Source organism: Anopheles nili, chromosome 2 (genome assembly GCF_943737925.1).
Source record: "Anopheles nili chromosome 2, idAnoNiliSN_F5_01, whole genome shotgun sequence".
NCBI lineage: Eukaryota > Metazoa > Arthropoda > Insecta > Diptera > Culicidae > Anopheles > Anopheles nili.
Window position 1 is genome coordinate 76,051,888 of NC_071291.1, and position 70,194 is coordinate 76,122,081.

Genomic DNA, 70,194 nt, shown 5'->3' on the forward strand with positions numbered 1-70,194 from the left:
CAAGCTGGCTCAATTCGGTGGCATCGATCATTGCCCGAACAACCAAGGCCCATGCTGGTGCTGGGCCTGGGGATTCAATTATATTTAATTAAATTTCCATGCTCTCTTCCCGCACGTTCAGTACGCGAGCCACGTACGCAAGGATCGTTCCCGAACGTGTCGATTTGGTGGGTCATTTTATCGGTAATCTTTCGCGAACGGAGAAGAGTTGCTTAACCGCGAACACCATGGGTACCATGGAAAAATATAGCCCTACTTCATTCGGGTTTTTTAATATTATTTACTTGTTCACTGCAGTAGGCTGGGACCCATGTACGTTACTAAAAGGACGCACCGTGAAATCGTTGCTCAACGTGGAAAGCGTAGGTTCTGTTCTTTCGACGTGATATCATCTTTCGAAGGGCGCCAAAAGCGTCTGGGATCGGGTCTTCATTTTATTTTTTCGGGGGTTTTATGGCCTGATCCCTACGTCCACACGATCGTCCTCTAGAGGCGTGTTCGAAAAGAAAGAAAACGATTATTTTCTCCTCCATTCACCCGCCACTCCGTAGCAAAACAGTTGACGAACAAAACAAAGGACTACACTGCGACAGCAAGCGACGAACCTCTTCGCGGTCGATTGTTTGCGCACACAATTCCGGCTCACGTTGCGCACGCTTATCGCACCACAAATGGCGTATCTTTTGCACAAACGGCCATCAAAAAATCGCCCTTAAGCTTACGGGGTGGAGTTGGTTGCGTTTCCCGTTCGATTCATGCCCAAGGCTTCTGCCGGATCCGTTGGAAGCTTATCGAATTCCAGAACAAATCGAACATCGTGCGTTTGCGTAATAATCAACAACCGAATGCAACCTTCCAGCTCCCCCAGCGGGTGTGGGATTGTGCAATGGAATGAAGTGCACCACTGAAACATTCCTCGGAAGAGATCGGAAGATTGAAGCCCGCTGGCAGCGGGAATGCGGGGTAATCAGAAACAATACCGCTCCGAAGCAAATCCAAATCTATGCCCGCCATTTCACGGTGCCATGTGGGCACGCTCGCATAAGTATGAGTATGGGTGCACTGGCCCATATCGAACCGATTAGGGATGAATCGTAACGTGCACGCGGAAGCCCACATCCAACGCCTCGTCGGTACCGATCAGGAACCGACGCTGCGCATGCAAATGTCTTCGGTTCGGTATGGTTATGTGGTGCGTTTGGCCTACTGCACTAGCGCCACAAGCAGTAGAAGGGGTGTAAACGATGGATATATGCTCATATCTCAGTAGGTGAAAATGGGTGGAAATTCCATGCTTGTATTTCCACGCTTTACAAAGCGAAATCGAAGGGCCGAGAAAAAACGAAATCGATTACTACGATGGCGAAAATAGAATGTTTCAAAACACTGCAGAAAGCTTGAAACGATTGTCTGCTATGTAAATTGCATACTTTTAGGCGCACTTTCGTTATTACAACAGGGTATATAGTACATTTGATCATATCATGATCATGATCACAGCATTATTGGCTGTAAATATGTTTGCAAAGCTATCATGCATATTATAGGAATCAGGATATCGTAGTAACGTAGACCTTAATAGTTTTCTTATTCAAAAAGTGTTAGGAAATTGCAATATGTGCACAGCGATTAACGATAGAATATCACAGGGAAAATTGCTAGCTTGCGTATTTTACTACGTTACACTAAACTTATAACAAATGTTAAAAACTCGTTAATATTAAAAGTAGTAACGAAATAATGTGAGAAAAGATTAAAATCAGTACTAATGCAGTAATAGCTTTCTTGTCAATAAGGCGTGAATGTTTAATGTTGTCATTACGAGCATCGATTATCAGTCCAGTTCCGTTAAGCTTGCAGCATATTATGAAATCTATCCATGCTTCACAGCTCAACCACCCCACGGCCGCCTCCCACCCACGAGTGCGTCTTAAAATAGACTCACAATCGAGACTAGCACCCGGATCTACGAAGTGCAAGCACCTTGGCCGCTACGCGAAGCCCAAACAAAGTTCAGTTCCATCGTTCGTTGACTACAACATCCTTCACGGCGGCACGACGTTTATGCAATCGCAACCGGGGCCGGTTGAAATCTGCGCCTGGTTTCCCTTCGCAAACGAGTCGGCTCGGTCCGATTTAACCCATGGCGTAATGCCACTCCACTGACGTCATCGAGACGGTTCGATTTCGATTCAGTCGCCTGTTCGGGTGGAGAAATTGGGACTTTTTGCATAAAATCTCCGCTAAATGTGGCTTAACACGTCGATGCGCGGTTGCATAATTGCGAAATTCCAAGCCCACGGGACGTAGAGCATTAGCGTCCGAAAGTGAAAGTCGCCAAGTCGCCTCGGAAACAAGCAGGACACGGCAATCAGGCGTCAAAAGCAACATGTCGCCGAGTATAATCATGCACGGGCGAATGAAAACCGCACCGTGTCAAAGAACGCGAAGACGGGCCCGGTTCACCTCGATACAAATGGCGTCTTGGTGGGCCACTTTCGAATCGCCGACACCGGAAAAGGGAAGTCTCTCTTGTGCGTACGTGGAACAATGAGCTTCCGTTTTGGCGACGTTCAGCCACTCGAGCTGAGAGAAGAGAAAAAGGTTTACTGCAGCACTGACAGGAAGAAACCACACAGTTAGGTGTGCCATTCGAAACGGCTATGCAATAAACAATGCTAATACGCATACCAATCGTTACCTCCCACAGGCCATCCCTTTGGCGTGCATCGTTGGTGCAAATGAGTGAGGAAAATATTTGCAACGAAGTCGCACTGACTTATGTAAATTTCGAGTGAACGCGTAATGCCCAAAGCGAAAAAACCCATCGATACTCACGCACATATGCATCGCAACGTACAACGCATCGAGGCAGGCGTTGAACTGCGGGAAAAAAACTCACCCTTCAAATCGTAAAGAGGAAAAAGACAACTCCTACGATCTGTTGCGCTCAGTGACCTGTTTGGACAAGATATTCGACTGTTTGCCTCTCTTTGTTTTAATTTATTTTACCACCGGACAAACGGAATCAACCTGATTGGGTTTGAAATGTCAGAACCGTATTCTTCATGCCGGCGTTGCTTCTTCTGCTTCGTTTAGGGTTCGCAGATCGAAATCGCGAGGTCGCTCGGTGGGAAACGCGTGGAAACTAAGCCACCGAGCCCCAACGCACCATTCCATCCGTTCGTGTGCGTGCACGTTAGAACGCCGTTGTAGGGTTGGCGTGCGTTAACTCGGGCAACAATGAGGAAATCCCACACCGGTTTCACACCACTCTCCGATCCGCCACGCTCCACCGATGGGGTTCCTCGGAGGTCTCCTAGTTTGTTAGGTGTGTTCTTTTTTTCTATCAAAACTCTACTTCGCACGCACGCACACACCGTCACGGATGGTAGCGGATGCGAACCCGAGAGCTAGCCTCCCACCAGCCCCCGATTTATGCTTGCCATGCGATACGAACACGAACTCGAGGCGCTCGCACGGTCATGATCGCGTGAAGCCCGGCACATTGAGCCCTCCGATCATCCCGGACGACCTTGAGCCCCATCATCTTGGAGCCGTAGAGCGGCAATCTCTACACGCCAGTTCCGTGAGATGCCGGATCGAATGATGGTACCGAAAAGACTTCAACGAGCGGGCAAGACACGAACCCACCCTTTCAAGCTAAAGCGAGACGAACAATTGGTGATACATCGCTTTGGAACGTAACTGCGGATGTGGATCAACTTAAAGATTGAAATTTGAATGTTGAAAGGATTCGATAACATATTTGACTGCATATTATGTGATCATCTCTTTCAAATAAACGTATGATCAAGCTGTTGCAAAATTGTCCATACAATACAACCACGTGCTTAATAAATTTCGGTAGGATGCCATCGTTTGTCTCTTCGATATTGCAATAACATCAAACTTCTGGTGAACTTTCGCTGTGCATCACACCGATGGCTCACAATTTTTCATTGCTTTGGTGAGTAAAACGAAAGCAAAAGCAGCTGACCTGCCGGTGTCAGCATGTGACCAGCTGCCCGAGATGATCTTCCAACCACCCTCTGCTTTGAGATACGGTACGCTGGATGCTGAGCTTTTCAACTTTCGTTTCGTCTGATCACTTTGGATAGCCGCTGGGCTCCCCGATCGCTGGCACGGTCGCCAGTAGTTGTGTGCGAGTTGTTATGCTGAGGAGCTGGTATAAGTTCCCAGGAGTGGAGCTCACGTGCCAGTATGTGTTAGCTAGACTGTTTATATTCGATTTGCAAATTGAAAGGCAGCTCTGCGTAGGGTTTCTCGAAAAATAAAAAATTATACTAGGTTCATTATTAATTAAATATCCAAGATCTATACTCAATAAACAATCGGCTTACGTCTTTGTCGATCTGTCCCCTCCCCGTATGAATCGACAACTACACGATCTTCTCAGACGCATTGAAAAAAGGGGAGCTTTAGCTCACGCACACAACATTAACTCACGGGGGTTGGTTTGTCGTGCGCCATCCACAGCGGCTAAAGCTCGGTTTTCAGTCTCGAGTTGGCAGCTTCCCGCGGCACATCGCGTCACGTTTTACTCCGCGGTTTTCACTCAGCTCATTTTTTTTCCGCGGCAGTATTTGAGTAGATGCGTGGTACAGTGGGATTCGGTTTTTTCTTCTCAATAAAAGCACGTCGTGCGAAGCCTTTTGCTTTAGCCGGCACGTGCTAGGTACGTGAGATTCCAAACTCACCCCTATTCCCTTCACGGCGTATGCGGGTGTTTGTGAATGTGCGAACCAGTGGAAAAAAAGGGTTTCCAAAACATACGTTCAAGTGTGGCTTTACATGGTTCTAAACTACCACTTCAGCTCTTTACCTCGTTAGCTGACGCACAACAATAGTGAGCAATTATTGGCCCTAGTGATCGTGTGATTATTGAGTAGGCGAGAAGTTTTTCATCGTGCTAGAAAGTGCATCTTACGGGGTTGAACCTGAGCGTGGTTGAGCAACGGGCGAGACGATTTCGCAAACGTGATAAGCATTACAGCAGTGGTTTTACTAAACCGATCGTATACTCGATCGACGTCCAAAGTAGAGCCGTTTGTGGGGATGATCAGCAGTAACACAAGATTCTGAAAAAAGATTAAAAAACACACACAACAATCGAAATGCGAATTAGCAACCCCCTGGAATCCCAATGGGGTGGCAACCGAGTGACGATCGCCTTTCGTGACGGGGAATAGGAAAGTTGGGCCTGTGATCTCGAGCGAATCGGACAGATCGGGCGAAAGGGAGAGCAGCACCTCCTGTCCCCAGACACAAAGAAAGGGAGGGAGATCAAGAGAGAGAGTGTGTGTGTGCACGAGAGAGAAGAAGAGGCTCCAGGAAAAGGCCGAAACAAAATGAGTGCGCGCGAGTGAGCGGCTTATAGTGGAAGTGAAAGAAAAAGAGAAATCGGTACGGTAACGGTGAAATGTGGTGACGGAAATGGGGAAAGGTGACTTCGTGCAAGGGTTTGAAGGTGGCGTGTGGGGCAACTGCAACTGCGTGTTGTTCCATGCCAAGACGGAAGACACCCCTACCACTCATCCGTATTGAAGACGCCCCACTCGTTCGGATGCACCTTCACCGCTAAGAAATCGCCTGCAAGAGCCATTTTTTCCTGTCTTTCACCCGTGCGGTTTTCCATCTTTCACTTTGCTGCGAATCCGGCGTCGCGTTTGAGAGTGTGTGCAAAAAACGGCGCCCGTGTTGGTGTCTGTACAACGACAGATGGAACAATAAATGAAAGGGCAGAAAGGAAGCTAAAAAAACACGCATTGCATCGACTGAACATAGCAACGGGGTGAGGTTCGGCCCTAAGAAGACGAAGGAGTCCGAAATGCAAGGATCATCGCCTCAGGGTCAGTGAAAGAGAAAACTCACCACCACCCTCACGGACACGGACGTCAGGAGAGCGATCGCTACCGACGTCACGGCTCTGGGGGTAGTTTTTTTGTTTCTTTTTCATTCATTCGATTTAACTGCGCGCGTGTCTTTTCTACCATTTGTTTCTCTGTTTCGAGCGGTTGCGAGTAAAATATAGCTTTTTAATCAAAAGCAACGTAGACGTGTAGAGAAAAAAACAACACAACACAACAAATCGAGGCCCGCGTGAATCATTGAGTGAAAAGCGGAATCAGTGCACATCGGAGCTGCAGCGTGAAAGCATAAGTAGGGGATGGGCGGCACAGAGATGGGTGTTTTTATTTTTTTTTTATCGTAGCAGGCGTCCGCTAACGGCCTGCACAGACGTTATCGGGAAAATTCGGCACATAATCGACCCCTGTGTGCCTTACTTTCGAAAACTCGGTGAACGGTCAGTGTGGTGTTTGTACCACTCAATTAGGGTCCATGTTGCATTCGGAATCAATGAAATTATATTAATTTATAAGGTGTTTGACTGTTGTTTTATAACCATCAATTGTTTTATTTGTTTGTTTGTTTGTTTGCATGATGTCGTATTTGAACGTGCTAGGACAAGGTTGAAACGACCCAAAATACGCAATAAAATAAATTCCTTTCTTCTGAAGATGGTTTCTTCTCCAATCAAACCAAGAGCTGCCTTTTTTGGTTAATTTGCTTCTCTCTGTCGATTAAGCCATTCAATTTACCACCGTTTCTACCCCTCTATTTAGTACCCACATTCAAAAGCCGCCCGTCATCCACGTCATCACTAAAATGTGACCCAATCGATCAAAAGAGCACGTCATGAGTTATGAGTGAGTCTTGCCCTGTGCCAGCACGCAAACGTGTGAATTAATACGCAATATAGTGGAACAAAAACCAATTCCTCTAACCACCGACGACAAACATTAGCAGGCAAAGTGACAGTGTCAGTGTGTGGCGTAGGTCCTAAGGAAAGGCGGTGGTCGAGACCCCCAGAGAAGCCAGAGCAACGTACGAAAATGTCGCCGGGTTCGAACTATGTAACCGAAAGTGAAACCGAACGACACCAGCTAACAACCCTTCCTGCGACAAGCGTCGTGGTGGTTACGTAAAGTTAAACGAGATAAGAAACCGCTCATCCCCATTTTGCATATCGAACCGGGCAGGAATTTCGGTGCGTACGCCCTTTCCTGTTCCTTCTTGTGCGCGAGAAAGCGTCCATCGAGTTGGACACACAAAACATCCTCCACCGGATCGGAACTGTCAAACGTGATAAAGGGCGTAGGACGGAACGCGTCAGAGTGACTTGTTCGATGACCGCGTGACTACTGCGGTCGGGAGATTCTTCCTCCTTCTGTGGAGTAGCATCCCTGGGCTTTTCAGAATGCACGCTCGCAGCAAGATGGCGACGCACGGCCGGTGCATGACGTCAGCCGGTGGGTTGTTGCACATGCGCCATTGCCTAATCGTGTTTGCATGGCTGACGATCGTTCTACAGCATCCCGGTGCAGGTAAGCAGATGGGCCACGTTAAGTGGGCAGGTATACTAACACGTGTTGCGATCAGGAGATAGGAATAAGAGAACAATCGGCTGAGGGTATAATTTGCTCACCAAGCAAGTAGCAAGCGATGGATTCACATCGGGATCGTACCCATCATGCGCCATCTCAGTAGTACCAGATAGAAAGCGAATGGTGGCACCGTCTCCCGCGGTGTGCTCGCGATGAACGCGTGACGGGCTAAAATGAAAGTGGTCCTCCATCTTGACCACCAGGCGTCGCCTTCACCAGTCCGAAAGCTGTCCGACCGGTTTTCCGAAGTCCGTCGCGATCGTTTCGCGGATCACTAGCGACTGGGTGGCAAACGGAACGGAGGACGACTAAAGCGTGGCGGAGGATCACTGGTGATCGACAACAAAACATTTTGTTTATGTCCCAGTCCTTCAATCGTCCGCTAAACACCTCGGCCACACCGGAGCAAGTGTCGTGATATGCAACGCGAGGACTTCGAGGTCCCCACGGTCATTAGATGGCTCGTGGTGCCATCCGCGGAGTGATTATAGACCTACTCCTCCTGGTAGTCGGAAGCCGGACTAGTCGTATAATTTCCGTCCATTCAACGGCCGTGAGCCTGCGCCTGGTGATTACGAGCGGATCTTGCACCGAACCTGCCTGACCGAACAGGGCGCTGGGGCAGCTTCCAGTCGAAGGTCGTTCGGTTTGATAGGAAGTAAATTCGAAAATTATTCAACCTGCGAGACGCCCTGCTTGTTCTGCCGTTGTTATGGTGGAGGAGGGGTCCATTTTTGTTCTGGGGAGGGCGGGAGCCATTTGTTAGCGCGAAGGCCAGACGGCTTTGGGGATTGGGTACTTGGTGAAGATTTATTCACCAAACAGGTACATTGAAGGTTCGCTGTGAAGGGCACTAGGAACCGGCGAGTGAATGATCTAGTGGTCATCGCCTCGAACTGATTACACAGCGTCTGACCTTTGTCTTTTGCGCCGTCTTTTGCAGAATGTCAGGATCTCAACACACCACCGGTGATTGTGGTAGACCGCCACTGGCAGATACCGGAAAACACGACCGTCGGCACGTTGATCACTCGCGTCAAGGCCCAGGACAACGAGAACGACAAGCTCGAGTTCGGGCTGGACGCGCTAGTCCCCGGTCAGCAACAACCGTTCGAGATCGATCCGAATACCGGGCTAGTATATCTGAATCAAAGCGTCAAAGGACGTGCGGATCAAAATTTCTTCGTCTATGTCACTGTCAGCGATGGCAGTGTCACGTCCAAGAACGAGGTGTTCGTAAACATTGTCAGCAAGAATGCCACTGGGCTGTACAATACCCGTGGCTCACAGTTCATACCAAACATGGAGAATATCCGCCAGATCCTGCCATCCAGCTTTAACCTGCCAGGTATCGGTTCACGGCCACAGATTCCCATATCACAGCTCCCACCGGAGTTCACCAGACGTCCACCGACGATCGACCAAGAAGTGGCAAGTGTCCCTGTTACGCCACCGTCTTCGGTGCCTACCAAACAGACCAAAACCTACCCGGACCGACCTGTTCCTGTGCCGGTGAATGGTTCGGTAGCACCGGTCGAGTCCTCGCCTAGCGGGAATCACGGTCTTGGAGCTCCCATCAGTGGGTACGCTGCCAATGGAGTTCTACTGACTCCTAATGCTCGACCACCATATCCAACTACGGCTCATCCACCTAGTGTTACGGAAAGACCGGCGTTGACCACCTCTACGACAGTGACTCCGATTCACGCTCATGCACACCCGCACGAGGAGACGAACACGGTGAAAATATTGCTCCCGGTTATCATCTCCGTCGCGATCATCTTCGTGACCGCCGGGCTGATCGCGATCTGCTTCTTCCGCAAGTACCTGTGCGCGCTCAGCAAGACCCTGAAGAAGAAGAACAAAATCGATAAAGCCAAAAAGTCAAACCAAAGCAATCTCAGCAGCAACATTACCTCGACCACCGAGGACAGTCGCAACTCGATCGGGTTGAGCCACTGGACGGGCCCGATGGCGTTCAGCAACCGGTACACGTCACCTTGGGAGCGTGACGCCGGTGGACATCTGCAGGCCACCTCGCAGTTGTCGGAGGAATCGAACGGTTCGATCGCGAAGGATCGCTGGGAGTTCCCGCGCCATCGGCTGAAGGTATTCAACATCCTGGGTGAGGGCGCGTTTGGGCAGGTATGGCGCTGCGAAGCCACCGACATTGATGGACACGAGGGAATCTCGGTGACTGCGGTAAAGACACTCAAGGAAAATGCCAGCGAAGCCGAACGAAACGACCTGCTTTCCGAGCTGCAGGTGCTCAAATCGCTCGAACCGCACATAAACGTGGTCCGTCTGCTCGGTTGCTGCACCGAGAAGGATCCGATCTTCGTTATACTCGAGTTTGTCAACATGGGCAAACTGCAAACCTTCCTACGGAACTCACGAGTGGAGAAGTACGTCGAGTGTTGTAGTATCTGAGATAATAACAGATTGGGTTTAATGACTTCTTTTTGCCTGACACTTGCTCTTCCAGACACTATGGTAATACTCATGGCAAGTCGAAGATTCTAACCTCTGGAGACCTCACGTCGTTCATGTTCCAAGTTGCTCGCGGCATGGATTTCCTAACGTCACGTGGGGTAAGTGTAGTAATGCTTTTATCACTCCATCGACAACTGATTATATGACCTAATTCTCTACTTGTAGATCATCCACCGTGACCTGGCTGCGCGGAATATCCTTATCACCGAGGATCACACGTGCAAGGTGGCGGACTTTGGGTTCGCGCGAGACATCGTCACGTCGAAGGTGTACGAGCGAAAGAGCGAAGGTCGGCTTCCGATCCGCTGGATGGCAACGGAGTCATTGTACGACAATATTTTCACCGTCAAGTCCGACATTTGGAGCTTCGGCATACTGATGTGGGAGATCGTCACGCTTGGATCTACGCCCTATCCAGGCATTGCGGCCGCGGACGTGATGCGCAAAGTGCGTGACGGCTACCGGCTAGAGAAGCCGGAACACTGCCGCCGGGAGCTGTACAACATCATGTTTTACTGTTGGGCGGGTGATCCGAACGAGCGGCCCGGTTTCCCGGAGGTGGTCGAGATGCTCGATCGGTTGCTGCAAACCGAGACGGACTACATCGAGCTGGAGCGGTTTCCCGATCATAACTACTACAATATGCTCAATATGAGTGGCGAGAAGCTGTGAACGTGGCTGCCGACCTTCTTGCTGTTAAAGGCTGTCGAAAGCACACTTTTATGCATATACTCAGTAAAAACAATCATGCAAGATGGATAGTCAATAGCCAGCTCCATGAACGAGCGATAAAAACAAAGCCCAACCCCAGCAACAGTTGGTTGTGATAAGGATGCGCTACTTTCCGTTCTTCAAGGTTCGAAATTATTTATGAACAACACGGGATAAAGCAGAGGAAAAGCCTATAGCTCATGCGTTTCAACTCACCCTGCCTGACAAGTCGAGGCACGGTTTGACCTGATTTTAAGCATTATTTCTATGTACATATTTACGAAGCGTGAACTGATTTCCACCGTTCATCGTACTCTGTTTCATTTTGTTCTGTTTGATTCAGAATGAGCGCGCGCCGTCCTGACAATTTTCGTTGTAAGCATTTAGAGTTCAGCGTTAAATAAAAGCGTCTATGAAATAGTGTATCACTACTACGAGGTACAAGAAAGCGTTCGCAAGCTTTGAGACCCGAAAGTCAAAACAAGGATTCCACTATCCAGCGGTGTTATTTGCACTGTTTTATTCACAATAAATTAATCTTAGTTTAACACAGTAAAGCATACGTAAGACGACGGCATTTTAAATGCACTTTTTTCTAAATAATAATACACGATGGGTAAAAAATATCAGACAGGACCAACATGCAAGTGTAGTGCTGCTGCTCCTTTAGCTAGCTTAAGAAAATATGGCGATCCTTCAGGATCATTTATCGCCACTGTCACCAATGTCACTGGGTGCAAAGCTGGTTACGTTTCCCAGCCCCGAGTTGACGGACCTGGGAAACTTTATGTTGAACAACGGCTTGCCACCGCTGCCCACCGACACCTGTTGATCCATCTCTACGATCACATCAGGAAATCGTTTACCTTTGTCGTCGCGGCGTATGACTTCAATGCTGCTTGTCTTTGGCTCTGTGGGGGGAAGCATATAAAAACGTGAAATAGCTACACCCACGCACTAACTCAAATGCGTTTGAAAACCAAGCGATAATGGGTTGGAAAGATCAGTTACTTTTTCGATTGCTCTTGGACACGTACTCCAGGCAGCACTGGTAAAGAAAGGAGTACTGATCGAGCGTCTGCACCATCTTGACTCGCTGCCGACGTAACCGTTTCACCGTATCGTACACGTTGATCTTCTTCTCATGCTGCATCCGCTGCAGGATGATGTCCAACGCGATGAAGGTGCCCGTCCGGCCCACACCCGCACTGCAATGCACCACCAACGGTATGGCGTAACTCTTCCGCTCAGCCCGTACGATCTTTGAGAACTTGATCAGATCAGCTGGACTAGAGGGACAGCTGTGATCGGGCCAGTCGAGGAAGTGATAGTGAAACACGGGCTTTGTCAGATTTCCCTGCAAGAAGACGCACAAAAGAAATGAAGCCTTCACAAAGGATACCTCACGATGCAAAGTCTTCCTACCTTCGAAACCAAAAACAGACGCTTAAAGTAGAGAGACAAGTTCAGCTCCTGGGTGCACTTCACCCGAATGTCCCCAAATTCGGCGACCTTGTCGAACCGCGGGAAATACTGGTAGCACTTGTTTTTGTCGTGATCGATCGGCTGCGTGAGCATCACAATCGATTCGATCTCGTACTGCAACACCATCCGCCAGAAGTCGAAACAGGTCTCATGCTTCGGTCCCTGCGTGGCGATGTACTCCCTCTGATATTTGTAGCCCTCAACGAACGACGCGTTGATGTAATCATTCACGCTGCCATCATCATCGTCATTGCTGTCCAGCAACACGCGATTCGTATCGAACGGCAGAATGTTCACGTACCGGTTTTTCCTTTCGTTCTCCTTCGCACTCTGGAAGCTGATCGTCTCCTGCAGGGCCACGTCCGAGAAGTAGTTGATCGCTTGGAACTCTTTCGAAACCTTCTCCCGGTTCGATTGGAACAGCTCGTCGTACTGATTGGGGAAGCTTTTAAGCGTAATATCCACCGGTTCCTCGACAGGTGCTCGATTCGTCTGTTGTGCCGGTTGAAGCAACCGTTGCTTGCGCCAAAACACCACCAGACCACCGATGAACGCCAGCAACAAGCAGCCCGCGATAGCGCTCACGATCAATCCCACTTTAATGAGTGAGTCCGTTTTGAACACCTGCATGGCGGAGTCGGTGAAGCCACTGCGTGAGAATATCCTCACGATCAACGCATACTCCGTACCCGGTTTCAAAGGTCCGTTGCAGTACTCCTGGCCTTTGTCGCACGTTTCCTTCCCAATGACGTACTCTACGGGACGAGTGGCTCGTTCGGATCGTGCCATCGGATTCCAGAACTTGGGCGTTGTTTGATATTGCTCCACGCAGCGCATGTTATTCGCACGGTACCAATCCGATACGTCAGGCCACTGTGTCGCTCCGGTGCTGTTGATGAAGTCTGTGCGTGGCTCCGGATCCTGCTGGCACAGGCGTTCCGATATCAGTAGGGCCATGTACCGTATGCTTCCTATGTCTGACGTGAGCGTCAGGTTCCCCAGTACTATTCGTGCCGTGTTGGTTGGATTTGGGGCCTCGAACACGTTCACGTTGAACCATTCCTCCGTGTAATCGATCGTTGGGACTAAAACCATGGAACTTTTATTACAGGCTCTTACATCCTCGTACAACAACTTAAATACTTACTACCAGCTGGAGACTCAAACTGTAGCTTAACGTCTTGGCTGAGCTCTTCTACATCTACCACCTCTACACTCATCGAAACCGTATAGTTGTACTCGGGCTTTAGCCGATCTTCGGTGTAACTGTACGTGTCCTGAATCTCCTCATCTTCTCCCACGTTCACCTCCCAGGCCAGTACGTGCGGAATAGAAGCGTCCTGTTCGCGAATGCCATGCATTAACCCATTAAACCGCTTCAGCTTGCCATGCAATCCACACGGCAAATCCCAGACAAACCGTACCGACGATTGGTACGGCTGATCCAGCTCAGGACCCACTACTTCTTCGATGCGAAAGCTCGCCGTCACATTCGACACATCAGGCTGTGTGACGACTTCTTCGGGGTCTGTATACGGACCAAAACCGGCACCAGTAGCGGCCGCCACTTGGACCGTGTACAAAGTGTACGGATTAAGCTTGGTAACCGAGTGTTGAAACTCTACTCCGTCCCAGCTTCGGGCTTCATCAGGACTAACCTCATCCCGAAGATCCACCGTTTCGTTGAACTCCTCCAACGGAGCACAGAGTTTCGGTAACGGGTATTCTGGTGCGATCATACGCACGTGTATTCGATAGCGAACTACGATGCCATTTTTAACAGCAGGTGCCTCCCAAACGATCTCGATCGATCGATTATTGCCCGTTAACTGCTTAACGCTGGGGCTTTCCGGCACTACAACCAAACAGAAGAAAAGAAAACCATCAGAGGCGCTAACCGTCGACCAGAAGAACCACAGTCGGCCGTATTACCATCATCTGCCGTCTGAAACTCGTACGCTGGTGTCGGATCGGACCACCCTGCAATGTTCTGGATTTGCGCGTTACACTGGTACATCGAAAAAGGAACCAACGGCTCGACAATCCCTTCGAAGCTGACGTTAGTGTTAGGAATCACAAATTCTTTCACCACCTGCAAGCGCGCGAAAGCCATAATGCACTACTGGCGAAAATCGAAAAGATCCACAAATGACCTACCTGTGATGTGGGATCAGGCTCGCCTTCCAGCAACATTGTGCAGTTAAAGCGTACGCTCACCAGCAAGCAGTTGTTGTTGTTCTCACTGTGCAGCAATGTCGAAAGTTCCAGACTACGCGACTTGACCGACACCGCGCGAACCGGTTCCACGTGGTAAGAAAGGATCGTACGCTCCTTAGTCTTGAGCGAGCCAATCTCATTTCGTCCGTCATTGTTTTTGAAGGATATCGGAATCACCTGCACCGTGTAAACCATGCAAGCGATCACCTCACCGAACGTAACGTGCTGATCGTTTGTCGTGTTCGAGAACACCGTAACATCCTGAGCGGTTTCGGGTGAGTTATACCACGCCGCAACTCGGTACGATTGCACGCAGTTCGTCCCGTTGATGGGTGGTTTCCACTTGACGGAAAGTGATCGCGGTTCCACCTCATACAGCTCTAGTTCGGTCACTTCGGAGAGCTGCTGCAGTTCACGCACTGTTGCGGAGATGTTGTTGGGTGTTCCCTTTTCGTTGATGTGATCGTTTGAGTTGACGGTGAATTCGTACGTCGTGCATGGTTCCAGATTCGTCACGAAGTACGTTGTGTTCGATGCATCGATGGTGCGGCTTTCTGAGGCCCATGTGATGACATACTCCTTGATACACTGTGTGCCTTCTATTGGTGGTCGCCAGGTGAGCACCACCGTTCGATCGAGATCCGTATTTGCGCGCAGATCCCGTACGGGACCAACTGCTTGTGGTTTCACGCTGGCTTCACCCGTGATCAAGGTCGGCCGCACGGGACATATAGGTGGTACGAAGGGTAGAACACCTGCATCTACTTTAGTGGCTATAGTGACATCTTCTTTAGTCATTTTAGTCAAACGATTGGTCACGGATACATTGCTGCAAGAAGCTAATTCGAGCTGTGTGACAGGATCGTAGCAGACGGTTGTATTTAGCCAAACGTCGTCAATTTTAGAAACGGTTACATTCTCCGAAGAGGGCCACTGTGCTCTTGACTGCTTTGGTACGCTTACATCGACGACATTTTCCACCTGTGTCTGTGCCTCGGGATAAACTTCAACCTGCACCAAGCTACTCACGTTGGCTTCATTCAGGACGATCGCATCAACCTTAACAAACCCTTCGCGGCAGGGTATCATGTTTTCTAGACTGACGAATGGAGCCGTCACGTTTACATCTACGCACTCGGAAAACACAACATACTTCTTCAAACACCGGCTGTTACTCGTGTGAAAACCCAACGCGTACGAACGATCCGATCCATGCACGTGAAATTTATTAAACTTCGATGTCGGAGGTGTCCAAGATGCACAAGTACACTGGTACGATCGTAGGTCAAACTGACAAACGGTTAGCTGCCGAATGTTACAGAGATCCTGCACCGGGAGCTTCAGATCTCGAATCGACGACGACTTTAACCGTTTGTTCTTCTCGCTTCGGTTGAGGTATTGGTTGAGCCATAAAACCTGCACTTCGTACGACACGTTGGTGCTTTTCAGCAACCCACTCCACTCAGGAACATTTACGGTGGATTTCATCACGACGATACTCACGTTAGCTGAGTCGCAGGACTTTACCACAGGCTCGGGTGTGGGTTGTGGCAGTTCATTTATTGGTGCTTCTCGCAACGATGGCTTACTCACGCCATTCGCCTCCATTGCGAGCCCAATGATAACGATTTCTTCCTGTGGAAGCGTCCACCCACTACCGAGTAGTACGCCTAGTATAATGAGCAACTGCACCATTACTAATTTACATCACTTTTCGATTCGCAATCAAACGAAAGTGCTGCTTTTTTTACACACAACTCACTCAACTCTTACTCGCAGCGTTTGATATGATAACAAAACGAGCATTTCGTCGGACGTTTAACGACGGCGGGTATTTCCCTGTGGAAAATGGAACGAAAGAGCTTCGATTTAAGCGCACTAGGAAAAACGGCTTTCCGGTATTAGGCCACTCCCAATGGCTCTCCGACACTTCAGTGACACGTTAGCCTTGAAACAAAAGAAATACACCCCCGGTTCTTGTTCCATTGGCGATGAAGAGAGCCCTAAACCACTCGCAACCGTCTTATCACATCACCAACGGAGCACCAACAAGAGCCCGATTTATATTGATCACCATTTCCACTGAACACCAAATGACACCAGACACCTCTCACCGATTCCACCGATTCAGACGTGTTGAAAACAATTGCCGTGATTTTTGTTTTGTTGCTCCTTATTTTTGAAAAAGGTCCATCTTCAACGATAGACAACTGCTGGCTGACAGAGACGCAACTATCAATAAAATCGCGGTTCAATTAATCCATCATTCCGCGACGTTATCAGGGATGTTACGCGGTTGTCACACACTGTGGTGCCTTTCGCCTTTCGAAACACCTTCACCTAGCACCGTATCAGAGGGATTTTAATGTAATATGCGCAATAGAATCACTGGCACCGGCGATGGCGCCGGATTAAACGGATTACCCTACGCCAATTTGGCCGACGAATGGCGTTTGATTTGGTCATCGATCGAGTACTGACGATAAGAACACCTGCCCAGCACTACATACCTACGTCACGAGTGAGCTAAGCTCCTGAGAAACCACCTGAGGACACTTCCAGTTACATTCACGGATCGAGTAAGACTGCCGACGGTTCGATGCCAGGTTTTTTTTTATCGAATTGAGCATGCTGGCGTTCGAATCGAATCGTTCGCGTTGTCACACCATTCAGCGCAATCGAAGGCACCGCGTATTGTTTCTGATAAGAGCTTTTTCACACTATCGCACACAGTCCTTCACACGGACACACACACACACACACACACACACAGATACGGAAAAAACAAGGTGATAAGATACCACTTGGCCGTTAGTTGTCCAAATTCCCGCGAGAATTCCGCGTTATCCGACGCATCGGAGAGTTGCAGCATAGGTCCTGGAGGTTATGTGTTTGTTTGGCTGGTTTTTGTTGCAATAATAAGCCAAAGTAACTCACATACACGTTGAGGAGCTAGTGCACCATGGAGAAATGGATTTAAATCCCCAACCCCGAGCTTCTTATCACCGCGAGTACGAGCGCGATAATCGATCGCTGTGCTGTTATCATGTCTCAACCTCACTCAGGTCGATGTTGAGTTTAGGTATTTACCTACGCCTCAGTAAGCAATATCATACGCGCTCTCCATGTGCGCCATCTGGTTGGGTTGTGTTCAGAGTGTTGTGCAGAGTTCGATACGCGGTACGATAAAATAAAGGAAAGAAAAACGGCCCTCTGCCGACGCCTTCGATCGAGATAAGTCGATCGGCGCCAAGCGATTTTTCAACGTTAGCAGGCGTGTACCTTACCGTGTTCTGTTGTGTGATTCGAGCGTGTCCTTTTCCCGATGGCAATCCGCCGGCACCAGCCTGTTCAACAGCGAACGGAAGAGAATCGTAAGTATGCGGCCACCGTGATAGCGATCTTATCGGAAGCATTTGCTATCCTTTCGCGTATCTTGCATCGATTTTGCACTACAACGGTGTTTTGGTGCGGGTTTCGATGATCACGTTGGCGCGTTTTCGCGTTCGACAACATAATTAGTCTCGCGTTTTAAGCGGGTCCCGATTCCAAGCAGGACGTTTAGGACCAACGGTTGCTATTTGAGAGATCGTTGTGCTTTCGTTTGAAATTTTACTCAACCAACGCGGCTTTTAGTAGCTATTTTATTTCTAAAGGGAGAGTTCTAATACAGAGTTTTAGCAGCGCAGTGCCAAGTACTCTTTTATGCTCGTTTTTAATCGTATTCATGAATAAAGAATGAATTAAACAGCTTGCTGGAAACGGAATACTTAAATCAACAACACTGCTGGAAGCTGTTAAAGTAAGGGGTGCCAAATTTATCTTATGAAAGGTCTGAGGTCCTTTTTCTCTTCTATTATAAGAAGTTTAAAATATATGCTGATGAGAATCCATATAGCATGAATTTATCAAAGCCAAAAACAGCTTTTTTCGTTGGAGCAATATTCATTTTTGACCATTACATTTCAGCGAGGATTTTTATACCTTCAAGGATGTAGATTCAATCGAAGAAATAAATAGTTCTATTTATTTTGTGAGTATTTGAAGCACAAGCATCTGCTGAATCAGGCGCAACGGTTTCTTTCGTATCAGATTGAGTTAACCGAATTTCTTCTTTACTTTTCATCCAAAACTCATTATTTTATACGGTTTTATTAGGTAGAACTTTTTAGAATTCATACAACAACCGTGCTCTGGAAGCTCGACAATGTTTCAGCACGTGATTAGAAAGCAACTGCGAGAATGCTCCTCGAATTCAAAAGTGTACAACAATTTGCAAATTATTGCGATTTGATCAAATAAAAGGTGTTCATACGGTGTTACGAACACGTATTTTCGCTAAGATCATGCTCATTTGAAGCGATCAAACATCAGCGTGTTAAGTGAAAAAGATCAAATAATGGAGAAAAAAATCTTTCAGCGCACTTTTTGAGCGAAACTTTGAAAAGTTTTTCGCAAAAGTAACAGGAGCGCATGCTACCTAAGAGGTAAACATTATCAAAAATATAAACGCTTCAACCGCGAAAAACGCTTAAAAAATAATAACGCTTTAAGTTCACATGTTGAAAAGTAGATGGCGCTGACTGTGCTAAAAATTTGCTTTGGCTATTCACTCATAGGTGGCGCTAGTGTTTTGAAATATTTCCACTTGTGAAATATTTCAACTGTTATACTTTGCAGCGCCGTCTGTTGGTAAAAAATTGAAACTTTAAGCGTTTTGCACGTGGGAAATATTTCACAATTTTGGAAATTTCAACCTCTTGACTGTCATGCTCTCCTGTTACTTTTGCAAAAATTTTCACTTTTTCGCCCAAAAAGTGCGCCGAGACTTTTTTCTTCATTATTTAATTTTTTTTCCCTTAACACGCTGCAGTGTTTAATTGCTTGAATGACCATGTTCTTTGTGAATATAAGTGCCCGCAATGTCGTTTGTTTGTCCATAAATTCAATTACTGCGGATGTTTGTGAGCCAAAAGACAATAACAGTGTGGTTTTATTATTTTTAAAGCTTTATTTCTCCAAAGCACAAATCAAATACAAAAGAATCATTATCTTTGCCGGTTCGCTTCGTAATTGTGATACCATTCGATCTGCTGCTCAGTCAACGAAGGACGAACGTCCTTAAACGCACGATGAAAGTGTGACTTTGTGACAACTTTTGCTGCAATATCCTCCACTGCTGCTTCTAGCGCGGCCTGCACAGAGCACGTACAAAAGAGGCTTTTAGTTACGTTAATGCGTTTGGGCGTGAATTCGTATTACCTGTGTGCAAAGATTCTGTAGATCTGCGCCAGAGAACCGCTCCGTCCGCTCTGCAATACTTGTCAGGTCCACGTCATCTGCAAACGGAATGCTTTCGCCCAGCTTCTCCAGAATAGCTAGACGTGTGGCCTGATCCGGGGCTGGTATGTGGATCAGTTTAGTTAGCCTTCCCGGTCGCAACAAAGCGTCATCAATCATATCCGGTCGGTTTGTAGCTGCTATGACGATGACTCGCTTGGCATCTTCACTCAACGCGCTAGCTGTTTGTTCCGCCTGCCCGATGCCGTCCATTTCCATCAGCAAAGTGGACAGCACGCCCATGTTAACGGCTCCAGAGCCTCCGCCCATGCCAGCTGTTCCTCTATTGCCCACGAGTGAATCGATTTCGTCCAGAAAAACCACCGCCGGGGCGTTTGTGCGTGCTTCGTTAAAGACACGGGTGATGAGCTTCTCCGCATCTCCGACGTACGGAGAGTAGACTTGGGCTGCCGAGAGCGACAGGAATGTCATGCCCGATTCCGCTGCTAAACACTTGGCGAGGGTCGTCTTTGCACATCCCGGCGGTCCGTACAGTAGAATGCCCTTTAAGGGGTGAACTCCGAGGCGCTGGAATCGATCAGGATTCGCCAGCTGCTCCATCACGCACAGTCGCAGTAGAACCTTGAGCTCTGGCATGCCACCGAAGGAATCAAGCGTCAGTAACTTCTCCTCTCCGACTAGTCCGGTTGCGTTTCGAAGGCTGCTAGGGCGATGCTTTCTCTGTACCTCAACAAGAGCCTGCTCGAACGAGACACAGCCTCGGTCCATCTCCCTTACGATGTTGTAGAAAAGCAGCTCGAGTTCCGCTCCTACATAGCCCGCTGTTCGTTTGCCAATCTCCTCCAAATGAGCGTCACGTAACACGTTGACAGTGCGCGCGTTGAAGCATCGTAAAATTTCAATTCGCTGCTCTTTCGACGGCACTCCAAGCGCAATTTCGTTGTTTAATCGGCCGGGCCTCCGAAGCCGGTTGTCTAGACCTTCGATGTTCGATGTGAGACCGATAACGATGAGATTTTTGCACCGCTCCGTGTACTGATCGACCAGCGATACAAGCTGGGAACCGATTCGGGCTATGTTCGCAAACTCTTCGTTCTTCATGTTTCCGGCGATCTTCGGACACACCGTGTCGATGTCCTTCACCAACAGAATGCACGGTTTCGTTCCTTCGATTAGCTCATCAAATAGCTGAACCCGGAGGAATGTTTTACGCAGCTCAGCCTCCGTTTCTCCGGGTAGCGAGCGGATAAAATGCAACCCTCGCACTTCGAACAGGGGAAGGTTCTTCTCTTGTACAATCGATTTCACGAGACTGTTCTTTCCGGTGCCACTCGGACCGGTAATAAGGACGGAACATCGTTCCGCAAGAGCTTCTTCTAGCTGTAGACGAGCGTTCTCCAAGCCTGCTAATAGCAGCTTTGGTGATGATGATTCTGGATGGAAGAATAACTGACCGATTTTGATGGACGTGTTCTTGCCAATTTCTCCGTACTCGGAAGGTCCTTGCGTATCTCGCACATAAGCGGTGCTGATGCCCATATTTCTGTCTCGAAGGTAGCTAAAATCAATTCGGGAAGCTCGGCAGAAGAATGCATTAGTTAGAAAGGCGCGCAACATCTCACACAGGCAGTCGGTCGTCAGAAGCAACTCTACATTGAGTCTAGAACAATCGAGTCGCACGTCGAGAGTGATTTCATCGAAATCTGCTAGCGGATGCTGGATCTCCGTGGCTTCGATTAGCGTGTAGTCTTCGTTGTTGTTTCCAGCTCCGGGCGATCTAAAGCCCGTAAGCTCAACTGCTTGATGGCCAAAGTACGCTTCTCTGTGGGAAGAATTCCGATCCAAGTGGGTGTATATTCGCCAGAGAAAGCGACGACCGTTCTGTAGTCGACACACCGCTGGCATCCCCTGAAATAGGCTCCATTCTTTCCGTTCACTTTCCTTTGGCCACAAATAACATGACTGTGGGGAGGAGAATGCAGGCTCTAGCTTTGGATTATATTCCAGCGATAGTATGACTGGCTCAAACATTTAATAGAACAATATGCTTTTAAAACGATCGGCAAAATAAACTAACAATAACAAACTGCACGAGAAATGATAAACAAACGAGCTCTGTTCAAAATCGAACCATAGTTTGACAGTTTGTTTTGCGTGAGATTTGTGCTAAAACAGTGGATCAATTTTCGTTCTGAAATGTTTCAATTTAATTCATATATCATATTATATTTACTTAATTCAAGAAGGAAATCAATTTTTTACATAAGATAAACATTATTTGATTTTTTTTACTATATTTTTCAGAATTAAAAGTTTTATTGAGATTTTTTAATGGTTTGAAAAACACGTCTTGTGTTAAAACCGGAAAGTGCTAAAACGGCTATAACACATATTGTTCCTCCATTGTACTAAAAGTGGTATATTTCGATTTTCCAGTATAATTTCGAATATATTCTATTTTTTTTTAATTCTTACTGCACAGATGCATTATTACACATTGTATTCTTTTTTAGTCCTTTATAGGCATACGTTACCGATACTGGGGCTTGTCATTACTTCAATTTTATTAGCAATTTTTTTGCGAAATGATCTTTACATCGCAGACATGGTATTTCCTAGAGAAAACATGTTTAGTGACGATTCCCGTCCTCAACAACAAATGCTTATAGCAGGGTAAGTGAGCTGAGAATATTATTGATATGAAACTTAATTCTATTTAACGTAATCTTTTAAGACACAATAATCTAGTGGCGAATATTGCAAAACACGAGAAGAACAGCCTGCGAGAATTCGACCTTAATTGGGATTTGAAAAAACACACAACATGGGGAAAACTAAATACCAGCCGAACGGATCTTATTCGACTTCGTGAAGGAAATGTAAGCGCACAAATGTGGTTTGTTGGAGCGAACTGCACGGCGAATCCACTGGAAACAGTACAAATAGTGCTGGAGCAAATCGACACCCTGCTTCGACTGATCAGAACCCACGCGCAGGATCTTGTCCTTTGTAGGACTTCATATGAATTAGTAGCCGCCGTTGCTCAAGCCAAAATTGGTTCATTGATCGCAGTTAAGGGAGGAGATTCGATCAACTCCAAACTTGGGCTACTGCGAATGCTGTATATGCTCGGTGTCAGGTGCATGTCTCTAGCGTCGGAACAGAATTGTTGCAGTTGGATCGATTCTTCGATCGTCGATGCGATGGACATTGGAAGTATTAGCATGAAACGTGATCTCTCACTTTGGGGGCGATCGGTGGTATGGGAAATGAATCGTTTAGGTATGATCGTCGATCTTTCATACGCAAGCTATGGTGCAGCACTGGATGTGTTACGCTACAGCCAAGCACCGGTAATCTACAGCAATGCAGGAGCGTACATGATCAACAAGCATCATTTGAATGTGAGGGAGGACGTGCTAATTACGCTAGCCTTGCAAGGTGGACTGTTGATGATTAGTTTTGACCCAAAACTCTTGGGAGGATACACAGTAGATAACGTTGTTGGTGAGTAAAGTGGTATCCCGCCAGCTGCAGTTGAAAACTGCTAATTTTCCTTTTTCAGAACATCTCAACTACATTCGTGAAAAGGTGGGAGCAGACTACGTAGGAATCGGCACTGGTTTTGACGGTTTCGATGGCGTGGTTGAAGGATTAGAAGATGTATCGAAGCTTCCGCTGTTATTCAGATCCCTTGCTAGTGGCAAATATTCCGATGGAGAATCCTTTCAACCGTGGACAGAGGACGAACTTCACAGGCTAGCTGGACTGAATTTTATGCGCGTATTTCACCAAGTAGAACAAGTGAGAGAACGACTTTCACACGAGGAACCGTTTGAGGATGAAGATTCTGATTACTTTTTGGAGTGAATAAACCTCTCTCCGACATATCAACCCTTCCTGTTTTGATTCATAACCCTCGAAGGTTTGTGCTTGAATGAAAACGAAACCAAAACCAATAATTATCAATGGATGGCAGTGCGTTATCATAAGGGGGTTATTAATTGCTACTCAGTATGAGTGTGCTATCTAATCCATCCTAACAGGTGTGCAACAATTAGTCGTGATCGCCCTCCAAATTTCAGGCTCAGTCGGTGGGCTGATTCCGTGGGGCTAAGAGCATACATTTCATCAACGCAGCAATGTTTCTTCAGACGAGTAAGTACTCAACGTCACCAGTAGTGGAACCATTTTTAAAATTTTTCTACTGGTTAGTTTTAGGCAACAAGAAGCTGCTAATAGCGTGTGTGATCGCGACAGTGATCACGGTCTGTTCCATCGTGGTACCGATCATCGTGGTAAACACGTACGATGATGCTCCACCGAAGATTTCTGGTTTTGCTGGACGGGATGTGCTCGATGAGGTTCCTTTAATTGACGGGTAGAGATCGTTTCTTTCGGTGAAGTGAAAAGAATTGAATGACTAATCATCATCTCATCCTCTGTAGACACAACGATCTCCCATTCAGCATATACCTCGTGGAACGCAACCTGATCAACAACTTCCATCTGGACTCGAACCTTAAGGCGCACCCAGTATGGTCTACAGTCAACACGAGCCACACGGACCTTCCTCGATTGCGCCAGGGTAAGCTCGGAGCGCAGTTTTGGGTGGCGTACGTGCGTTGTGCCGACACGCAGTACAAGGATGCCGTAGCGCGAACATTGGAACAAATCGACGTCACGAAGCGCATCATCCGGAAGTATCCGAACGACCTGAAGTACGTCGGTTCCGCTGACGGCATCATCGAAGCGTTCCGCGAGAAGAAACTAGCCTCTCTGATCGCTGTCGAAGGTGGCCACTCCATCGACTCGCGGTTGTCGGTGCTGCGGTTGTACTACGAGCTGGGTGTTCGCTACATGACGCTGACACACTCATGTAATACACCCTGGGCCGATGCATCTCCGGTGGACGACGTGAGCCCACCAGTGCAGCTGAACAACCTCTCATCCTGGGGCAGGAATGTGGTCTGGGAAATGAACCGACTGGGCATGATGATCGACATATCGCACGTCAGCTATGGCGTCATGCGGGACGCCTTGCGATACAGCCGGGCACCGGTCATCTTCAGCCACTCTTCGGCTCATGCCGTCTTTGAACACCATCGAAACGTGCAGGACGATATCTTACGTGAGCTCGCTGTGACGCAGGGCATTGTGATGGTCAACTTCTATCCGCTGTTCGTTGGGGGAAATACCATCGACGATGTTATCAGTGAGTGAAGAACGTGGGATGAAGCGTCTGGGGGATTCCATCGAGCTAAAAGTGCTGCTTTTCTTCGGTTCTCAGAGCATCTGAACCACATCCGTTCTGTGGCCGGTATCGACCATATCGGGCTTGGCGGTGACTACAACGGTGTTGCGGTGACGCCAGAGGGCCTCGAGGATGTTTCAAAGTATCCGGATTTGTTCGATCTGCTTGCCCAGGGATCACTTCGCTCGGGCGAAACGTTTGCTCCATGGACTAGGGAGGATCTGCAGAAGCTGGCCGGTTTGAATCTACTGCGAGTCTTCCGTGAGGTAGAGCGTGTTCGCGACAGTCTCCTAGACCAGGACCCGTTTGAGGATCTGATCCCGTTCGAGGAGTTTGAGCGTGCCAACGTCGTCGAGCAGCCATGCATGACGGACATGAACATCCATAAGAATTAAAACATGGAAAAATCTTTCACCTTCGACGAAAAACCAGAAACGATGGTGTTTTCTTTTACGTCACAGTCATAAGAAAGATCTACCGCTTATCGAACACTAGCAATCCCGATTCCCATTCGAATGCGGGTGTTGTGTTCCCTATCACTTTACTGCCGATCCGTAATCGCTCAGATACTTGTCTGTCACGACGCCTGATTTGGCGTGTGCTACCCGGTGATGGAGCGTTTGTAGTGGCGTCCGATTGTAAGTCTATCGCAGTGGATGAATAGCGAGATAATTGCTTTATGGCTGCTATCATACGTCTCCGCTCAGCTGGTCATCGGTGGGGTTAAAACAATGCGACATACTATCGAACGGGCTTAGTAGTGGCCCGGTTGTTGCGAGCATCGGAACGTTAGAGCAGAACATGCCTTGGTACTCTAGAGGTAATTAGCAAGCGTGGGTGACACATCTGGACCGGAACTCGCTTACTCACGTCAACAAGCGGTGAACTGGCGTAAATGATTGTGCCTCGAGGTTTTGAATAGTGTGAATTGCTTAGATTGATGTAATCATAGTGCCTTCGCGTGGTTGTCTAGGCAACTCTGGCGTCGTACAGCAACCCATAGTTGCTTCGTCATGACGGGTGACCGTGATGCAAAGTTACATGGCACTAATGCGTGATGGCGTTCGAGAACAGGCATTACAGCAGTACTAATTCGCATTATGAAGCTATGATAATACCGCATTTAAACGTCTACTTGCAGTAATGGCACACAAGAAAACGCTAACGTTGGGTGTCCTGATACTGTTTGCTGTCCTGGCCGTCGCGATAGCGGTACCAATCGCGACCAATACCGACGTAGATAACAACGTGGCGCCCCAAGTCAACCAGCTTTTCGGGAGGACAGTGCTCGACGAGGTGCCTTTGATTGACGGGTCAGTGTAATAGGCGTTATGTAAATGAGCGATGCGTACTAACGTAACGTGCAACTCTTCTCGTAATCCAACAGCCACAACGACCTGCCGTGGAATCTGTACAACTTTGAACGCAACCGCATCAATCAGTTCGAGCTGAACAGCAACCTCAAGGAGCATCCAGTGTGGGGTCCTTCGACGAGCAGTCACACGGACATTCCGCGGCTCAAGGCTGGTAAGGTCGGGGCGCAATTTTGGGTGGCGTATGTGAGCTGTGGAAATCAGTATAAGGATGCGGTCGAGCGGACACTGGAACAGATCGACGTCATCAAACGCTTGGTGCGCAAGTACTCGCAGCACATGAAGTACGTTACATCCACGCAGGGCATCATGGAGGCGTTTGCTGAGGGCAAGATCGGCTCACTCATTGCGGTAGAGGGTGGCCACTCGATAGATTCACGGTTGGCGGTACTACGCATGTACTACGAACTTGGCGTGCGATATATGACCCTGACGCACTCGTGTGATACACCCTGGGCTGATGCATCACCGATCGATAATCAACCGGCGGCTACGCTTCGAAACGTCACCGGATGGGGTCGAAATGTAGTGTGGGAGATGAACCGTCTTGGAATGCTTGTAGATCTGTCTCACGTGAGCCACGGAGTCATGGTGGATGTGCTCGAGCACACGAAGGCTCCAGTGATCTTCAGCCACTCGTCGTCACACGCCGTATTCCAGCACCATCGAAACGTGCAAGATGACGTGCTGAAGAAGGTGATCGACAACCAAGGCATCGTCATGGTGAACTTTTACACCGGTTTCATCGGAGGAAGATCGATCGACAATGTGATCAGTAAGTGTTGATCAGGTTGGCCTGTCCTAGCCTTGGCTAATGACTCGTGATGCGTTCTCCTCTTTTGTAGATCATCTTAACTACATCAAAAGCGTCACCGGTCCAGATCACATAGGGCTGGGTGGAGACTTTGACGGAGTGGATTCCGTACCTGTGGGCCTGGATGATGTTTCCAAGTATCCCGACCTGTTCGATCTGCTCGCCGATGGCGCATACGCGAACGGTACTACGTATGAGCCCTGGACGCGCGAGGATCTGCGAAAACTCGCAGGGGAAAATCTACTACGCGTTTTCAAAGAGGTCGAGCGGGTCCGAGATGAAATGTTAGATGTGGCACCGTACGAAGATTTAATTCCGTATCAGGACTTCGTCGATGTTGGCGCAGGTGATCAACCCTGTATGAGCGATATTGATATTCACAAAGAATAAATCGTTACAATTTTACCGGAAATTCAACATATAAGAGCTATTGTATCTGATATTACGATTAAAATATACACTAAAAAACCTTATTGCTTGTTATTACGCCAAAAGCAACGCAAGGACGCTCGAAAACAATGGCGAACATTTTTCGAAATTTTTGCTAGCCAAGCGTCCATTTCGGTCCGGTTTTGTGACATAAATCTTGTCCCCTCGGTCGAACACTTTCGACTTAACAAACAGGCCCGCTTCATCCACCGAGGGTTCGGACAATCGAACACGAAAATGTGCAACTCTTGCACATTGTTCGCCGACCGGGCAGGACACCGTCCGAGCAGTCGCTTAATGACCCATCCCAGACCAGGAGAACAGTGGGGTGTCCATACAAAAACCCTGACCCATAGGCATCCTGGATGGAACGCAAAAAAGGGATCGAAAAACGGTTTCAAAAATGTGCCCCGATCCAGGCATGCTCACGTGCAATGGACGTCCCTTTCAGGCCGGTGGCATCGTCCGTCCCATGCGCTCCGCTGACCAGTTGTGCACGTTCGATCAGATCCCTTTTCGTCGTTCGTTTCACCCATTGATTGAACGAACAACGCCTCGTCGGCAGTGGACGGTCTACTCTTGCCCCCGGGGTAAGGGTTTTCCGGCCCATCTCGGGAGTGGGTTACGCAAGCTGCTGCCAATTCGACAGGACATCACTGGGTCGGCTGAACCCTTCCGTGGCGGATCGGTTCGACCATTGTCCACCAGCATCCGGGGAGGGTTGAATCAGCGGGAAGCCGACCATATTGCACAATGGCCGAATACGAGCTGACCGGTTGAATCCGGCAAACCGGCCAACCGATGGCACATTATTACCGATTATCGAGCTGTTATATGGCCTGGGGTTGGTTTTTGTGACTTCAAAGAAGCACAAAAATCCTTCCACGGTGCGTGCGATTCGTGCCCGTTTTATTACGGCGTCGTCTATTCCGGTGGCATGCTGATTTCCGGGGCTGATCCTTCGCACTCCTTCGCAGAAGCGTTGTGAAAGGATGCGATGCTCCCTGTTGCGATCGTACCCACTGGCAACAGGCCGCTTGAGGTCATTCAGGCGGCCATACGTAACGCTTTTCCAACATGTCGGGCTCGAAACTCGTTAGCATCCTTGCAGGAAGCGGGATCTAGAGCGCTTAGCGCCGAGCGGGTCGGGACAATTCAATTTCGAAATCACAGATGCATCCCTTTTTTGCACCATAAATTACCGTTTCACCACGGTGCAGCTCAGGGTTGGTGCCCGGTGGTTGGTTTCCAGTGTCTTGAGTCAACGCATGATCAGCGGAAACTTCCACACTCATTACGCAACGAGAAGGAACCGACTTATGGCACGAAGAAAGGAGCGAAAAAATGTGAACTGAAAACTGGAAAGTCTACTCCTACGAAACGGATCAGAAGACGCCGGTCTCGAAAAATGTCAGGGAGAAGGCAATAAAAAATTAGCCACGTAATGATGAGTTTCATCTGTTCGAGAGGATCTTGCGATCGGAATTCGATCGCGTCGGAAATCCTGTGGCTCTTGAGATGTGCTCTTCGTTCTCAACCCGCTATTCACTACGACCGGGCACCTCTGGAGAAGATCTCCTTCGCTAGGATAATTAATTATCAGGCCATCACAAGTCAGCGGAGATAGAGACAGAGAGAGAAAGAAAAAAATGGCCAAATCGCGTAACCCTGACTTTGCGATCGGGTTTCCAGGAAGAGTTAATGATTTATTATGACTGTGCAAGAGGAAGGTGGAGTGTTAAGACGTACAGCGCATCAGGCGTCGGGCAGGCATGAAACCTCAGAGGATCCAAGACACGCCAACGGGAAAACCCAAGCCCCGAAAGGATGAAAAGGGCATGGACGCAAAGGCAAAGTCACGACGAAGCGCCTTGGAGACGGGAACGGCAGATGGTTTCGTTGCGTGTAGAATGTGTGAAAGGATAACACTCGGCTGGATCCTTCGGGTCGGGAGATTTAACAAAATTGATGATCACTTTTATTGATTTTTTCCCTTTATGTCGAACCCGTAGCCGGCCTTGAGCCGAGTTGCTAGCCTTTTATCGTGCGTTTTCCCTTTCGTTTGATAAGTATCCTGTGGCTGGCGTCGGGTGTCACTGACGGATGGACGATACTCGAGGTTTGGAGAGCGATGGGAAGCGTGCCGAATGAGGTGTTGCATGAGGTGACCTCTGGAAAGTAAACGGAATAACTGTGTTGCATGAAAACGGATTATACCTGAGTCTAGCAGCAAAATAATGTAATCTTGTTATATGCGGTTTCCATTTGCGTTCCATGCGAGAGTGAGCATTCACAGAACGAGCTAACTGTCTGAAGTATGCATTGGACATGGTTCTACAAAAACTCCATTGAGAAATTTTCCACTCATTCTCTCTTACCGCAAATACAGCTTCTAATTAAAGCAATTCAATCGTAGCATATCTTACTCAAAATAAACACAAATTTTGGAACAGCTCAAAGGAACACGCACTCACATACGCCCGGACGTGACATTTAGTTGGCTACCCCCACAATTATTTCCGGCAGGATCAGTTACTTGTTTCCTCGCCGGCGAGCCCAAAGCGACATGTGGCGATGTAGCCAGGAATAGAAAATCATTCGCGCGCGAGTCAAAGCTTTCCCGGCTACAGCTGCCGGCTAACCTTCACCTTCCGCGCGTTCTGCTGAAAGGTCGTCAATTAGATCCGTTTATCGGAGACATTACTCACCATCAGCTCGAATCCTTCTCAACGGTGCAGATAATTGAGTTTGAGCGGCCTGGGACACGGCTTGGGGTCTCGAAGTACGCGCGATGAATGACGAACGGCGTCGATGGGTGAACGTGTAAGATCGCCAGCTTTTCTCTCCCCACCTTAGGGTGGTCGAAAATCTGCTATCGCAATCCCTTTCGTGGCCGCCTGCGCATCCTAGCAGGCCTGAAGGCGACAAACGAGCGCACCAAAGTGTCACTTCACGCCAAGGGCATCGAAGCAAGCGCTGGTGTAACCGGGCTGCCATGGTTACGCGGTGCGTGGGAATCCTGCAACAGGCTCCGGGTCGCCAGGAGCCGACCGTAGACTCACATTTCCATGCGAACCGCTCGAAAATAACCCACCCGGGGTATGCGGGGACGTGTTTGTCAGCCGTCTATCGGACCGTGTAATGTGCTTTTCTTTCGTGTTTGCGTTAGCGTTTTCCCGAACCGGCTCAGGCAAGGCTCCCATGTTATGATGACCCGAAGTCGGTCATGCCCAAAAAATCAGATCGAACGCTATTTTCATCTCCTGTCGCTGCCGGGAAAATGTGGCGGACCTTTCGAACCACACGGGATGGGAAAAAAGGCATAATAAAAAGGCTTTTTCTCGCACACCGAATATGACCACACGGGAAAATCGAGGAAATGTAACGAAAATGCCGACAAACGGCGGCTCCGGGCACCCCGTCCAAAAGGAGACTTATTTCGTTTTAATTAACTATTTAATCACTCTTTTCCAAAGCAAATGTCGCCGAAGGAACGAAGACGCCACGCCGGATGGAAACCCATCCCGGGAAACACCAACATCTGCGCGACAAGTGATCGGAATGCGGTGAATGTCGAACCCCTGTTGCATCCTGCGCCGCGTCATCGGTGGGTAAATCGTTTTAAGGAAAATTAAATTAGAAAATTTAAATTATGCCACATAAAAAAATATAACGCTATAACCTCTGTTATGGCGCAAGTGATGGAGTGATTTTCCAAGCGGAAATATTTCCAACGGTTCAAGGCTCGTAAGCAGCCGGCGCTATGGTATTTCCGTTTGCATCTGAGCTTGCGTTTTCAGCCGTGTCACAACACTCCTACGATAGGAAATGGGCCCAGGAAGCGAAGCAATCAATCAATCGCAGCTCCGGGGTCGAGCAGTGCATTTTCTCTCAACAGCGTTGGTCAGGTTTTTCGGGAACATCGCCACGTGTTGGAAATCGCCAGGCTCGGGAATATAAGGATTATAGGGATTAGTTTTCAACTATTCGGGTAAAAAAGGATCTGTTGCACATATTTTCCTCCATCTAAAACGTCGTCTAACTATGAAACGAGACGCACAACTATTGCCCGGCATCCTGCAAAGGATACGGAAACCGGAAAACTATTTACACCCATTGATAACACGGAGTGGTAACGGATTTCCAAAAAAAAACAACCACAAAAGGCGACAAAACAGTGATACACGCCGCGACATACTGTTCTGGGCTGGAGCCTCAACTGGGCCATTCTGCCGGAAGTGGCATCATAATCAGCTCAAATTGGTCTCCCGAGGCTCGAGCCAGTAACGTGCGGCGGAAACGCCAAAGTGTCGGGGAATGTGTAGAACGAGCCGAGTGTCGCACCCAAAATAATACGCTGCAGACGAATAGAAGCGAAAAAAAATACCGCCACTAAAACAATCCCTCCCGACGGTGCATCCGGTGGTTTCGGGCGAGTTGCGTCTCCTTTGGACGCCCGGGAAGGATAAGAAGCGAGATTCCGTCACATCCCGCGCGGAAAACACGCGGCTCACAGGGAAGCTCTGTGTCGCCATCAGTGGCGGAAGACTTCTCCAGTTTCATCGCGACCTTTTCTGCTGACCTCTTGGCGAGTCGCCCGTTCGTTTGCTTTTTTGTTGCTTCCCTTGGCGACGATCGTATCCTTTCCGCGCGCGACCGGCTGTCGGTTAAAGTGTGGCTGCCGGTGCTTCCTCATGGGCTCTCCGCTAGCTGGTGCCTTTTTTGCCCATACCACAGGCGCAAATGCGAGCAATATGTGGTTGCTTTCCAGGCGTGCTCCAGGACCTTCCATGTGCCAGGACCTGAAGAGACCGGGGTTATGGGCCAAGGAGACGGAAAGAAAAGAAAACTCCAAACCCCAGAGCCACAGAAAGGAAAGAAAATCGAAACCATCCTGGCACCCGGGGCCGTTGGAAACCGTTGCGCATGGCTGACACGGTCGCCTGAATATTCAACGTTCGTGGAAACGGTCGGTGGCTTATGCAAAACTCAAACCCGCCGCCGTCCCTGTCGGCCTCACATGAAAGACGGTTCAGCGCTTCGGTTCGGGTAAAGGATCTGTTCCTCCGGCGCGAGAAGAGCAAGATCGATATCTTCCAAGCCGGCCCGACACCGGCACAGGTTGGGATTTGGGCGCGTGATATCTCGGTGCGAAATGCGGCACCTTTCCTCGGGGCTGAGAGCGGATGAGCCGCGGCTTAGCAGGCTCCCGGAGTTCCACTCACCTCCACGGACTAGGCAGCCTTGCATGGTGTGAAAAGTGAACTGTTTTCGTTGGCAATTGCCAAAACAAATAGATCCGCGCGCTCTCGTAAGAGCCGAGACCCGAACCTCAATGACAATACGCCTGTACGGCTGTATAATCCTTTTTCTTACAGGCCGCGTGACTCAGGCGGCAAAGAACTCCAGCTCAAGCGAAAGAAAAACCCTTGGTTCGACGTCACCCTGCCGGTGTACGCTTTGTTTCAAACGAGGACGAGAATCGGATTTCGGAGCTCGCCGACCTCGGTTGAAGGGTTTCGATGTCCACCTGAGGCTGAGCCCGTTAGTTAGCGGCTCGGTGCCTCGCGGCGGCCACGCAACGGTGTAAAGCCGATTAGCCTGAAGGCGTACTGCAAACCGAGTAAACCTTTTCGTCTGTGTTTTTTGTTGTTCGTTTTCGACAGCACGCGGAAGCCCCAGAAGCACCTCCCGGTCTACGGGAAACCTCAACTCGGCAAAGGATTAATGCGTGGCAGGAACTGGTGGCGACGTCACTCGGTGTTGCCGTTTGCAGATGCGACGTCGTTTGTACCTTCTTTGTGGGCTGCACATCGTAGGCTTTTCCGGGCATATGGCTCGAGTTTTCTTCGAGCCTCGTGTTCTTCCCAACACCAACCAGTCACATGTACTCGCCTCGGGAAGGGGAGGCCTTTTTTAAAGGATTTCTTCGGGTGGTTTCGCCTAGGCCGCCGCAAACCACCGTCATGGCGCACTGCGAACAAAAACTTTGGTCGCCAATGGCTTCTAGAACCAGTGGTCATCTTCGGTCGAAATTTAGTCCTCAATCCATCCCCTAACGACGGTCGATTTACAGCCCCGATCGACCAAACGCTCGCCTAAATGCAGACGAAGGCCATTTGTTTAGGACACTGCCGTTTTTTTACCACTAGTCCGATTCTGCCCATTAGATTCGGTTTTTTACCAAACGGTATTGTTTTATCCTTCTTTCGTCCTAGTGGGGTTTTTTTGTCGCTTACCCACTAAGCTCATATTCTCGCACGCATCCGTCAAGAGTGGTCCATTTATCAAACCCCGATAGCGGGTGCTACCATGGAGTGAAAGTGCGAAAAACTATGCTTGGTTTTCCCATTTTTTCCTGATTGTGTTATACCATTCGATAATCGAGTGGACTCGCACCCTACGCCCCAACCAAGGTTGTACTAAAGTGTTGTCACTTTCACTGATTAGCACATCGGCCCCGAGAATCGATTGTCTGGCCCCGAGAAGCGTGTTCTGGAAGACCACCGTCCGACACTGACCCGTGATGATGAAGTCGTTTAGATTGGATGAGGCGCAAGTGCGATTTTTTAACGTCAGCTAATGTTCGCCTTGGAAACGTAGACCAGCTGGTGGTTTGGGTTTGTTTTCTCCTTCATCTCGACGAAAAATAGAAAAAAAGACTACATTTGTGATATGTTTGCTCTACGAACACAAGCGTTGTAGATGTGATTTTGCCCTTCTTTTTCTGGACCTCCAAGAAACGCGGTGGCTTTCATTAGTTACACACAGTGATATGTATCTCTTTCAAAGCATTGATCCGGTTGTTGTTATCATCAACCGCAAGCCATCTCCCGCAGGAAAGTGAGTTAATTTGACATCTTCGATGTAAAACCGCAGCGGAAAACGCACTAAAAGGATATTCTCCAAGTGTGCCTAGGACGCAAAGATAAATGTGTTCCTCTCCCATCTCGGATCACGGATCTCACCGCCTGTAAGGATGCTGCTCTTTTTCCACAGATGGATGGTGGACTCATGATTTATAGCCTCGAAAATAATCTTGTAGCGGTGGAGTGCAGCGGTTTGCGTTACAAAGACGATCGAGACGCAGGAAGGCGGGAAGGAAAAGAGCGAAGAGACACAAAAAAGTTACTAAATATAGGCTTACAAACAGGATTGCAGCTTGTTGGATACGGGAAATGGATGTGAAGGAAAAATCTTTATAACCGAACAGGATAGTTTCTGGCAGGATTCGCCAGGAAAAGGATCATTGAGTATGAAGCAGTATTCACGTCCAAATAAATGTACGTTCTACCATTCGACCGCCAAGAAAAACGTGCCAAAAACCCATTGTCTCAAGTATCTGTGGGACGCAAAACGACCGAAACACACATTAGCGCCAGGCAGGACGCAAGTAATTGCCTATCGCATGTCCCGAGTGTGCGTAAAATGGGAGAATTGTAATCGGATGTCATCCACCATCGGCTGACCTTTCGCTCCTTTCAGAAAGGAGCCTCGATTGGCAAATATTTACTATGCAGCGCACTCGTTCGGGTCACTATAGGCCTGCAGGAAGCCAACGTACGGCCGATGGGGATGACATTATTATCATTAAATTACTCGTCTCGGTCAAGGCGCTATCTGAGCCCGCGGAGGTTGCGGACCACAACGAAGGGATGCTCGTTAGCATCGCGCTCGCCCTAATGTTCATGTAGATGGATGAAGTGGCCGCGTAAACGAAAGATTATGCGCCAACCGTCAAGGCCTACGTCGACATGCGTCTTATGCAAATACGATTAAGCCCAGAGGCTGCCGATCGAGCGTGGGCCGCCTATCATCCATCTGCAGTCACGTCACGGGGCTTTGACATCCCCTAATGAGACAGGACACGCCAGGGACGCGCCTGGTGCACCAGGCATTTTCCGGAAGCTTTCACCCGGCCCGGCAACGGACGATGATTAATCGATCGTGCTCCGGCCCGGGCGCATCGATTTCCTAACGGCGCCACTAATTGGGCCCGGGGTCGTAGCGCAAAAACCAAAATCCTCCGTGGCATCGTCTTCGACGTTTGTCCTTCGCTGTTTACCCCGTTCAAAGCAATGCCAGATGACGGACCTGGCTTCGCGTTGAGTGACGTTTTGTTTGACGGTTGATGGATTCGGTCGTGGTTGGTTTGGTGTCCGGAGTTAAGTAGGTCGGTTCATATGGCAGCGGAACCCTTCCACGCTAGGGTCGACGTTCGGGGAACCCTTCCGTATTCGGTGGGTTCCTTGTTTGTTGTTTTGTAGGTCTCTTTCGTCTCTTCAGTAACAATCGCACCCACACAGCGCACTGTGTTGAAGTGGTGTTCGAGTGATTGCTTGACAGAACCCCTAAATTGGATTGGGAACAAATTATTCGTTAGATTTGAAGTGGCGTGCGAACGGGAACCCTTTTTCCGATCGATGAAAAACCGCACCGCATTGTGATCGCATGTTAAGTGGGGGTTAGGTGTGTTGTAGGGCCGTGCCGTAAATGGGTTGTGGTATAAATATTTTGCCAAATTGAGGAAATTGAGCGTTTAGGAGTCATAAAAGGGGTAAATTGTGAGGCACGGTACGATTGACAACTGATCCTTTTCAAAACAAACCACCGAGGAGATCCTTTAACCGACCGTTCATTCGTTTCTGTTATTCTGTTTTCGCACGAATTACCTAAGCATGTTATTATTCCAAAATGCAGTAAATTATACCTTCGTTGAACGGTTGGAAGGCTATCTTCGAGCTGAATAATATAGATTTTTTTGTGATCGAATGTAGTACTGACGCTCCACATGTCTAAGATATGTTGAACTTTAGTTATCCACACGTTCTCTTGGCGGCCATTTTGTTCTCCATATTTCCCCTCTAAACGTTCCCGAAAATTTGTCCCGCCTACCGACAGAATATCCATCGTCATTAACCCCTTTTTCACCCTTCTAAACCGCCTGCCTGCCTGACCCGAAGAACGGTTCCCCCTCGTTCAAAACGGTAGCCACGCCACCAATAACGACCCGGCACGTTCCTTTTACTTTCACCCCTCGTTGAGGACGGATTTTGGTTCGGTGTATTTTTTATGATCTCCGAAAGGGGTACACCCGTGGCATAAAAAACACTATACACATAGTAGCATAAAAAACAAACCGAAAAGCCATTTTTTAGCGTCAACTTTTTTACGATCTCTGTCTCTGAGGCAGCAGCAAAAAAACAAACATAGCATCCATGGCTCTCACCGGAGAAAGCAGCTAAGGGCGCCGCCCACCAGGAGACATTCCTTTGGGGTACTTCTCACGGCTTGCTGCGAGCTGAAGGTAGCAGTAGTCATGCAGCAACCGTTAGCGTGTGTCGTTGAATCATAAATGAGCGCACACCCACACAAAAAACAAATATAACAAAACTTTATGGTGCCATTTTTAGCAGCCTACTTTAAAATTGAATGCATTTTTTCGTAATTCGTGGGATTTTATTTTTTTATCTCTGTCTCCGGGCCATGGACCATGGACGCGCCCGTTGCGAGTTATGATGGAATCAATGTTTCTGTCAAAGCGCACCACATTTTACCTCTTGCCTGTCAGGACGATGCGACCGCTCAATGACGGTCCTTAGGTTTCCGGCGAACGGTAACCCGGCACAAAGACAGGTAGTCCTATCGGGCAGCAGTCCTGGGTAGTAAACGGTACCGGACCAAACTGGAGCGGACTCTTGCGAGGTCCTGGGGGTTCCGGGCGGGAAATAAAACAATTTGCCCGACACGTTTTTCAACTCTGGCCGATGGGAACCGATCTGGCGGTGAAAGTGATATAAGCAGCAAGGCCATAGCCAATGGATGGTCGAGAATGGCAACGAAGAAGGGGAAAAATAGGGCTCTGAAAACAAAACGCAGCATGGAGCAATTAGCATGAGGAGCAGAAATTATGTAGCCGTTTTTTACGACCGAGCGGCAGGAGCGTGTGCGTGTTCGCCTGTCCTTGGGTTTGATGGCGAAAATCGTGCGAAAATGTGATCGTAAAAAAATATACATGCATACGAACACATTCGCCACCTTGATGGCCGGTTGCGCATACGTAAAATGGCAAAAAGTCAGCATGGCGACTTGCGCTCTGTTAGGCCGCTCGATCGTGGGCTCGATCCTTCCGAACCGTCCAGGACCCTCCGGGTGGCGATGGACGAGGCAGCGGGTGCGCGGGTGCTCTGATTGTTTTACGACTCCGAGAAGTTTCTGCCAGTCCGGGGGCGATTTGTGACATAATTTATGCGCTTGACTAGACGGGATCGCGCTGGTAGGGAAATGTAGTAAAAAAATGTGATCCGAATTGGTTGGTACGGGGATACAGAGTGGGCAGATTTTCCACTCGGTCGGAGCCGAGGGCCGGGCGTCAAATGGATTTTTTTATGATCTGCCAACCTGGACCTCTGGCCAGCTTCCCGAAGGTACGACAAAGTCTCAGAAATTCACTCCAAATTCCTCGAAAGAACGGTTAACTTCTAATTTGTCGTTTCCAAGAAGTGATTACATCGTTTTCTATGAAAAAAATATGCCATATTTATGCAATCATCTAGTCTAGTCATCATTTCTAGTTCAGCAATTATATTTTCTTTAAAAGATCGATGTCACGGTTTTAGCCAGCAACATAAGCACACATATGCATATAAAACAACCTCGAATAACGCAAGAAACAGCGATCTGACTGATTAATCTGACTTAACGATGTGAGCCCCCGTTAATTGCCCCGGCTAATGACGCTTGATACACTTATCCGCATCAGCCAAATCAATTGCTCTAAATGTTGCCTCCCAACCCTAAGGATTGCGTTTCTTCATCGGGCTGAATTACAAATTGAATTATAACCCGAGCCGGAATCTCCTCCCGACTAATGTGCGCGATAGTTATCATGATTGCTCGATTATTTGAGCTATCGCTGCGATCATAACAGCAACAAATTATCGCGTCGTACACGCATTCCGCACCGGGCTAGTGGCCGCATGCCTACGCCCGAGCCATGACTCGTTTTCCCCAAGAAGCCATCTCCATTCTGCGTCGACCGCTGTATCTGAAGATGCCGGCCTTTACTTGGTGCCGATTCACGCACGATTCACCACGGGCTGGAATGTTGCTTTCGCATCTTCCAACGCCAAAGCCAGCCCCAACCGAAGAATGCTGTAGTATTTATTTCAATCTCCTCCACCCCCTGGGAGGAAAACCCCGCTTCTTCTTCTTCATTTTGCCCAAGGCGTCTCCACAGCCCTGTAAATAATATATGTGGCCGGGCGTATTTACATAATATCGGAATAAAAGGCAATTTTTTACGCTCGTTCGTTCTTCTCGGAAGGCCTGGGAGGGCCCTCGTGCGTGTCACGCACAGGCACCGTCGGTAGACGGGGGCAGCAAGGGCCGGAGACCCTTCACAAACTTCGACAAAGCCCCGTTGTCGTGTGCCGTTGGTAAGCGAGCGGTCGAGAACGGAATTAAAGGGCCGTTTGCGTTAGCATGCGTGATATGCCGTCGGCACCCGTTGGGGGCGAAGAAATGCATACACATTTCATCCGCGTTGCACTTTGGTGCAACGGTGGCAGGTCTTTTTTGGCTTCTGCTGGCCGTGTTCTCTTACACGTCTAAAATAAACCCTCCCTACGAGATAAAACCACACGAGCATAGAAGGGGGAGGCATCGAAAAAAGAGAAAAACACCGAGCAAACCCCAACGAACGGAACGTTCTAGGGCACACTGCGACGGAGTCCGGACCGTCCTGATGTCATTCCATTAACCCCAACCAAACGCACAAGGGGAACGTTCGCCCCGTTCGTATTTGGGGCTATTTATAATCAGCCAATAGATGAGCGAGTGGTGTCCCTCCAGCTCCAGCCCTCCCACGTAAAAAAACAAAAGGTATTTTGAAACGACACCGGAAAATGTCGAGGAAAACGATTCCGTGAAGGAGTGAAAAATTGGAGATAAATTTGAAACGCGTTCCAAGCGTTAAGCGAATTTAACATGAAGCTCATATTAATGTACTTCGCTCTCGCGGGTTTCCCTGTTTAAAATGGGCCTCTCCATGGGGGGAGTAGACGCTAACCCAACAAAGGCGCACATGTCGCACGTCGTCGTTGTCTAAAAAAAGACACGCACTCCCTCGCTGGGTTTTTTAGCCGAATGCCCTATCCCTTTGGGCGCGTGCCATGAGGCGTTCGTGCGTGCGAGGAATCGTTCATCCTCTCAGACCGGTCTCGTAAAAGCATGTAAACAAATATGTGCATCTCGCCGGCAGAACGAAACGAGCGAAAGATGCTGTACGATGTTCTTTAAGGCATCCACCGCGCCGGTATCTCGCGACCGATTTTAACTGGTTCATTACTCTTTCACAGCCCCCCACAAGGTGGAGATGCGCGGTTATTTCATCCCTACCGGCGCTTTCCCATTGGTTACATTTCGAAAGAGGTGGAGCTACTCCTTTAGTTCGGGGAAAAGGATGAGGTTTTTTTCTTCTTTCATTTAATCCTCTCTAGGCATTTGCATCCACTCACCGAAGGCAAATCGCGTTCGTCATGGGTTTAAACTGTCAAACAACGACCGGGGTGTCTTGTTGATTTTGTTGCCTACCCAATAAACCATCGCCTGCCATCCACCCAAGAGTTGGGTTTAGCGGGAAAAGAGTTCATCCACTGATCACGGTTCGTGTGTGACAAAACGATTACTAAAAGGCAAACTTCCGCGATGACAGCGTGGAAGTGAACCGTTTAAATGCAGCGCGCCTTGCTGACAGCTGACACCCCCCGGGAGACGAAGCATTTTTGCACTAGTAGGCGGCGATCGCACGTCGCCATTCGGTTGGCGTGTTGTGACAGTTGTGAAATAGTTACCAGCCCCAAAGTGACCGATCCGTTCGGTAACTTTGGACACCGTTCGCACCGCTCGAGAGAAATATAACTCAAAATTAAATATAAACGAGTGACAGCGAAACGGTTAGGATTGTTTTCCCGAGTTTTTCTCGGGTTTTCCTCTCGCGGTCATGGTATGCGTCTAGCTCCACCGTCTCCAACTAATCATTATGGGTGATTTTAACTTTTTCCCTTCACGAGTAGTCAAAGCTGTCACCTAGGCCACGTCCCACGGCGTCCGTGTTTCCACGGAAACGCGACTATTTACGTGCTGGCATGTCAAGGTGTCACAAAACGGGTCCACTTCTTGTGGCGGAAACATTCGGCTCGTTTTCCCAATATCGAGCCCACCAGTGTCACGATTGGGTGCTACCGGCTAGGAGGGACGCACCGGGTGGACATTTAATTGGCGCCATTACACGGTAATTACACCCATCTTATCTCAAACGGCAGTCGCGCGCGCACCTGAATGGGGATGCGAACGGTGCGATATTTTTCTTCGTCCGAAATTAAGACCCCTGCTTGGAGAAACCGCACTAGAGAAACCGCAGCCAGGATCCGTGGCCGGTATCCGTAAGCAGGTGTAACAGAAGGGATGACGTAAGGATGGGGTCCTCGCCACTCCTGGCGCGCGGTTGACTGACAAGAGACCGTCAGAGGGCCGCGTCGTAACCGTAAATTGTGCCCCATTCGCTTGCGTTTCGTTTCTCGCGTAAATAACTATGCGTCCTTCTCCTCCAGCCACCCCACCACCCAGCCCCCCACGTGCTCTAACCCTTACGCAAGCCACTCATACCCTCACGAGCCGGGAGCGATGGGGATGGATTTTCGCTTTTACGGCTTTGTCGCGTGATAAACGAAGCGATATTCATAAATTCCATCCGGATCCCATTCCATGGCAGTTGGCCTTAAGGACAGGCCGCTTTTACCGCTTGGAGTGCCCGGGAAAATCGCACCTTCCCGCGATGCGGGTCGGGTTAAATTTTATCAATATCGTAAACTTTATACCTTATCTACCCTCCGCATCGGTGCGCGAAAACATTCCGACCAAGCCGCACACAAAGTGACAGGCAAATCGGACCTCGAATACTCGAAGGGTCTCCACCACCCATCGCCAATTGCCACCCGGGACTCGCGCCAGAAAACCTCGCTCGGTTCGGATTTTATGCGACATTTGTTAGGTTTCATTGGCCACCCCGGCAACCACACCAATTGCCCGGAGCGTTATTGAGTGGGACTATGAAAGGAAATGGCAGGTGGCGTCGTAAAACTAAAGAGTTTTTCGCTACCTTTCGCTACGTCGAGCTGGGGCTGTGTTTTTCCCCTCATTTTGTTTTTTTTTACGCAACCCGCGGTGAGAGTGGAACTACGTTTATGAGACGAACGATTTAAGCCACCCCGGTCGTATATGCTTTACCCTTGAATATTGTGGAGTGTTGGGGGTGGGGTGAGGGTTTGAAGCGGAGCGTTGGAGAAAATAATATGGAAACGTTCGGTAAAAAGTCTAGTTCGTACGGGTGGAGATGTTTGCCACATGTAATAATTATGAGCATTTTATTTGCAACGCGAAAACTCGTTAAAGTTGTGTGTCATCCATAACTTCTTAATTTGTTTGACCCGAAATGCCAGATCTGAGAGTGTTAATAATTTGATAACAATCAAGCTACTTGCGAGTAAACCATGTACACTAAACTCCCAACTTTATTTCTTTTAGTGAGCACTTACAAGGTCATAGAAAAGAACTGACCGTCTTATTAGCCCCGAGAATTCAACCGCCAATTATCCGGCGTTCCATTCATCGATTCTCGTCGCTTAAAACCGAAAGTGATTGATCGCAATGGCTCTCGGTGTGGTCTCAAGCAAATCACCGCCCCGATTAATCCGAAAATGAGGCTCAACGGCGTGTAATTATCTCTAAACAGTCGGGATCCTTTCCGCCCTAGGTTGCGATCCATTGACAACGGTTCAACCGTTGGTGGGTTGCTTCTAATTGTACGCCCGGAACGGGATCCGATCGATTAAAGGAAGCTAGAACCGGTAGGCCCAGCGGGATGTCAGGAAGTCATTCCTTATGGTGAGCGAGTTCCGAAGAGGAAAAAAGAGACCTCTCATAAAAAATGAAAGTGGAAAAGTATTAATTTCACCTCTCGTGATTCGCCGTTGCCAGGATGCACATTTTTGGATGCATTTCTACTGCAGTTTCCTTCGTCTCTTTCTCATCGAGTTCATTCATAAAATGACGCAAAATTGAGGTCTACGTGATTAAATTCCAATTAGCCGAAAACCACCGTCAAAGTTCCGTTTTGTTCTCAAACGCCAGTTTTTATACATCCATATTTATATGTCCCCCATCCGTAGACTCACAAGGGTTCGGGAAAACGTTCAAGCACCCTGGAGATGAAAGCGAAAATCGGCACCGGCACGAGTTTGCGCCGGAAGGAAACAGCTGCTGCTGGCTGGGTTGTCTTCCGCCTGGCAGCGTCGCATACAAGGTAAATACACCGTTGGAGGCCGTCAGCCTCGCTCGAGAGGACCGTTCTCCACGTGCCATGTGATGAAATTCGGAGCCGCGACCGCATGAGCACGCGCGTGTGTGTGTTCATGTGCTTTTTTCCACATCTTATAACACCCGTGGAGGCGACTGACAAACACCACACTGCACCGGGATCGCGTTTGCTTATTATAATTGCCACGAAACACGGGAAAATCGTTTTAAATTACGCGATGCGGTTTTCGAAGCCCGAACCCGTGGTGACCGAACGCCATGTGCCCTCGATCAAACAAACAAACACAGTTGTTCCATGAGCAGCATGCCGGTAAGATCATTTTTTTGCTAGAGTCGATGGAGAAAAAAATGAAACCAAAATCAAACAACGCACCAAACATGGTCCTCATGTGAAGGAAGACAATGCCTGACTCGACGACTCGGCCTCAGACTTTGCAGCTTGCAGTTTGAAGAAAGAACAGTGATTGTTGGCCACCCGCTACTTTGGCTGCCATGGCTTCACATTCCGCCTGATGAAGTATTCTCGACCGTCCATTGTCCTGCCACCAGAGTAACGAGCAGGGTCAGGAGCTGGAGCTGAGCTCACTACTTCACTTATTCATTTGGGCACACGACCGATAAAACATCGCATCAGAAAATCCTATCGATTTCACCTCGGAAATGAGGCAGATTCGCCTTTATGGTCCCGCTTGTGTGTGCTTGTAATTTACAAGGGTGCTTTGGATGTTTGGGGGAGACAAAAGGGATCTTCATCTCCTTCGAGCAGAAGAGCCCGCAGAGAAAGTGGTCATCGATGAAGCCCGAGCCGATGACATTTGCCGTCGATAGCCATTGGGGGGACGTTCATCTTTTACTGCTCAATTTGTGGAGCCTCGACCGCCTATGAATATAACACTTATTTCGTGATGGATTCTCCATCCAACAGTTTGGCAGGAGTTTGAAAGATGTGCAATAATTCCCAAGTCATGATTATGACCGTAGAATTCGGAGAAATTGCCATTCTCTGGCGCCAATCATAGAGGAAATCTGATTTTTGCAACCATTTTCATATGATCATAAAAAGGAACGTTTTTTAGAAGGTTTTTTCTCACCTCAAAGCTGTATTACAAACTGTTTATGCTACTTTTCAACTAGTTTCCCACCTTTTCCGTATGTTGCCGACTAGTTCGGATATTAATGACTTACCTTCCTGGCGATTTACATAACATGTAACCCGAAAAGTGACGTGACTCTCAATGGGCTTTACATCCTTACAACCTAATTAATCCTTCTTCCTCGCGTGCACGGTGCCAAAGATCACATTTCCCTTTCACCTATGGAAAAATAACTTTCACCTTGTTTAAGCAAGTCACAAAGTCAGCCAGGATACGGAGCTCCTGCGCTAGCCACGCGTCACAGGAATGAGTTAATCGATTTTCGTCCTATCTCTAGATCTACGCTCCAGGCCACAACCATGCCGTCCGCTAGAAGTCGGGTTAGAGAAAGAACGAAAAAAAAGGGTGCCCACAGTAAAAGGGTGACATTTTATTTCGATTCAACCACTGAATAAATTTCCACCGCCACCGCAATTCCCGAGATGTTTATCTTCACCCTGCGAACTCCTTTCGGCTTTTGGTTCCTTGAAAACCGGGGTTGGATGGATTTCCGTCATGGCGCGACCTTTAAAAGGGTCGCCTGAAACGGGTTTATCCTTATCGAGACATAGAAGAAAGTAAAGGACCTTTCCCGGGACCGAACCCGGCCGCCCCATGAGCGCCAAAGGCCCGTGAGGGGGCTTTCCGAATTTATACAACCTGCTTATCTGAAATTAAAAGACTGGAAAAAAGATATGGGTCTCGGGCGGGGTTGACTTTGAGGGCGGTTTCGAGGATAAGAGCAAGAAAGAAGGTAAAAAAGGGTGAGTCGCTGGCGTTCGACTGCGCCGTGCGTGGTTGCGGTTTAGCGGCAAATTATAATTTGGGATCCTTTTTTCCCACCTCCCATCACGCTTGGACGGGTTAGCGGGAAGGAGATTATATTTTTTTCCTCACGGCGAAACAATTTTTACGACAGGTGAATTTATGACTCGAACCCGCGCGGGTCCGTTTGATTTGTATCCTTTAAGGATTTGCCCGAAAACCCCGAGACCGGAAGCGAAATGTGAAATATCGCTCGCCTTACTCGAGAATCGAGAACCGGCATTTAGGCTGATTGTTTGACTAGTTTTACTGCCTGTTTTCCTAGTTCCGGCTGACTCTTGCTCAGAAGTGAACTGCGGCGTCTTTCAGATCGGCGCGAGAAATCCAAATAAATTCCTAGGCCTAGCGAGATCTGCGATAAGGATCGATTTCCTGGCAGCCAGCGCTCGGAGTGCTATTTTTCATCCAATTCTCTCACTCCGGGTGTGCTTTTGGTCTCGGAAAGCGGTCTAAAACACGGCACCTAATAAGGATCCTTTCGCCCGGTGATATCCTTTTCATCAACCGGCCGCTTGGCGATAGTTCGACCTAATAGGTCCTGCCGTCTTGCACAAGATCCTTTTTAGCTGTCGAGACATCGGACGGCGGCTCATATGAGCGTCTTACCATTGCACCCTATAATTTTCTCTCCTAATTACTCGATCACCGGGTACGTGGCGATCGATCCGTTTCCTCCTCCGAAGCCTTTGCATCAAACGAACCGATTGAATGTGTCCCCGGCCGGTGCCGATCCCGGGACATAAAGCCTCCAAAGGCCTCCGGCACACGGGCGGAAGGCTAATCCCCTCAATCATCTTTCGCTCCGCCTTACGAACCGATTTTGCTTGATTTTTTCTGTGTACAGTTCCTTCTACCAAATCCTTCGGTTTCGGGGATCGATGTCTCAGATGGTTCGGCAAATATTACGTCAAGCCAAAGCCCACCGCACACGTAAAGGATGGAACGAAAATCGAGGATCGATCGCACGAACCGCAATGTGAAGCCTTTCCCCTGACTGTGCTAATATTGAACCAAGGCGGAAAAGGCGAAAAAGGGCGAAATTGGTTTGATCCCGCTTTGAAGTGGAAGCAGCTTCAAATAATATAAAAAAGCAGCCCGGCGGCCGTTTCGATTTGTTTGACAACAATTTTTGAGCGTTTTCTCTTTCGATCTCCGATCGATCGCGCTAAGCAGGCTCACCGAGGGGAACCGATCCCGTGTAATTAACCCGTGGCAATGGGGTAATAGGTTAGGAAATCCGTTCGTTTCTTTAAGGAACCTGAAAAAAGCGGATTGTGTTTGGGTGCGGCGCTTCTGAATTTGTCGCAAGCCCTTTTCTACCGAGGATGGAGTTTCCTTTCTTCCATCGCAAGCGAAAGTGTTTCGGAGCAAATCCTTTCTACGTTGGCGTATTGTGCTAGCATTCAAGGACACATTTGAGGGCACGGGGACCTTTTTTCGCCTCATTGGCTGCAATGTTGCGTCAAACTTTGGAAAGCTAGTATAAAAAAGCGAGGCAACACCGCCTTCGAAGCAAACGCACAAAGCGTAGGGTTGACGTTGGAGTTGTTTGTTTGGTTGATTTTTGTAGAAAATTCCCTCTACCGCCGGAGGATACAATCTCTGAGAGGAAAATTGCCATATTTGTGTACGGTTAAAGCATTGTGTTTTTGGTACCCTTTTTTTCTTTTGCGAGCCGCCTACGGGTCCTAAAAAAGAAGAGGAGTAGAGTCTTAAGGATTGATTGATGTGACCAATATTATCGTAGCAAAAAGACCCGTGCATTGTTTGTTTATTTGTAGTTTAAATGAATTAGAAAAGTTAATGGACGGGCCGGGTTTAGGTATTATTCTTTCCAATCTAAGTACCATGCACAACAAAGATATTTTTTCTTGTTTCAATCATCTTTCGGCAACCAACGTTTCGTTGTTTTTTGCAGGTTAAGAGCTTTATTATTGTCTCATCAGAGAGATTTATCAGAAACATAGATCAACTATAAAGACATCAAGATAACACAGCTTGAAAACGAAAATTCAGCCAATATTATGCTGATGTGAACCAATATTTTTGTCAAATGAAAGTCATTTCTCAAAACACGCAACTATCTTTAGGCTAAATAGATCAGAATTCTCCGCTGCCATTAGATTCGAATCTATTGATGATAAGTTTACGCGATTACTCACATGAAAACGAGCGCATTATGTCCAGAGGGTAAGACGATTGCTACGCCTCCAAAATGTAGAGAAACAAATTCCCGTTAGTATAAATGCCTCTCTGTATGTGAATAGCAACAGTCATACAAATCTATATAAGCATCACTTAAACTATGTTTAAACTCAAACCAGTGTTCCTAAACGGTGCCATGTGCACTCAATCTGGCATAGAAACAAGAGTGAGATTCATCGTCATCCTCAGATGACCTTCATTCACTTGTTGAAGGCAAAACGCGTCACCGAACACAAACTCCACACGCCGCCCAGCCATTTGTTGCTCTTGCACGGCCACTTGAGCCATCGGCAATTAATTGTCACGCTGCCGCGCTATCTCTACGGTCATCAAACCAACAGACACGACATGATCAAGCTGCCTATCGGGCTGCTTCGATCGAAAACGCATCCACCGTCGGTGGCCAGGACTCGCTTGGATCACGATCCAAACGTGAATCGCTCATCACAACGGCTCGGCTAGGCATGGCGATGCTCTTGAAAACGGCTGGTTTGAATGCATGCAGTGCTGGAACTGTCAATTTTGATCCGTCCAAATGCACCCTCCGATGCACGGCAAGCGAGAAAAAGAGACGCCACGGGTGCAGTGCCTTCAGTGGAATGAGAGAAAAGACCCACACACGCGCGCTCGCACCGGTTTTGTAGTTTGGAAAAAATAATTTTCAAAAACCCCCTCGCAGGCGGCTCCCGGTGTGGCCGGTTCTAGCAAGCGTCGACTCGCTCGCTTCCGGAATGGCAACATCTGTCGCCGTAACCTTTGGCCTTGGGCCCTGGTTCAGCCAGGTTTTCTGGGGTTCGGGGTTTTCGGCTATGGCCGTGTCTTCATTTTCGGCTTCACGCAATTCCTCGCACAATTTCGATGAAGTGGATGTTGTGGTCCTTGGTGCTCTGCACCGAGAGACAAGAGAGCGCGCAGGAAAAGGGAGAGAAAAAACGCACAAAACAGAATCCTTCACCCGGACCAACGATTGCCAGGCAACGCGTATTTGCGCCAGAATGCACCTTGGAATGGCACAAGAGAGAGTAAGATAGAGAACGAGAGAAAGCGAAAAAAAAAAGAAAAATGCGCTCGCCAACCGAGGCGATGACCAGTCGAATCGATAGAGCATGCACTGACGGCCCTATTATGCACGCCCGAAACCCTACCGATGAATCAAGCCAAAGCACCCTCGGGAAATGCGGAAGCCCCTCGGGAAAGGGGTCGCTAAAGGGATTTTTTGGCGGGAAGCGGGCCCTTCGCGGGCAGAACCGGCTTTGCGTAAGCCCCGGTCGGCCATCGATCCGGATTCGGCGCGGTGTTATGGCCGCCGTCGGTGAAAATGGAGGGATTGTATCCAAAAGCGAAGGAAGGAAGAAAATAAAGGGGGAAATCGAACGGCATGCGAATTTGCATTCGCTGCCATCGTGATGGGAATCGATACCAAACGCAAGCTGTGGACGCCATTTGTGGCGGGAACGGTAATAGATGGCGCCATGGAAATGGAACGATTGCATGAAGGGAGATATTTGGTACTGGCGATACGGGGTTTTCATTCATTTTGGGAGACATTTACACGATAATGATTCAATTACGTTGATGAAGCCTACCATGATTGCGATGAAACATGAGAAGCTGGATGCTAATTATCGCACATTAAGATCTGTTTTCTTCTCTCATGGGAAGGTTTATTTTTTGTCAATGACTAAAACAATTCACATTATCCGTAAACGCACAGTATTTTGTTCTGATGAATTTTCCAGCATACATGTATGTGTCAATTTCGATTGTATCAAACGTCCATGGTGTCAATCTCTCAACCATTGGGAAAATTCAAAATGATCAAACTCAAATGGTTCCCTTGAATGGAATGCAACAACTAGAGGTTAACTATTTAAAATCAAACAAAAATCCCATTGTATTCTTTTACCTTTTTCCCAAAAAATCAACAAACAAAGCTGCCTCTTCTATCAATTCTATCCAAACCATGAAACCTCCATCCATGGGTGAAAAAAACATCATGAATCTGTCAGCATGAAAATGATGCCTTCGTAAACTGCAAAAAAGGTCACTTTTAACAGTACCCAAGCTGTGCTTGGCTCGTGCTGGTCTCAAAGCCACCGGTGGTGCAACGTGACGCACTCGTGGAAAAAAAAAAACAATCTTTTCGCTCAAAACAATCTTTTTCATTCAAGGTACGGTGAAAATAAAACGAGCCTAACGACCATCATTTAAACAGCATATTTAACAGCAAAATTTAAAAAAAAACTCCTGGGCCCATGTCGAGTTTCCTACTCGAAATCGCGCAGGACACACAATATCTTGCAGCTTGCAGTAGCCGCCATCCTTGGCTGATTAGTGAGTTTTACAAAAAATGTGCATGCATCTACCGTTGCAATTGAATTGTACCCATTTCTATGTAGGGAAATTTATTTCACTCATACCGAAAAGGTCTGACCATCACAGGACATACCATCGAGAGGACTTACAGGGTCCTTTTTTACCTCTCTCCCGGTCAAATGAAGGTTCCTTTTCCCGCCATATCTCTCAGGAAGGCATTTGGGTAAACACATCTCATCGGTTGGCCAAAAAGCTTGGACACCAGAGCGGAAAAAGCGTCCCCTTTTACGGCCACGCTCGGCCATTAAAAGGGCTCGGCGAGAACACGCATTTGATAAGGGTCCCTAGGCCATACGGGCCATTGTGCCCGGTCGAAATAACGGTTTCGGTTTACGCTTCCTGCGAGGGGATCGATTCCAAAAGCAATTGCAGCACTACCCTCCATGTCCGGCCGTGCTATTTGCATTTCCCGAATATTCCCAGCGCATACACAGGACTCGGGGTTTGCAAATGGTCCCGCCGTTCGGAAGCGATTATGGCGATTGTAGCCATGCAAAGCCTTCCTCCTCGGAAGCATTATTAATTGATTTTTTGTTTCTTTTTCGGTCGATAGGAGGGCCCCGATAGTTTGTCGTGAATGTAAAATCACTATCCCGTGCATGTAATACATCGGGAAGCACTTTTTTAATCTCTAATGGGTCATGATTTTAATGAAACTTGCTCTCGCTTTATTTCCCGACATCACACAATGCCCAACAACGGAGCTTCTATTTTTACACACCATGTGAAAGGACCTTTTCCTCCCCCGAGAATGGTGAGAAGTTAATCAAAGCAAAACAATCGGCCTCGGTCACCTCCTTCCGGTGAAATATGGCTGTGCTGTAACAACCAGCTTGGCAAACAGGCAGTTAACAGACAGTCCCCTTCGTGTCAAGGAGACCCATGGTTGCTTCCGGAGTCCCTCCCGAGCAGGCAAGAGGTACGCTGGTCTTTAAATAAGTAATGCTAAAAAGTGCGCTCCCTATCGAATAAATTTTCGATACGCTTGTCCTAGCCAGCCAGGGCGCACGCTCTCGCACACGTGCTCGTTATCCTCCGAAGACGCTTGATCTCTCGTCCAAAGCCTGCATTTTTTTCTTCCACAAACACATCGCTTTTTTGCCTCATCCTCAACCATGCTCTGGTTGGCTGGGAGGATATTGTTTTGGGTTACATACGCGACCAGGACCAGCGCGCACGAGCCACTCTCTCGAGAAATCCTGGGGCCCCGGAACGATCTTCTTTGAGGTTCTTGCTTCTTTTTTTAATCATTAACCTTCTCGAAGAGGGGGTTTTCCCTTCCTGGGTAAAGTTCACTGCTGGAGGTGATATTTTTAATTTCCACTCTGGCCCCGGGACACTGGGATTGGAAGCTGCTGTTTTCCCCTTGCGAACGTGCCACGTCTGTCAGCAGAGTCGCGTTAAATCGAGAAACAATTCTACGGTTAATTCTTTATGCTTCCGAGCACCAGAGAGCTTCATGTTTTCGTGGCCCCGATGGCTAAGGCTCATCCCTCGTACTACGATGGAAGACGCCTGCATCCCGTCGTCCAAACGATCAACTTTCCCGAACAAACCGGGAAGCACTCGGTGGTAATATTTTCTTGAGGCATGATTGGGTTTGTGTGTGTTTTTTTCTTCATCTTCATCTTGTCTCTCGGCGTCTCTTGCAGCCCACCGTGTTTGGCACGTGGATATTTTTAAGACCCTAAAAAGCGGCTCAAGCAGGAGAAGCGGTTCCGTGAAAAAACGAGCCACGAAGGACGAAGGCTGCGGCTCGAGGGAGATCTCCTTCAGGATGCACACTGTGTTGTCTTCGGTCGGGGCGGCGAGTTAATTTGTGCGCCATTAACCGATGCCACGGCCCCGGGAGGACCCTTCAGGGGGTAATGAAGTGGACGGTGCGCAAGTGGTTTCACTTTTTAATAGGATTAACACGTAAATATTTAATAGTAACTGCTCCAATGAGTGCTATACATTACGGGGCTTCTTTCAGCGGCCGTGCTTCGGGGTGAGTTTTGCTCACATCCTTCCTGTGTATATGATCCCGTCGGGGCCAGCCGCCACCACCGTTGACAACGGTTTATTTAAGGATTCAATCTTTTCTGTATCGCACGAGTGAGGAAAACGTGGCGGGAAAAGTATGAGATTAAATTCGGCGCGCATGCATAATACATAGTCTCCATGCTTTTATGCAAAAGGGACACCGAACAAAAATCGATTACAGCGTAGAATGAACCCCTTGAGCGTCCTCGATGGCGTCGAAAATGGCCACATTCCATCCGGTATGCTGCACGTTGAGATGTATTTTTCTCTCGACTAACTGCTGCTGCTGACGGCCAACATGTCCATGGCAAATGAAAATTTATGCGCATTGCGTACAGCCCAGTGGCCAGAAACGGGGAGGGCGCTTCCGGGAGATAAAAAAAAAGGAACTAAACACCCCACAGAAGCGAGGGGTTGCTTGGTCTGGAATTCACCCCTGTCGGAGAGCTCGAGCGACACGAGGAAAAAAGGAAACAAAAATTAAGGGGTTGGACTACCGAATGTCCTGCCGGACGCGGCACCCTACACATCCCGTAATTTCGGAACCCCTTCGTGTGTGTGTGTGTGTGTGTGTTTGTCCGGGGTGTGTTTATCCTTCGATGTCGGGCATTCATCTTGCACCGGGCCGACCAAAGGGGTTGCGAACGGAGCGAAAAACTGCAAGATGGTTCCCCGGGGGTGGCTGATAGGCGTTGATAGGCCCGCAAACAACGCCCGAGGAAGTACAGTTGCGCAAGTTCCCGCACCGATGCTGGTGAGTCACTGACGGCGAACTTCGTATACCAAAAGTTGCTGTTATCCTGCGACATCCTTTCCCCCTGAATCTGGGAAGATATTCTGGCGATTCATGCTGTTTTTAATCAGTTCGCCAGTAACTATCAAGCATCCCGAGAGGAACGAGAAGCCATTTCGATGGCGCAAACGACATCCCGGAGCCATTAGGCGATGATTGAGACACCGCTGGCGGTCGTCATCGATGGAAAGCTATCGGTTGTATCGTAGAATTGGTTGGTCGATTATTTTCCTGTCCATCCCTTCCGATCCCAGGTAGGATCTATTGGCATATTCGCCAGCCCGCCGCGTCTTAGATGATGTTAATAAATTACCTTCTCGCGCATGCTTTGAAGTGTTCGCGGGGAACTGAAATTAAAAGCCGTTCCATTCCTCCCAACCATGGCGCTGACGCACGGACGAAGCTCATTCCGGTCCGGGAAAAATCGACCACCTCTGCCACCGGCGCCTCCAACGGTACTCATTAATCATTTAATTACGAGCTCCATCTCGGTCCGCGCGGCCAATTCACTTTCATCCTAGCGGTTCTCTTTTGTTTCACTTAAATGTCCTTCCTCCGGGGGACAGCCGGGTGGAAAAGCCGTGGAAAAACTTTCTTCCTAAACGATTTTCCAGTCCTCTAATTTTATCTCATTCCTTTTTTTTGTTGCTTGCTCGTGCGAACGCTTTCTACCTGCGGCCGCGTTCCTTATGATTTGCGTTCACGTCCACGGTGCGAGAAAAGCTGGAAAATCAAATTTTTGATGTTTTAATTAGCGTAACTTTTTTTTTGTGCTCCTTCTTCTCCACCTTGGCATTTGTTGTAGCCCGAGGCTTTCCCGGTCCCGCGAAAGGACAATTGCCAGCGGGTCGCTGTCCGGACGGCGTGTTTACGAGAAAAACGGTTTCGCTTCGCCTTCGGAATGCTCTTGGTTCTTTTTTCACCTCCCGACAAGCTTTCTCTTGCGCATTTGTCGTCAGCTAGCCATGAATACGCGATAAGCGTCCTCCCACGACCCTGCGGGTGGAGCCAGGGACGCAAGAATCAGCGGGTTTTGATCTCCAGGCGTGGGATATGCCCGGGCGCAGATTTTGGACGGTGCCATGGACAGGAATTTCCACACCATCCCGGGTGGAAATTAGCGAGCACCGGTATGAGATAGAAAGAAAGGACTCCCTCTTTCTCCAGGCCTTTCGAAAAGCGCTGACGATGACAGGGAAAATATTTTCAATTAATGAGCCAATGATTAATGACGGAGTGGTCTCGGGGTGCGATAATGGAGAAATGAATTTTCATTAATTTAGTCATTCGCGAAGCCGGTTGGTGCGAATGGAATCCTTGTGTCCCATAAGAGCCTCATTTTATCGCACGCTGGAATGGTTTGTTGAATTTGATACCAATCCTACACTTTGTTCCTCTCTGCATAAAATTCACTCTATTTGATGAAAAGCATTTAATGCGATTTACCTTGATGTTTTTTTCTATAACTCTGTGTGAACTATTATTGAAACGACTTTGATATATTTCACATTTCATTGCATTCGAATTGCCTACTATGATGCCTTAAATTGTTCTGTCAATTTGACTCAAGAAAACCTTTTCATGATGGCTCACACAAGCTCACCCTACCAAGGTTATTCTGCAGCCACACCACAAAAGTCCCAGTCTAATTAGACCATTTTCTTCTCGGTGCCTCCCACTCGCACCACACATCGAGTTCGCGTCAATCCCTGTTCTGCCACCTCAAATGATCTATCGCTGCGCAATGGTCCTGTTCGTTCCGATTGCGTTTCCATTATCGGGTTTTATCACCAACGCAGGCATCCCGAGTCCTCCGTCCAGGACTCTAGCGGATCGATCGCAAAAGTCGTATTCCGAGTTCAGAACTCCTGCGAGGAAGCGACCGACGACGACACCGATCCGACGGAGTGCCGCAGGGCTGCCGCACTTTGATTGATTGGCGGACAGATAAAAGGCATCATTCTTTTCAATTTTTCTCTCTCACGGCTGCGTGCGAAACAAGCCTTCCGTGAAGGGATGCCTGCTGCTGCGGGTCGGCCCAAAATGGCGCAACTCTTTTCCCACTCCTGCGTCTACGGGCCCTTTTCCCGTCTTCCATCAGTGCCAGTTGGTCCTGCGGGCGAATCCGCTCCGAGCTCTCGAAGGGCACCCATTTTTCCGCTTGATCGATTCGATTCAAGGTGGAGCGCGTTGACGGTGGCCCCGGAGCGGCCGATAAGCACTGGCCGGGATTTTCCTCCTCCGTCTACGGCTCGAAAGGATTCGCAGCACAGGACGCACAGTCTTTGTGGGATTTGCTCTCCACCCACCCGGGGTGGAGTAATCTTCACTTTCGGCCCTGCGAACAGCAAATGGAAGCCTTTCTTTCTAGGAAAGGTTCGCCTTTCGTGTGCTTTCCTCGCGCGACAGCATACACACTACGAACCGGAGCCCCTGGATGATGAATCATTTCAGACCGATTTCGTCCGGCTCAATCGGCTTGACATGTGGGCTGGGATCGAACCTCATCACCTCATCACCCGCACACCGGAATGGCCGGTGGTGCGTGCGAGCGTTTGCGTTATCGTGCACACATTATTGCGTTTACTCTTCCATCAGTCAAAACTTTGCTATCCCTTCGTTAGGGCGTTCCTTTTCGGATCCCTTTCACGTGTAGGGTGCGTCAAAACGCGCTAGCTTTCCCATTCGAGCACAAAGCCGGGAGTTGTGTAGGATTCCGGGTATGTGAGAGCCTGTTGTATTAGGTTGAGTGAAATTGTTATAGAGAGACGCTTGTCAGTGCTAGAGTAACATTAGAGTATATAACTTTACTTTCCATGCGTTGTTTGTACGGTAATTTTGAGGACATTTTAGCAAATTTTATCGCTTCCACTACTAGGCCGCAGTTTGGCTCGCGGGATTTGCAAGATGAAACTCGTCCATCATTCGGGAAGAGTTTCTGCTCCCCCGTTGAGACGTGGACTGCCAAACGGATTACCAAAATTGTAACCGGAGTAAAGCATGGGCACGAGAAGCCGGCTCCGCCAGTCAACACGTCAGCTCGAATGAGACTTTTTGTCCTCGTTAGTTAAAAAGTGCAAAAGAAAACACTACCACGAAAGCTGCACACAAGCCGCACTAGACCCGGGTGAGGGAAGACCGATTATGTCACTCGACTTTGGCTGTGGATGGATGCGTCCGAATTTCGGCAAATGTCCCCTCGGAGGACGGGACTCTGTCGGGTTTTCGGCACAGACCACTGGTGACCGATTTGACCGGCCCCGGTCCCGGCCTGTGTCTTCTGATCATCGATCATTTCGGCATTTTGCAAATGGGTTTTGCTGCCGGCCCGATGCGGAGGAAGTGTTCAAGATGCAATACGATCCTCTTGAGGCCGCCCAGAGGATATGTGAATACGTGGGTATGTGCACCTTGCCAATGAGCGATGATATGCGAGGGTTGTGACACCATTCGATGAAAGAAAATGTCCCATTCAAGACTTAACTCATTCGTCATTCAACTGAACACGGATAGGCGCAATCAAGGTGCAATCTATTTCAAAACGCATTACAATGTAATCGACCGGTGATTAAGAAAGTGAGCGTAGACGTAATACGTTTTCTGCCTTGTTGTCACTCAAAGTGATCATGGACCAATCAACGGTTCTTCGCGATTCCTTTGCGTCCAGCATACATATATTGGTTGTGTAAATAATAAGAAAGTTTTTTGGATAATTTGCACAAAACACCATCCATTTAACAAGGTTTATTGTCGTTTTAGTTTCTGATTGAATTTTTAGGACCGTAAAACAATGAAAGTCTAAAGAAGGCTAACCAATTAACCGGCCTAGGTCGACTCGTGGCATCATCACTCCGGAAAAATTATCCACCAACCCAGTAATAATGGTAAGTAATAACAAAAAAAAAGGAACACCATACCGAGGAAACCATCAAACGGGCTCAAGGACATGGTGAACGGCAAGAGACGACTACTAGCGTTGGTACTAATGTGCGGGCTTTATTGTATTGTGCCCGCGCGAAAGCTGATAAAATTGGGCATTCAAAAATTCAAAAGAATGGAGACATCGTGAAGCCCGACGCCCGATGGTGGACGGTTAATGTGGAGAGAAAAAGGAACAAAATAGGAAAACTCCAGCGACACGGTACGGGCGAGCAGAAAGAATAGAAATTAAATCAATCTTTTATGAAGCCCCGTGATGTGGCGCATGACGATGATTAAGCGGGTGGCAGTTGGCGTTTTGTTGCGTATTTTTTCCCTCTTCCGCGTTTCCCTTTATTCTCCATGCGCTTCAGTCCACCGGTTCGTCCTGGCGTACGTTTCCTTTCCTGCGCCGGCGAATGAGTAATGATTGAAGCCTGCGAAGCCCATTGACGCCCGTTCTCGCGAGGGGGCTCGTGGGCATGTCCTGTGGCGATGCTGTGTGGCTTCGCCCGGAGTGGTCGGGCGAGCTACAATTAATTTGCTAAAAAACCTATTCTCTTCCTTCCGCATGAAAGATGAAAGAGTCTTCTTCCCCCACGCGGACGTTTTCTTTATTCCTTATCTCACACTGAACGGGAAATATCTTCTATTCTTCTGCCGTTTTTCGCTGGCCAGTAGCGAGGAAGGCTGTCGTGCGAAACGTGGAGCTGACGATGAGTTTTTCCGCCACATTCCTACGCTCATTCCTAACCAGCACCAGTGGCCTGCTAACGAGTCCGGTTCGTGGCTTCGCATCGAATCATTCGGTTGTCCTTCTGCTCGGCACGGGCACCGAAGGGTGCCAATAAATTAGGCCTCCACACAAGCACAAGTGCACAAACACACACCGCCCGCCGTGAAAACCAATAAAATGCAATCTTTTCCGTGCCCTTTGCCGAAAGCAAGCCAACCAACCTGCCGGTTCGGGATTCGGGAAGCGAAACGAAATGCAACTCGCACCTGCTGCACCGGCTCGCCATCAAGGCGGCTTTCTTCCGAGCATCACACGCCCGAAACTGCAATCAACACGCGGCATCAGCAATCGAACCGGCGAGAGGCTGGTAAGCAGGATCGTTTTCTATCCGACCGATCCTTTGCCAGGGTGCTATCGTAAATATGTTTTGCGTTAAAACCGCCCTGTTGTAGGTCCCGAAAAAACATCCCCCATAAAACATTGGGCGTAGGATGCTAAAAATTAAGGAAAAAAACCTTGCCAGCGCGTGGAAATGCGGAAAACAAAACCAGAAACCTGTGTGCAGCTTGCACGGGTGAAAGGACGACCGGCCGCTTGGACGAGACCGCGCTAATGAGCGGCACGCGGCATGCCGCCAATGAGGCCGCCTTTCATCACTTGCCATAAGTTTTTTCTTTCTTACTCACTTCGTCTTGCTTCGCTTTCCCGGGCCGCTCGGAACCGGTGTCTCGACTTTTCCTGCCTTGCGTTACCTCGTTAGACCCGTCCGGTTGGATGGTGGTTTTTCGTTCCGTTGTTTTTCGTCCACCAGCGTCGAGGAGCGCGTACCGCAATGCCGCAAAAGTTAGGTTTTACAATGTTTTCTAAACAGTTACGAATTGCTTTACGGCGAGCGGGATTCGACCGTGTCGCGGCCAGGGGCGACGTTTTATTGCAGTCCATAGTGCTAGTGTCCTTTCGTTCTTCCCGCGGCGCGAGGGCGGAAGCGAAAGTACTCGGCGCATATTTATTGTAGCGTTCATCCCAGTTGCGTCGGATCGGGCTGAGAAATTTATTGATGTCTTAAATTTTGAGCGATTTAATTAAGACATGAAGTATCACGGGAGAGATTACGACAAGATATGGCGATTAATTCAGCGCACCCATCGGATACCGACGGTAAGTTCATTTGACAAGTAGCGACATGTCTCATAAGTTGTGTAAATTTATTACAAAATACGCTGTCTTGTTGGTGATCAAGTTTACATTTGGCTAGAAATGAAGTGTATAATACGCTAGCATAAACCAGGCTACAAATTATTATATTGAGGTCGTTCAAAAGCACTCCATTTCCAGCAGCCGAGCTTCAATTTTTCTTTTGGACAATCCTTGCAAGCGTTTCGATTGTTTCTTTCACCATATAACATCCATATGGCCATATGTTTTTCTCTTTTCTTTGCCATGACTCTCACTATCATATGAAAGCATGGAAAATGAATACAACCCCAAACAGAAGAATATTTCCAAATCCACCGTTTTAATCGTATACCGTTAGTTACCCTTTCTATAAGGATCGAATCCCTTCAAACGGAACGAGCATGTTGTTACGTATTTTATTTCACCCACTCACGGTGCGAAGATCCTCGAGCTAACAATGCGATGCACAAAAAACCAGAAGGAAAGAAAACTCGACGGGAAGCCTTAGAAGCAAGAAGGATATCGCGCCCGGCATTTACCTGGCACGTGTTGGAACGGTGAAGGGATGAAGCGAATCAACACAGACCCCTGAAAGGATAACGCGTGTCAGTCGATTCAAGAGCACCCCTTGCCGTCGCGGCTGCGATACCAAGCGATTACATTTCTTCCGTGGCAGGATCACGGCACTGGGGTTACGAGAAGCACGCTGACGCTGTAACTGTTCCATTTCCTGCTCGGGTTTCGATCGAGTGTTGATGAAGCGGTTCAGCTCGCCTTGGAATGTGTTTGAGTCGACCTTTTAGGCCGCAATTGTGGCTTTTCTTGCTCTCTTTCACCCGAGCCAATGTAGCCAACCAGGTGATGCATCGACGGGCGCTTTTTTATCCGTTAGGTTAAGGGACCTCCCGATTGGAAAGGCTTCAGCCCGTTCTTACACTTAGCCCTTTCGCCGTTTCGGGATCGCGTTTCTTCGCGGGGTGCCAGCTTGTTTTTGGAACACACCCCGGGAGTTGAATTCCCGTAGGTTTTATTGGTTTTCGTAAGAGCATTTCACCGCGTCAGGCTCGGTGCAGGAGGACGCACCGCTGTGAAGGGTGAACATATGTTTTGTTTTATTGCTCCATAAGTTTGATATTGAATGCATTCTTCTTACAAACGCCGATTTAGAGTATTTTTATTAGGCTTCCGAAATTTATTTATCAAACAGTTAGATTCGTGAGAGGGTGTTTTAATCTTGCCGTATGTTTTTCAATAAAAAAATCGTGCTTTTTTAATAGTAATTTGAGTACTGGAACCAACATCATCATGGCATGCTAGATGACGTTTTGGGCCAAAGTGGTTTCATGAAATTTTCTGGGCAGTCAAAATCCAAATGGCTCTGGGCAGTTAAAATGGCTCCTTTAATAAGTGGCAATTTGTTACCTCCCGAACGGTTCTACTTTCATACGCACGAGAAATGAAAGACGATCGTGTAACAAACTTAATGTAACTTTCACGTGCTCTTTTTTTTTTTGTTGCTCTCCCTCCACTCTCGAAACACAACCACTTCTGTACAACGGAATAAAGGGCCTCCCCACTTTCAGCCGTGAGGGCTCCTTATAAAGCCCCGGTTTCGCGGGCGAACCGAAGCAACCATTCAAATCGCCCCGCTAAGCCTCGAAACATCAATCGAGCGCTCAAGCGGCGTCGGTGCTGTTCACTTCATTAATTGAGTGAGCCACACCCGGTCGCCCAAACCCCGAGTACCCAAGCGACCAGCATCCTTCGGGTCCGGAAAAATCCGGTGCCCAGCCGCTTCCGGTGGGCGATGGCCCGGCGAATATTCATTCGTGATGAAGTGCTCGCACTTGAAAAGAATACTAGAAGGGAGCAAAAAAGCGACGATCGTGATCAAAAACCGTTACATCAAGGACCGTCCGTTGAGAGGATTACGCGTGTGGTTGTGTAAATTTCGCCCCTTTGTCCAGAGCCCGCGCCGAACTAATTTTATTGGCGCTGAATAGCGTGGACATAAAATCGTGCTCCATGAAAACCATATTAAAATACCACCTTCCCGCTGAAATAGTACGACGGTTCATTTTGTTTATTTTCTCTCACTCTCTCTCTCTCTTTCTCGTTCCTCCCCGTTGCAGAGCCTTTCGTCCTTTCTGCTTACTAATTTGTTCTTATTCCAGGACTCAAAGAAAATCTGCCGGCGGATGGGAGCGGTTTGTTTGTCGGACAGTTCTGCGTTTCGTCGAGCTGGCGGGGCAACTCTATCAAATCACCGTGAAAAAAGAATGTCCTTCCAATGCGTTGCTACTTCGCGCGTTTTCTGCCCGTTTCTCGAACAATTAATGCTTATCTTTGATTCGATTTCCTTTGCTTTTGCTTCCTTCGCTCTTCTGTTTCGCAGGATCATTTCCATGAGTGCGCTTTCTTTCAAAAGCGCCAGCAGCCTTTTGTGCGCTGCCTTAACAGAGCGTCCATTCGCCTCTAGAAGGGAGAGCATGCTGGTGAGCAGCATCCCTCGTTCTTTCCGCTGTACCATTGCCTCATCAGAACAAGAGCTCCTTGGGACGCGGGAAAGAGATGTGATGCGGGTGCCAAATGTGAATTCAACGGGCCAGCAGCTCTCCTGCGGTGAAACCGATCTTCAAAGCAAGCGCCCGGGAAATGGAAATTAAAAATTAAATCATAATAACGCGAGTGTACGAAAAAAAAAACGATCAGCAGTCGAGCTGGGCTGACGGTTACAAAGGGATGTTTGCAGGCGATAGCGAATAAAACACTGCGCTTTGTTTAACCAACTGTCCTGCGGATGAATGTACTGGCTCTCTTTTGGCGGAAGAGTAGTAAGTTCTAGAAGGAGACAAGCTCTACATGAAGTGTATAAATAGAGAAGCATTTGAAGGAAAATGAAAGGGGGGCGATTAAAATCAAGCATCTTGGATTATTTTATTTCAAATTTACAGCTTTATTGTATTTTATGTATGTATTATGTATGTACTTGTATTGTCCCATTAATTAATGTATTAAACTCGAGCTAGTGCCATTCGACACGTTTTTTTGGATTCTTTAAAGTAGCTTAGAAAGGGGCTTTTTACCCTTGCATGTCCGATAATCGATCAGTCTTATTTCGGATCCATACCCAACCGTCTAATTTGCCAGCAAATACTTCCGGAACCAGAATGAAGACAATACAATCAGAACCCAAGATGAGGGTACTAAACCCTTCCCATGCTGACAAACTCGACCGGGACGGGGACACTTTCAAATCAAATACGATCGTAATCATGATCACCCGTTTCACCCGCATTGCCCTGACGGATCGGCTTCAGTTTCCACCACAAAGCACGTCCTTTATTCCAACCAACCCTATCCTGCTACCTGCCATCGTTGACGGAAACAAAAGTAACAAAACCCTTCCATTTACAGACCCAAAGAGTTGCCCTTGACTGATTCCTCTTTCGCAAAGGGGAAACAATGCAAGGATAACTGCACGAAGAGCAACCTGCTCCGGTGTCCCAGCCGGTGTCAGGCGTAAGTAGATCGATCACCCCAGAGCCAGACAACGCACGAAAAATCAATTATCGCTAATCATGTTTAAGGACCTCGTGAAACCCTTTCGGAATGTGGTCGTGCACCATTAGCCCCGTGACAAAGGGGGCTCATCCGGGCCTTTTCAGGTAATGCTGGTTTCTGTGAGAGGCCAAATCCTTTTTTCCCCTTTGCTTTCTCCAGCCAAACCTGCGTACCCTTTTCCGGTGATCCTTCCATTCCCCTTTAAACTGCACTTGTTCTGGAGCAAAACGAAACAGAGAGACAGAAAAAGGAATCGATCGAAAAGCTCAAAGCAAGGGCTCGCAGCGAAAAGGGTTTAAAGAGCGTTGGGAATCAATCAAAACAATCGTTGATCGATTTCCGACCGCAAAGGGGAGGGAGTCAGCCATTAATAAAACCGTCAACCATTAACCAGCCGTCGAAGGGGAAAAAGGGTTCCCGAGAACAGGTAGGGAAAAGGGTTCTGCACCGCACCCCTACCGAGGTAATCCAGTTCTCGGGCACAAGTGCTTGTGTACATGCGAGAAGGAAAAAGAAACAACAGAACTCTTTCATCAGCGAAAATCCGGTCGACAGCGGTGAAGGGTTGCTACAGCATAACCCTTTTTTTCTCAACGCACAATCCGGGACCAATTCGAGGTGCGGCCCGTCCGCCATAAAAACTGCGGTAGGCACGGTTTTGTGTGTTTTTATCGTTTTATGTACGCACATAATCGAAAAGGGGTTACAAACGTGCTCGTGAGAGCAAGAGAGAGATAGCACGGCCGGGAAATATGTACCGAACGAGGTGCTAACCGAAAGGGGTGACGTTTCGAATGTTTTATGTGTCTTCTCGAACAGTCCCTTCCCGATTCCGGCTGCGGGTGCTGGTACGCTTGCGCAAAACGAAGCACGCACGGGATGGCGCAATAGGGTTGGGCGTCCTTTCCGTTGCGTGTACGTGTGTGCGTGCGAAGGAACACTGCAGAAAGGGTTAAATATTGGGGCATTCGTTTAGACGCATCCATGGTGTCTAGAAGGGGTAGCGTACGTCCTGTTGCAAATGGCGTCCGTGGTAACGAGCTGTCGAAACTGCTCCTTCATTTGATGAAGAAGATCACAGAACGGCTTGATTTATATGGGGTTTGCATTGGTTGACATGTTTGACAGATCTTGTAAATGGTGAAGCAATGAAATGTTAGATAAATGTTGCATGTCTACAAATTGTTTTCTTCACTGTGTTGCACTGTTTTATGATTCGGTTAAATTTATTAAAATTCGTCTCCAGCAAGCTAAGTTAAGCAGGTGTACGATACAACAAAACTGTGACATAACTTCAAGAGGAATTTTGTCATAGCTTCAAAAGTGATTTGCTTTACATCAGCAGAATAAGGCTCATTTTATAGCAATCCATACTAACTACACCGACCGATTCTGTGGCTGGTTAATCCAAATTAGAAACATGTCGAGCTCGTTTATCGTGCCTCAACGCTCGCACTCGATTTAGCTGCACTAAATGGAAAAAAAAACCCTCAAATACCATGAAAGCACCACTGGAAAATCACCGAAACGAACCATCCGGCGGTATTGGCGCACGCACACGATAGCAGCAGCCGTTTTTGGTGAACAACCCCTCGGTAAATCACCCAAACCCAGACGCGAACGGTAAGTAACCCATCGGGTCCGATTCCCGCGCGCGCATCGAGGGAAAAACGCACCCCACCAACGGCGACCGTATTTTCGCATATGTGCAATAAAAACCGTAACGACTTAAATTTCTGCCATTTCGGCCATTCCAGCGAATGGGGCGAAGAAACGGTCCACTCGTTAGATGTAGGTTTTTTTTACTTCTTCCTGAGGCTCGTGTGCCAGTGTGCGTTGTCCTCCCTCACGAGCAGAGGCATCGAATGAACGAAATCGAATCGGCGAATCCTTTCAGTAACCCGTTGCAAAACCGCTGCCGCAGCGGCCTACCGGCCCTAGATGGCTCTTGCCATTCGACCGTGGCAGCCAGTGCCATAAAACGTCCGGAAAAGCCTGGGCGCAACAGTACAACGCACGATCTCCGACCGTCGACGGAAAAAGCGGATTTTTCACCCAAAATATCCCAGCAACTCACACGAGAGAGAAAGAGCGAAGCGGGAAATGAAATGAAAAAAAATGTTACAAGAACCGAAAGAAAAATGCCAACTTGGGAAAAAGTGAGGGAAAACCAGGAACCACATGTAAAGGGTCCGTCCGGCAAAAAGGGGTTTTCCGTGAAGGATTTACTGGCGTAGGAGCGTGGCACACGTACGCACACCCACACGTGCCCGGGTTTCAACCGCTGGCGATCGTTAACAGGGCACCGGACCGATGGCGCACGAAGGGATTGTGATTCACGCACCATTCGCGCAAACGTTTCCTTGGTTTATTCGATTTCTTTCATTTTTTTTGCTCCATGCTGCGTGAGCCGCACGTGCGAAAGGGATGCACACTTGTTGTGGTTGGGGAGGCTTATGTATGTGTCCGTGCATGCGTGTGTCAACGAGAAGATGGAGGGAAATGCCAGAAAAGAAATGAAAGGACACCATCGAAGGGATTGGCGTCTTTAGAGCCCATAAATTTTTGATAGAAGGATTTGACCGCATTTCCTCCCGCACCTTTTACGCGTGAGTATGTGTGTGTATGAGTGGAAGGGGGATACATACACACACACGCAGCCCACAGTTTTTTCCCTTTTTCGGAGAAGTAAAATGGAAAAAAAACTAAACCACAGAACAACATCCCCTGTGCAGTCGGAATAACACCACTTTTTCCGAACACAGGGGATGGAAAAGTTTTTCTTATCCGTTGTTTTCGCCATCCCCTGTGTAGCGCAAGGGGTTAGGGTTAGAGCAGCGTCCGATTCCTTTCCCGTTGTTGTTAGAAGCTGGCTCCTATTCACGCTTCAATATGTGCGCCTTCGTAACTCATCCATCGAACGGGGAACTTGTGCCCTTCTGTGGCAGCATTTCAGTTTTTCTTCGCCCGGCCACCCCCACCGAAGGGCTGCTGTCGGATGGGGTGGAAGAAAAGCGAGCCAGTTGTAAAGGAAAACGGCCCCTGAAAAACTCCCATCTGATTCTTCTCTTTTGTTCACGGAAGTCCTGACAACAACAAAATCCGGCAACGGAATAGATAAAAGGTTGGACGCCTTGACCGGTATGGGAAGGAAGCGAAGGGGCTGAAGAGATAGAAAAAAAAACACAAAACACACACTACCGGCCCCTCCGAAGTTGGCCGGTGAAAGCATAAATTTATCATCCAGAATAACTCCTTTTTTTAGGTCTTGTTGTTTGCTTAGCACGTCACTCGCACGCTCATAGTGGTTAGATTTTTTTATCGTTCTTCAATTTCTGACAGCCGGTTGGCTCCCAGGATCCCCCTAGAGCGCAAAACCGCAGCATATCTTGAGGACATTCGATTGTTAGCTTGCTGCAATCCAGGAAATATATTTGTAAGGAATCAAACATACAACATTTAAGAAAAGACACTACCTTTGCTTTCCAAATGATCTTGTATGGAGCAACTTTTAGAGCTCCATAAAACCGGTCGCAACTGCCGGTTAAATTATAATGATTTCTCACAACAACACACACAACGGCAGCGTGCTTTCTCAGCACCGTAAACGTAAAGCCCCCTGATGGCATGATGTACGAGAAAACTATAGGTAGGCTTCTTCAAACAAACCGAACAAACCAAAAGGGTGACCCATCAAAAGAGCCCGCATCGGCACGAAGCATTCCCTCGAACGGGCATTTTCCGTAGAAAGTTTTCCTCCTCCCTTTGCGTGGCCAGGGATTTTCTTTCTTCCTCCCAGGACGAGGCAACGAAGCCCAACCCCCAGGCCGGAGACATCCCGGAAATGGGTCCTGGGCAAGGACCGAGAGCAAGGCGCAGGAATACGAGAAACTTATCACCCAAACCAACCCCTTCTTCCGGCTTTCCCCAGCTCCGTCGACCGAACCGGGATTGTGTTTCACTTTCGCTTTTTCGCCGCGCTCACGTTCGTCCAATCCATCTCGACAGGAGCGCACGTGGTCCTCCCTACAGGACCGTCGGGCAACGGACGGGTAGGCGAAAAGAAAGCGAATAATAAAACGAATACGAGCCTGCGGACTAAGGGGTGGCCACGGAAACCCTTGCCCATTCGTTCGCCCGTTCGGCCGTCACCGTGACCGGGAAGAAAGTACATAAAACTGGCCGGCGGCTGCCTCACAAACCGAAAGGGGGAACTCGAATCGAAAACCAGCCAACCGTCCACCGTCGGCTCGATTCCATTTCCAATCCCAATCCCAGTGCCAGATGACATAACGAGAAGGAAAACTGCGCTCGCCCCGCGCACTGGCAAGGATCAAACTTTTACCCTGCTTCACGCACTCTTTCGCATCGATTCTCTCTCTCTATCCCGCTCTTTCTCTCGGTTGAGAGAAAAAACCCACCCTCGCGCTTCCGGGGTGGCCAAGGGGTAGTTCACCCCTCGGTCTCGGCCCTGCCGGCAGATGATGGAACTTCGAACCGAATATAATAAGGGTTAAATACGAGGAATCATATATACAGCAGTTTATGTTTTCTTTTGTTCGCCCACGCGAATGCGACCCATGCTAGGGGGAGGATGGATGGATGGGGGAGGAAAGCAAACGCCAGGACATTCCGCTCGAGGGTGCGACTGTGCGTGTGAGTGAGTATTTGTATGTGTGCTTGGAGCACCGGGAGCGGGAAAATGGCCGGCATTGAAACCCATTTCTGGTGGGCCGATTTTAGATCTCGTGTGTGTTGTTTTTTTTTGCTGCTGTGTGTTGCTTCTCGCAGCCTAAAAGACAAAACCCCATCTACCATGATGGCGAATGGCGAGGTTTTCCGCCGAGGGTACGAAAAGATTTACGAGACAGCATCCGGAATCAGAAAATCGCAACCCCGTTCGATCGTTTGATGGCGTTCTTTTTGGGTGGCGTTTTTAGCAGCGGCCTATCTACTGCGGAATGCGAAGTTGGCGCTTCGGAACTGGCTTTTGATGGTCGTTAATCGATAGGGTTTTTAATTTATTGGATAAGTTTCAGCTCTCCGCAGCCCGGGTGGGATAATGGAGCGTTTTTCACACGAACACACCCCACGAACTGCTCATTTGTGGTTGCAGAATCGATTTCGAATGCGACATAAAACGTAATGAATTCATCAGAATGAGGAGTAATTATTCGCGGTTTCTCAAGTCCTCAAAGCAACAGTTTCATCCTAGACAGCGAGGGTTTGTTTCACGTCCCTTGGCTTCATGCGTACTATACCAATTATATGTTATTCTTCCAGCCAAAAGGAAGCTGCCTTGGTCAGCATTTGTCCTTCGTGAGGCGTTGAAATCGTCACGCGAATTAACAACCCACCTATCGAATCCGTAAGCTCTAATTTATGTACGTATATTTTTTATCTTCCGTTCCATCAGGGCACGGAAGCCACACACTTTGGCAGATCGTTAGCTGCGCGTGCCGGCAAATGGTTAATTCCCTTCCAGCGATACTCCCATCCGAAAGCCAAATAGAAAGCGATACGCGTGTTCGATTTCAACACGACTTTTCTGGCCCCTCGAGCATCTAGGGGTCGCGATGCAAAGATGTTACGATTTTTCATTAACCCTCGCGTCCATCGATTTGTCAACCCCCGTTGTACGCTAATGAAGGCTGTGTGCGCTGGAAGGCACGGTAGACCGGCAAAAAACACACACACCAACTGTGTACTAAAGAGAGAGCTTTCTCCCTAGTGCGTTCGGAAAAAGGGAAACCCCCAGGAGTCGGTAGCAGTTACGGCTTGTGGCCAGCGGCCCCTATCGCGGTCTCACCATCGCATGTAAATTAATACGTCCGCCCGGGCAGGACCCACGTCCCTGGGCCAAGGGAGGAAACTTCTCATTAAACCAAACAAGCTCCGTTCCGACCCTTCGAAGAGCATGAGTAGGAGTGTGGCTGCCGGGCCCGGCCAGGGAAGAAGCGAGTGGGTTCGAAAATAAAAACCATCCCAAGCGAACGATCCCTTTGAGTTGGGTTTTTGGGGACCTAGGGGGGCGATTTTTGTTTAAAAGAGTCGTAAAAATATCATTTACTTTATTACGCGCCGGAACGAGATCGCCACGAATCGAGGGTGTGCGTGTGTGTGAGTGGGAGTGGGCACGTACCTTTTTTTCTGCGCTCCTCTATTTTCGAAGCGCAGGAAGCAATCAAACGTTACAAAATGGCTGCGGTCACGCACCGGCGCCGGGCACGCACGCGACACCGAGCGAGTTATGCCTCGCGAAGCTCGTGCAAGAGTTAAGTCCCTCGGTGGATGAGTGTGTGGGATGGGCGGGAAAACTCCCCGGGGGACACTCAAGGGGTTTCACTGCAACATCGCTTGATTGAATATCGCGTGCGTACGGATTTTTTAAGGGTTATTTGCCATCACCGAAATGAAAAACCTTACGCAACCCTTACGCGTGCACTCGAGGTGATCCTTTAGAAAACTCAATGAGGGCAGCGTCTGCTTCGATGGCGAATGGAAACCTCACCGGTGGGGACGATGTCAACAACCTCTCGGCCGTCACTTGTCGTCTCAACGCAGCAACCCGCGCCCGAGGGATGCAGCGTAGTCCAGGGCCAAAAATAAACCACCCCAACCGTGCACCTCGCATTCGCGGCCAGTGGCACTGAAACTCGATAGCGTACCGAACGCCCGGAAAATAAAATCGCACGTACACACACGCACGCATCCACGGGTCGTGTGTGATGTGGTAAAAATACAACCAACACGAGTGGCGATATCCCACGCAGGAGAGGTGACAAGTACGTATTTAATAGTTGCTTTTACGTACGGGTAGTACCTAGCGCGTGTTTTTTCCTTCTCGATTCGCCACGGAAAATCGAGAGGGAAAACTCGCTCGAGTACCCTCCAATACAAGATGCACCACCGAGGGTTAAGAAACTGAACGAGCAAGACAAAAATCACAGCCGATTCCTCCTCACGACGACGGCCCATCATTTATCTCCTGAAGAACGACCCCTGAAGATGTTTGGGATGTTCGTGTGGCGTTGTGTTCTTTTGGGTGGGCTGCGTATGTGTGGAAAATATAAAAAAGCGTATCCCCACCACCGTTGCAGGAAAGATGCGTGACCATGACAGCAGCACGCGACTGACTGGTGGCAGTGTAATAAAACAAAGCATAAGAGGCGCACACAAAACACCAAAGGACCATGATTGCGCCTCCCCCAGTTTCTTCCGTACATTAAAACAGCTCATTTTGCTCCACATTTTTGGTGGTTGAATTCATAGCAACCCACGGGGTGGTGTCAGCGTGATGAATTATCTTTTAAAAAGAAAACTAGTCTCACACATATACACGGCACACACGATGTCCTTTCGAGGGCGAAAGGCTTATCGTATGACTAGCTAGATATAACCGGCTCACTTACGACCGGCGAAGGCTTGAAAATAGCGTCATGTTTAACCCATCTGAACTATCCCGACAACTCGATTCGTTGGGTCAAGGGTCGCTACGACAAACAGCTGTAAAGCGATACCGCCGAGAGGTATCCTTTCATCCCTTCGCCTTCTTATCACTAAGCAAATCGGGTGAGCTCGAAAGAAAACCCCGATATTTGAGGTGTTTCGGTGCTGACGCACTTTAATGAAGTTCTCACGTTGTGAAATTGGTTTTAGTCCGGTTAGGCTGACAAATTTCAACCTTTTGCCTTTTGCCTCCCTCACACATTCATTCGGCCAAATTTACGACAAATATTAATGTTTACGGAAAACATTCCATTCATCGCTGCTGGCTTCGCTGGATCTCCCGAAGGAATTGAAGGTGGCTTTTTTGTAAATGTTTCCACTACACGTGTCCGTGTTGTTTCGCGTTACTTCGCTTAAGGTTGCTTGTCTCTCTTTGCAGGACAATTATTAACCGAATTTCCCAGCCAGGTGCTCACCCATACGCTTAGTTCCCTTTTGGGAGTTGAAACTTTTCCACGAATAACAATCGCCAACAATCGCGCCTCGAATCGTGGTGGTCCTGGTACCAATCAACAGCAGAGAACTACGAGGCGTTGACATTGGCATAAACATTCGCCTCACATATCGCCCAACAATGGACACTTCACACCGCATGCACGGAGTATGCGGCATGAATTGCAACCATCGGGAAAATTATTGCCTCGTCATTCCTGTCGGTTGTAGCCATTTTTGCACACTTTCAACGACCAGCCGGCCACTCGGGGAGCAAAAAAAAATGAAAGCCGTTGCAACCAAATGACCGAGACAGGGCGAACGGGCGTTTAAACAATCTCAACAATGCAAGAACGGAACATTCAAATCAAAACGGTGTTGAAGCGACACTTTTTCCGAAGCGTCATGCAGCGAACAATAAGGTGCGGTGGTCGGTTCCCATGAAGCATGGTTCTGCCCGTGCGATCAAAATATGTTAATCATCGTCAAGGACCCGGCTGGTGACCGCACCGGAACGACAGGACGACAGGGTGACAGGGTGACTGGGTGCCGCGAGGAAATGTCAAGAGTCATTAGAA

General features: G+C 48.5%; 6 protein-coding genes across 6 annotated transcripts; 4 read left to right on the top strand and 2 right to left on the bottom strand.

The window, feature by feature from the left end:
* The first annotated feature begins 7,300 nt into the window (after positions 1–7,300).
* On the top strand, positions 7,301–11,095 carry LOC128730819 (tyrosine kinase receptor Cad96Ca). The gene is made up of 5 exons (XM_053823900.1): positions 7,301–7,409; positions 8,413–8,977; positions 9,020–9,874; positions 9,955–10,060; positions 10,128–11,095. Exons 1-5 carry the CDS (start codon positions 7,301–7,303, stop codon positions 10,632–10,634), a joined length of 2,142 nt encoding a protein of 713 aa, XP_053679875.1. The 3' UTR covers positions 10,635–11,095.
* Positions 11,096–11,375: 280 nt separating this feature from the next.
* Positions 11,376–16,070, bottom strand: LOC128730174 (phosphatidylinositol phosphatase PTPRQ). The gene is made up of 6 exons (XM_053823206.1): positions 14,316–16,070; positions 14,091–14,250; positions 13,306–14,013; positions 12,099–13,243; positions 11,685–12,030; positions 11,376–11,584 (listed from the first exon to the last, which is right to left on the bottom strand). Exons 1-6 carry the CDS (start codon positions 16,068–16,070, stop codon positions 11,376–11,378), a joined length of 4,323 nt encoding a protein of 1,440 aa, XP_053679181.1.
* A 3,353-nt stretch (positions 16,071–19,423) lies between these two features.
* On the bottom strand, positions 19,424–21,707 carry LOC128720524 (ribosome biogenesis protein SPATA5L1). The gene is made up of 2 exons (XM_053814198.1): positions 19,638–21,707; positions 19,424–19,570 (listed from the first exon to the last, which is right to left on the bottom strand). The coding sequence occupies exons 1-2, from the start codon at positions 21,705–21,707 to the stop codon at positions 19,424–19,426; spliced, it is 2,217 nt and encodes a 738-aa protein (XP_053670173.1).
* A 595-nt stretch (positions 21,708–22,302) lies between these two features.
* LOC128730176 (dipeptidase 1-like) lies at positions 22,303–23,546 on the top strand. Its single transcript, XM_053823207.1, has 3 exons — positions 22,303–22,349; positions 22,411–23,183; positions 23,242–23,546. Exons 1-3 carry the CDS (start codon positions 22,303–22,305, stop codon positions 23,544–23,546), a joined length of 1,125 nt encoding a protein of 374 aa, XP_053679182.1.
* A 272-nt stretch (positions 23,547–23,818) lies between these two features.
* Positions 23,819–25,325, top strand: LOC128730177 (dipeptidase 1-like). Its single transcript, XM_053823208.1, has 3 exons — positions 23,819–24,057; positions 24,125–24,891; positions 24,967–25,325. Exons 1-3 carry the CDS (start codon positions 23,819–23,821, stop codon positions 25,323–25,325), a joined length of 1,365 nt encoding a protein of 454 aa, XP_053679183.1.
* Positions 25,326–26,073: 748 nt separating this feature from the next.
* On the top strand, positions 26,074–27,520 carry LOC128720181 (dipeptidase 1-like). The gene is made up of 3 exons (XM_053813834.1): positions 26,074–26,243; positions 26,318–27,078; positions 27,149–27,520. The coding sequence occupies exons 1-3, from the start codon at positions 26,074–26,076 to the stop codon at positions 27,505–27,507; spliced, it is 1,290 nt and encodes a 429-aa protein (XP_053669809.1). The 3' UTR covers positions 27,508–27,520.
* Positions 27,521–70,194: the final 42,674 nt, after the last annotated feature.

Coding starts and splice junctions, on each gene's coding strand:
- LOC128730819 (XM_053823900.1), top strand. CDS start 7,301: ATGGCGACGCACGGCCGGTGCATGACGTCAGCCGGTGGGTTGTTGCAC. Junction 8,978..9,019: donor CCGGACCGACCTGTTCCTGT/GCCGGTGAATGG, acceptor GTCCTCGCCTAG/CGGGAATCACGGTCTTGGAG. Junction 10,061..10,127: donor ATTTCCTAACGTCACGTGGG/GTAAGTGTAGTA, acceptor CTCTACTTGTAG/ATCATCCACCGTGACCTGGC.
- LOC128730174 (XM_053823206.1), bottom strand. CDS start 16,070: ATGGTGCAGTTGCTCATTATACTAGGCGTACTACTCGGTAGTGGGTGG. Junction 14,014..14,090: donor GTTTCAGACGGCAGATGATG/GTAATACGGCCG, acceptor GTTTGGTTGTAG/TGCCGGAAAGCCCCAGCGTT. Junction 13,244..13,305: donor GTTTGAGTCTCCAGCTGGTA/GTAAGTATTTAA, acceptor CCATGGTTTTAG/TCCCAACGATCGATTACACG.
- LOC128720524 (XM_053814198.1), bottom strand. CDS start 21,707: ATGTTTGAGCCAGTCATACTATCGCTGGAATATAATCCAAAGCTAGAG. Junction 19,571..19,637: donor TACAGAATCTTTGCACACAG/GTAATACGAATT, acceptor TGCTCTGTGCAG/GCCGCGCTAGAAGCAGCAGT.
- LOC128730176 (XM_053823207.1), top strand. CDS start 22,303: ATGTTTAGTGACGATTCCCGTCCTCAACAACAAATGCTTATAGCAGG. Junction 22,350..22,410: donor CAACAAATGCTTATAGCAGG/GTAAGTGAGCTG, acceptor TAATCTTTTAAG/ACACAATAATCTAGTGGCGA. Junction 23,184..23,241: donor CACAGTAGATAACGTTGTTG/GTGAGTAAAGTG, acceptor TTCCTTTTTCAG/AACATCTCAACTACATTCGT.
- LOC128730177 (XM_053823208.1), top strand. CDS start 23,819: ATGTTTCTTCAGACGAGTAAGTACTCAACGTCACCAGTAGTGGAACCA. Junction 24,058..24,124: donor GAGGTTCCTTTAATTGACGG/GTAGAGATCGTT, acceptor CATCCTCTGTAG/ACACAACGATCTCCCATTCA. Junction 24,892..24,966: donor TACCATCGACGATGTTATCA/GTGAGTGAAGAA, acceptor TTCGGTTCTCAG/AGCATCTGAACCACATCCGT.
- LOC128720181 (XM_053813834.1), top strand. CDS start 26,074: ATGGCACACAAGAAAACGCTAACGTTGGGTGTCCTGATACTGTTTGCT. Junction 26,244..26,317: donor GAGGTGCCTTTGATTGACGG/GTCAGTGTAATA, acceptor GTAATCCAACAG/CCACAACGACCTGCCGTGGA. Junction 27,079..27,148: donor ATCGATCGACAATGTGATCA/GTAAGTGTTGAT, acceptor CCTCTTTTGTAG/ATCATCTTAACTACATCAAA.